The following is a 72,089-nucleotide window of genomic DNA, read 5'->3' as shown; positions in this document are numbered from 1 at the left end:
AACGATAGCATTAAAACATCAAGACCTCTTTATTCCCATACGCAACAACCCCCTTACTCGGGTTTTTGTTTCAGTCACTCACCAACCCACTATAAGCGAATCATGAACGTATTGCAACACCATACAGCGGGAACCCCTCACGCTTGAGCGACACGGAGGGCACCATAGGACAACATCAAAGTAAAACATACAACTCATACCAATCTAGATCATCAATCAACCCAAAGACAAAAGATATCTACTCAAAATATCATAGGATGGCAACACATCATTGGATCATAATATGTGGCATTGTGACGCCCCCGATTCAATCGTACACTAATCATGCACGCAAATGTGTACGATCAAGATCAGGGACTCACGGGAAGATATCACAGCACAACTCTACAACATAAATAAGTCATACAAGCATCATAATACAAGCCAGGGGCCTCGAGGGCTCGAATACAAGTGCTCGATCATAGACAAGTCAGCGGAAGCAACAATATCTGAGTATAGACATAAGTTAAATAAGTTTGCCTTAAGAAGGCTAGCACAAAAGTAGCAACGATCGAAAAGGCAAGGCCTCCTGCCTGGGACCTCCTAACTACTCCTCGAAGCCGAACTCCATGTAGAATCATCCTCGGGATCTCTAGCTCCTGGACTCCAGCATCTGGTTGCGACAACCAGGTATAGAAAGGGGAAAAGAGGGAGAAAAGCAACCGTGAGTACTCATCCAAAGTACTCGCAAGCAAGGAGCTACACTATATATGCATGGGTATATGTGTAAAGGGCCATATCAGTGGACTGAACTGCAGAATGCCAGAATAAGAGGGGGATAGCTAATCCTGTCGAAGACTACGCTTCTGGCCACCTCCATCTTGCAGCATGTAGAAGAAAGTAGATGGTAAGTTCACCAAGTAGCATCGCATAGCATAATCCTACCCGGCGATCCCCTCCTCGTCGCCCTGTTAGAGAGCGATCACCGGGTTATATCTGGCACTTGGAAGGGTGTGTTTTATTAAGTATCCAGTTCTAGTTGTCATAAGGTCAAGGTACAACTCCGGGTCGTCCTTTTACCGAGGGACACGGCTATTCGAATAGATAAACTTCCCTGCAAGGGTGCACCACATAACCCAACACGCTCGATCCCATTTGGCCGGACACACTTCCTTGGGTAATGCCTGGCCTCGTAAGATCAACACGTCGCAGCCCCACCTAGGCACAACAGAGAGGTCAGCACGCCGGTCTAAATCCTATGGCGCAGGGGTCTGGGCCCATTGCCCATTGCACACCTGCACGTTGCAAGGGCGGCCGGAAGTAGACCTAGCCTAGCAGGCGTTCCAGTCCAATCCGGCGCGCGCCGCTCCGTCGCTGACGTCACGAAGGCTTCGGCTGATACCACGACGTCGAGTGCCCATAACTGTTCCCGCGTAGCTGGTTAGTGCATATAGACCAAATGGCCAGACTCAGATCAAATACCAAGAACTCGTTAAGCGTGTTATTTTAAGTATCCGCGGACGCCGACCAGGGCCAGGCCCACCTCTCTCCTAGGTGGTCTCAACCTGCCCTGTCGCTCCGCCACAAAGTAACAGTCGGGGGCCGTCAGGAACCCAGGCCCACCTCTACCGGGATGGAGCCACCTGTCCTTTCAGCCCCCTCATCAGAACCACTTGCGGGTACTCAACGAGCCGACCCGACTTTAGTCACCACATGTGTCATGTATATAAAGTATATAGTATATACCTGTGATCACCTTCCGAAGTGATCACGGACCAGTAGTATAGCATGGAAGACGGACAAGAGTGTAGGGCCACTGATGGAACACTAGCATCCTATACTAAGCAGTAGGATAGCAGGTAAGGGTAACAACTGTAGCAACAATGACAGGTTATGCATCAGTAAAGGATTAACCGAAAGCAGTAACATGCTACACTACTCTAATGCAAGCAGTATAGAGAAGGAACAGGCGATATCTGGTGACCAAGGGGGGGGCTTGCCTGGTTGCTCTGGCAAGGAGGGGGTCGTTGTCGACGTAGTCGATCACAGGGGCAGCATCGGTCTCGGGGTCTACCGGAGAGAAGAGGGGGAAGAAACAGTAAATATAAAGCAAACATAGCATCACAAAGCATAACGTGGTAATACGACGTGTCGGGTGTGACCTAACGTATGTCTACACGAATAGGTGAAGGGGGAAATTCAACCGGGAATGTTTTCCCAGTTCCGGACCTGTGCCAGACAGATGACCGGAGGGGGAAAGTTCCATGTTCAGCATGCTAGAGGCATGTGAAAAATGAACGGACCGCGTATTCGGATTCGTTGGATTTTTCTGAGCAACTTTCATATAGAAAACATTTTCATGCGAGCTATGGATTATTTTATATGATTTTTGAAAGATTTAACAATATTATGGAATTATTTATATTAATAGAAAAGGAATATGACGTCAGCATTGCGTGGGGATGACGTCAGCAGTCAACAGACTCGTTGACCAGGGTCAAACCGGGCCTGTGGCTCCAGTGGGACCCACATGTCTGCCTCTGTTAGTCTAACAGTAATTTAAACTAAACTAACAGCCTAATTAGAGGGGTGGGCCCCATATGTCAGTGAGTGTTTAGGCTAGTATAGTTACTTGTTTTTATAAAAACGTTTATTAAACTAATTATCAGAGTGGGGGCCCACATGTCTGTGACAGAAGCCGGCCTAGTCAGCGTTGACCTCGGTCAACTAGTCAAAGTGGGGCACCTGGGCCCACCAGTCAGTTGCTGGGGCCTACCCAGTCAGCAGTTGACTAAAGTCAACAGGGGTCAGCGGGTCCACTGGGGGCCACAGTCCGCGACTTGGGGGGCCCTAGGCGGTGCCACGTAGGCGGCGCGCCGGAGAGAGCTCCGGCGAGCCTCTCCCGCGGCGGCTCATCGCCGGAGGCGGCCGGAAAAACGCTACAGGGCACGGGGGTAGGTGCGGCTAGGCGCGTTCGATCGGGCGTTCGACGCCGCATCCACCTACGATGGCGGTGCGGCCCGTAATAGGCTGGAACGACGACGACGAGAGGCGGGGCGGTCGCCGGAGTTTGACCGATTTCTGGTTTGGCGCTACGGGGCACCAAAACATGGGCGGTTTGCGGCTACAGCTAGCTGGCGATGCGGCGCGTCCGATGGAGCAAGCAGCAGGGGCGGGGATGGCCGGAGTGGCGCCGGCGACAAGCCGTGGCGGCAGTGAGCTACGGGCCTCGTCGGGGACGGCGCTACGGTGCGCGCGAGGGTGAAATAAACGGCTAGGCGCGGTCTACGCAGTGCGACGAGGCCAATGAGAAGCAACGCGCGTCCAAATGGTCGCCGGAACGACGCCGGCGACGTGCTATGCAGTGGCGAGCTCGGGCAAGTCGAGGACGGCGGCTAAAGGGAGTAAACAGTGACGGAAGAGGGATAGGAGGGATAAGAGGCTCACATTGAGCCTGCAGGTGTGCGAGAGTGAGCTCGGGGGAGGCTCGAGGCGGCAAAACGGGGCGGCGATCGATGGCGGCCGTGCGGGGAAGACGAGCTCGGGGAGGTCGTTGCAGTGGCTCCAAGCTTCAACGGAGAGGCGGAGGTGATGTAGTCGAGGGCGGCGACGGTGTACGACACGGCGAAGTGGCGATTGGGGCACGGTGGCGGCGGGATCGAGCGGAGGGCGGCGACGGGGGCGCTCGGGCAGTGGGGAGAAAGGGCGAGCGCGAGCGAGGGAGAGAGGGGAGGAGGGGGATCTGATGTGGGTTAGGGTTTGGGCGAGAGAGAGAGGAGAGCGTCGGGGGCTGATCTTATCCACCCGCGCCGCAGCAGTGCGCGGGGGCGAGTGCCCCGCGGCCATGGAGGCTCGGCCTTCTCCTGTTGCAGGAGGAGGACGAAAGGCTGAGGTAGGTGGGCTGGGCTGGCACTGTTGGCTAGCTGGGCCGGTTGGTCCAGCGTGTATGTGTGTGTGTGGGGGGGGTCCTTTTTCTTCTGTTTTGTTTTTTTTTACTTTTTATTTATTCTTTTCTATTTCGGCTAATTGTTTGGGCACCAAATGAGTTTTGTAAAATATGAGAGTTGGCCCACAAATCACAGCACAATATATTCTACCACCAAAAACTAGTTTGGGGTAAATATCGTTTCATAATTCTTTTGTATTAATAAAGAGGTTATTAAATAATGTTTTCAGCCACTGTTTGAGGTTGTTTAAGTCACTTAACAAATTTCATTAATGTTGTTTACAATTTTATCATAGCCTCTGATTTATCTACTATTTATTGAACATTTTAGTTTTAATATTTGAAAACTTTTATTGTTTGCTTGATTTTGAATTTTGAATTATAATCGGTTTCGAACTAACACCAGATTAATAACAGTAATCATGGTGACGTGGCATCGTTAACAGAGGTTTACTGTAGCTTAATTATCCGGGCGTCACAATTCTCCTCCACTACAAGAAATCTCGTCCCGAGATTTAAGCGGTGGAGTAAGGGGGGAAAGTGTTGGTAGCGAAAACCTAACGAGTCTTCTCGGTCTTGGCTGCCCTTTCGAAGAGGTTGATCCCTTTTGTTGATGTCTTCAATTCTCTGCTTCAGGTCATCATGATGAATCGTGATCCTTTCTTTGGAGTTTTCATTGTACATATGACGGACAAGGGGTAACTTCGGAAAAACGGACCTCCGAAAGGTTAACTATCTGGTTGATAACATCGGGGGAAGGTGGAAAGTAACTCTTGAATTGAAACTTAAAAAATATCAATAGTAAATAAAGGAGGTATCGTGGGAAGTTTCGAGCGGGCAGGCAATCGCCCAATGCCTGAAACAGTGTGTGAAAGGGGTTCAAAGCAATCGGAATAAGTATTATGTCTGATGCCAGTATAGATCAGTAGGACGGTGGTCCGTGAATTACATACGAGGCCACGCGCGATGAATAAATTTGGGAACAGGGGGTGCACAGGAGAGTCAGGTTTTGATCCTGTGGAACTGTGGGTTATGGGCCCATCATGTGGGTTAAAAGTAGGAAGGCGGTGATGTCTTGCAGGATCATGCAAGCAAGGCATGTCAGAGGATAGTCTGTTGATTATGTCGGCAACAACGTCGGTACCAAGGGCGAGGGACGAAGAGAACCATTTTCCTGCTCGTTGAACGAGGCGGACCAATAGGCAAAGTTCTCGTCCATCGGTGGTTACCGGAATGTCATCAACAATAGTAACAGGATCTTACAGACAGAATGGTACAACAAGGTGCCTACCTAAGTAGGGAATTATCTCTGCTAATTAAATCAGATTCAGGAAAGGTTAAACAAAAGAAAGGAAAGGAAAACGCGATTATCAGATTAAACAGAACAATGGAAAGGAATATTGTGATTACACACAATTATTAGCAGTATATCCTTCCTATGTACAAGCAGAACATGGTATACAGGGTAGGAGAGCAAGTACCCAACCATTCAAATAAGAGGCAATGATTAATCAAGATGTTACCCATACAACGGTGTTTGGATAACTGACCAAGAAACATTTAGCATCACGCCTCCAATGTTCTTGTTGAAGAGCGGGGGGTATCATAGTCATGCTTCGAGGTAGCAATGATATGGTGTTTCAATCAAGGGCCAGACTTTGGATACACAAATGGTCCATTAGGAGCAACTTATAAAATAAGTCTTACAATTTCCTCCAGGAAGACTGGTTATCCTTGCAAAAGAAATTATAATGATAGGTCCTCCAGCTGGGGGGGGGGGGCGCTAGGCATGACATCATATTACCGGGTCATCTAAGAACCAACGCCATAACTCCTGGAAAGTTGCCCCAACCATCATATCTGACCGAGATTCAGATCCGATTGGTGTCATGATACCTCAGACTCAGGATGTCCGAGAAGAAAAGGTGCAACACAAACAGACGAATGACATTGTAAGATTCTCGGGAAATGAACTATGGGAGCGGGTTCCTGAAACAATAGTTCATCATTAAACCAAGGAGAGGTGAGGAGGTGGCTGACTGACTCAGCGACAATTCCTCCAGATTTCCAAAAAGATGGGTTTCCACAGTCATGTGAACAAGGAGATAACATTTGTCAGATCAAATGATATAATGGTGTGCTAGAGGAAAGCAAACTCAATTGAACATTGATTGAAAGGTGCACCCGAAATATGGGCTGGGTCACACGATCAATGTTTGAATGGTGACTAAAAGACAAAAGAAGTAGAATGAACTATCGACCATTAACTTACAAGCAATAGGGTTGTTAGAAGTTTTGAATTTTACACATCATAGTGCATTTGTCGATATTCTGGTTAGAAACAATACGGGGAACAAGGAATAATGGTGATGGTGAGAAGTATCACTATGTATCCAGGATTCTCAAGACATGGTGAAATTCGCATGACATTCTTGACATAAAAGATGGTAATACTTCAAGGTAAAGAAGAACAAATGATGGGTAGCAAGGAACTCAAGGTATAACACAGAACACGAACAAGTTTGTGTTGAACGGAAGGCAATAAAGTGGTTGATGATTAACACAAAACATCGAGGGCAAGGATGGTATTTCTCAACATGGATTCAATTGATATCCTTGAAGAGCTCGGAATGTTGATGATGATCATGACACATTTGTCGAGAGGTTTCATGAAGATATAATCGCTCATCGACAACATCAAGCAAAAGAAAGGATGTAGCGAAAAGTTATTGAAACCACGGATATGACACAAACTCGGAATCAAGCTAGTTGTTCAAGGCGAAATGATACGATGAGGAAAATCAACGTAAGCTTAGCTCATCGTCGAAAATTGTGCTCCGAGAAGAAGGACCAGGTAGCACAGTAAAAAGTTTGCACAATAATGATATAGCCGATAAGGCTAGGAATGACTTGGAGGATTATTAAACTCGTAAGCATCGTAAATTACTTAAGAGTTATTGAATCGGAGTGCGGAATCGATTCACTTATCGGTGTTCTCGAGTGACTAATAACTCAGAACCTGGGGGAATCTGAAATCGGTGAGAAGCAATACTAGATGAAGACTCGCAGGAAGCAACACAGTTCTCGAGATACCAGAGGGTAATACTCGAGGAAGATCAAAATAAAGGTTGTGGAGATGTATCGATCAACAAAAGACAAGTGCTTTAACTTGTCTGAGAAATGGAATCAAGGAGAAAATATGGTCGGAACCATGATTGCAAAGGATCAATACACAGATACCAGACGATATCTTATTAAGGAAATAGTTATTATTACAAGAAGCTTCTATGATAGGATCTACATCGTGTCCATGGGCATGAACACAAAGTTCAAGGTCGACTCCCACTTCTCCAATGCATAACCTTTCATTCACTTCTCATTTTTCGAAGAAGTTGTAATGTTTAAATTTTATCTAGCAAAACTCCAGAAGAGTATGACTCGTGATAGCTCTCGGGTTTACCCGGATCTGGAAAGGCATAGGTTCAACCCTTAGGGTCATCTTGGGAACATATACCACAAGCTTCAATAGTAAATAACACAAGCTCGATAGTAGAGCATGGGTGACAAAAGGAGAGGATACAATTTACCTAAGGCATTAGGTATCAGGGAAATAACTTCTCGAGGTTTTTGTATACGAAGGACGCTGTTGGATGATATTTCAACAAATGATCCGACCGTCCATAGTGGAGCTGATGTGGGCATCGACACACAACCAGAGGAAGAAACAATGCGAAGTCATTGGATTATAGAAGCAAATGACTAATTCAAAGTTTAATTGCCAAGGAAGTATGATTTCCAAATCAAGGGATCAGAAGCAAACGCTCTGATTTAGGATGGATAAGCTGAGCCGGCTTAGGGGTACAATCGACGGCAATTTGATTGGTCGAGAACCAGCTCCAGTTAAAAATGACGGCTGAGCCGGAAAGATAATTTATAAGGATCAACTGGCGATTGCGGACATTCGCAACATATAGAATCAAGGAATCTCGAAATGATAATGACAAAGGATGTCAATTAGATTACCATACTTATGGTAAATCATATTGCAAGCAAGAATTTGAAGAGCAATAGGCTGTTGGGGATTTTCGGAAAATCGAATGGTGTTTCGAAAACATTTGTGAAATACAGGAATCAACTGTGGATAAACGGATACTCGATAAGTGTGAGGAATTATCCGTAGGGGTATTCATGTGGTAAAGAACTGCAAGGCAGTAAGCTCGGAGGATTCTCGGGACAACAGAGAGTATTTCGGGGCATCTTGTAATAACAAGATCAAAGGGGAATGATTGTATGAACGGCAAGTGTATGCAGTTTTCATAGGGGTTGACGGTGGAAAGAAATCGCAAATGCGATGGCACAAAGACTTGAGAGCACATCGTAGAGTATCTTCGGAATCTTCTGGAGCAGCAGGCGGTCATCGGTAACAAGGGGCCCTCCGGGTGGAAGTGATCACGAGATCCTAATGTTCGAGTTAGCAAAATTCATTTAACCCGAATAGAAGAGAGATTAAAGTCCCAGAGTATAGACGAGGAGTAAAAGATACTAATACCACCCAATGGCGACGTGGGCCCGTAAGACACACAGCCATGTTAGTAAAAGTTTTGCAATGTCTAGACTCGACTTCGGCCAAGGAGTTCGGAAGGGGGATTCCTATAGGCAGTCGGCTCTGATACCAACTTGTGACGCCCCCGATTCAATCGTACACTAATCATGCACGCAAATGTGTACGATCAAGATCAGGGACTCACGGGAAGATATCACAACACAACTCTACAACATAAATAAGTCATACAAGCATCATAATACAAGCCAGGGGCCTCGAGGGCTCGAATACAAGTGCTCGATCATAGACGAGTCAGCGGAAGCAACAATATCTGAGTACAGACATAAGTTAAACAAGTTTGCCTTAAGAAGGCTAGCACAAAAGTAGCAACGATCGAAAAGGCAAGGCCTCCTGCCTGGGACCTCCTAACTACTCCTTTAAGCCGAACTCCATGTAGAATCATCCTCGGGATCTCTAGCTCCTGGACTCCATCATCTGGTTGCGACAACCAGGTATAGAAAGGGGAAAAGAGGGAGAAAAGCAACCGTGAGTACTCATCCAAAGTACTCGCAAGCAAGGAGCTACACTACATATGCATGGGTATATGTGTAAAGGGCCATATCAGTGGACTGAACTGCAGAATGCCAGAATAAGAGGGGGATAGCTAATCCTGTCGAAGACTATGCTTCTGGCCACCTCCATCTTGCAGCATGTAGAAGAAAGTAGATGGCAAGTTCACCAAGTAGCATCGCATAGCATAATCCTACCCGGCGATCCCCTCCTCGTCGCCCTGTTAGAGAGCGATCACCGGGTTATATCTGGCACTTGGAAGGGTGTGTTTTATTAAGTATCCAGTTCTAGTTGTCATAAGGTCAAGGTACAACTCTGGGTCGTCCTTTTACCGAGGGACATGGCTATTCGAATAGATAAACTTTTCTGCAAGGGTGCACCACATAACCCAACACGCTCGATCCCATTTGGCCGGACACACTTCCCTGGGTCATGCCCGGCCTCGTAAGATCAACACGTCGCAGCCCCACCAAGGCACAACAGAGAGGTCAGCACGCCGGTCTAAATCCTATGGCGCAGGGGTCTGGGCCCATCGCCCATTGCACACCTGCACGTTGCGAGGGCGGCCGGAAGCAGACCTAGCCTAGCAGGCGTTCCAGTCCAATCCGGCGGGCGCCGCTCCGTCGCTGACGTCACGAAGGCTTCGGCTGATACCACGACGTCGAGTGCCCATAACTGTTCCCGCGTAGCTGGTTAGTGCGTATAGACCAAATGGCCAGACTCAGATCAAATACCAAGAACTCGTTAAGCGTGTTATTTTAAGTATCCGCGGACGTCGGCCAGGGCCAGGCCCACCTCTCTCCTAGGTGGTCTCAACCTGCCATGTTGCTCCGCCACAAAGTAACAGTCGGGGGCCGTCAGGAACCCAGGCCCACCTCTACCGGGATGGAGCCACCTGTCCTTTCAGCCCCCTCATCAGAACCACTTGCGGGTACTCAGCGAGCCGACCCGACTTTAGTCACCACATGTGTCATGTATATAAAGTATATAGTATATACCCGTGATCACCTCCCGAAGTGATCACGGCCCAGTAGTATAGCATGGCAGACGGACAAGAGTGTAGGGCCACTGATGGAACACTAGCATCCTATACTAAGCAGTAGGATAGCAGGTAAGGGTAACAACTGTAGCAACAATGACAGGCTATGCATCAGTAAAGGATTAACCGAAAGCAGTAACATGCTACACTACTCTAATGCAAGCAGTATAGAGAAGGAATAGGCGATATCTGGTGACCAAGGGGGGCTTGTCTGGTTGCTCTGGCAAGGAGGGGGTCGTCGTCGACGTAGTCGATCACAGGGGCAGCATCGGTCTCGGGGTCTACCGGAGAGAAGAGGGGGAAGAAACAGTAAATATAAAGCAAACATAGCACCACAAAGCATAACGTGGTAATACGACGTGTCGGGTGTGACCTAACGTATGTCTACACGAATAGGTGAAGGGGGAAATTCAACCGGGAATGTTTTCCCGGTTCCGGACCTGTGCCAGACAGATGACCGGAGGGGGAAAGTTCCATGTTCAGCATGCTAGAGGCATGTGACAAATGAACGGACTGCGTATTCGAATTCGTTGGACTTTTCTGAGTAACTTTCATATAGAAAACATGTTCATCCGAGCTACGGATTATTTTATATGATTTTTGAAAGATTTAACAATATTATGGAATTATTTATATTAACAGAAAAGGAATATGATGTCAGCATTGCGTGGGGATGATGTCAGCAGTCAACAGACTCGCTGACCAGGGTCAAACCGGGCATGTGGGTCCAGTGGGACCCACATGACAGCCTCTGTTAGTCTAACAGTAATTTAAACTAAACTAACAGCCTAATTAGAGGGGTGGGCCCCATATGTCAGTGAGTGTTTAGGCTAGTATAGTTACTTGTTTTTATAAAAACGTTTATTAAACTAATTATCAGAGTGGGGGCCCACATATCTGTGACAGAAGCCGGCCCAGTCAGCGTTGACCTCGGTCAACTGGTCAAAGTTGGCACCTGGGCCCACCAGTCAGTGGCTGGGGCCTGCCCAGTCAGCAGTTGACTAAAGTCAACAGGGGTCAGCGGGTCCACTGGGGGCCACAGTCAGCGACTGGGGGGGCCTAGGCTGTGCCACGTAGGCGGGGCGCCGGAGAGAGCTCCGGCGAGCCTCTCCCGCAGCGGCTCATCGCCGGAGGCGGCCGGAAAAACGCTACAGGGCACGGGGGTAGGTGCGGCTAGGCGCGTTTGATCGGGCGTTCGACGCCGCATCCACCTACGATGGCGGCGCGGCCCGTAATAGGCTGGAACGACGACGGCGAGAGGCGGGGCGGTCGCCGGAGTTCGGCCGCTTTCTGGTTTGGCGCTACGGGGCACCAAAACGTGGGCGGTTTGCGGCTACAGCTAGCTGGCGATGCGGCGCGTCCGATGGAGCAAGCAGCAGGGGCAGGGATGGCCGGAGTGGCGTCGGCGACAAGCCGTGGCGGCGGTGAGCTACGGGCCTCGTCGGGGACGGCGCTACGGTGCGCGCACGGGTGAAATAAACGGCTAGGCGCGGTCTACGCAGTGCGACGAGGCCAATGAGCAGCAGCGCGCGTCCAAATGGTCGCCGGAACGACGCCGACGACGTGCTATGCGGTGGCGAGCTCGGGCAAGTCGAGGACGGCGGCTAAATGGAGTAAACGGCGACGGAAGAGGGATAGGAGGGATAAGAGGCTCACATTGAGCCTGTCGGTGTGCGAGAGTGAGCTCGGGGGAGGCTCGAGGCGGCGAAATGGGGCGATGATCGACGGCGGCCGTGCGGGGAAGACAAGCTCGGGGAGGTCGTTGCAGTGGCTCCAAGCTTCAACGGAGAGGCGGAGGTGATGTAGTCGAGGGCGGCGACGGCGTACGACACGGCGAAGTGGCGATTGGGGCACGGTGGCCACGGGATCGAGCGGAGGGCGGCGAGGGGGCGCTCGGGCAGTGGGGAGAAAGGGCGAGCGCGAGCGAGGGAGAGAGGGGAGGAGGGGGATCTGATGTGGGTTAGGGTTTGGGCGAGAGAGAGAGAGAGCGTCGGGGGCTGATCTTATCCACCCGCGCCGCAGCATTGCGCGGGGGCGAGTGCCCCGCGGCCATGGAGGCTCGGCCTTCTCCAGTTGCAGGAGGAGGACAAAAGGCTGAGGTAGGTGGGCTGGGCTGGCACTGTTGGCTAGCTGGGCCGGTTGGTCCAGCGCGTGTGTGTGGGGGGGGGGTTCCTTTTTCTTCTGTTTTGTTTTGTTTTCTTACTTTTTATTTATTCTTTTCTATTTCGGCTAATTGTTTGGGCACCAAATGAGTTTTGTTAAATATGAGAGCTGGCCCACAAATCACAGCACAATATATTCTACCACCAAGATAGATAATATAACAGCATGAATACTTCATAATTATAGATACGTTGGAGACGTATCAGCATCCCCAAGCTTAATTCCTGCTCGTCCTCGAGTAGGTAAATGATAAAAGAAATAATTTATGAAGTGTGAATGCTAGCAAGTGCTTAAGTTTGATCAATGATAATTCCAATCACTTTTTCTAGCATCATTATATGTCATAACAGTAGCTCATCTCATAAAACTTTTCATGATCAAGTAACAAGCTATTCACATGTTAAAGTATAGATCATAAACTTTCTTGAAAACTAACAAACCGTGTTATCAGTCATCAAACAATTACAATTCATCTTATTTTCAGGAAGAGTCTATGTCAGAGCTTTGATTTATCAAACTCCACATACTCAACTATCATTTAGTCTTTCACAATTGCTAACACTCACGCGATATTTATGGGTTCAAAGTTTTAATCAGACACAGAGAAAGATAGGGGCTTATAGATTCACCTCTCAACCTTTTACCTCAAGGGTAATGTCAACAATAATAGTTCATGATGCCTTACATCCAATTGGATATATATATCAGAATCTTTCCAACACAATGTGCTTGCCAAAGGATAAAATGTAAAAAGAAAAGGTGAAAAATCACCATGACTCTTGCATAAGGGTAAGAGATAAAAGTAAAAGATAGGCCCTTCGCAGAGGGAAGCAGAGGTTGCCATGCGCTTTCAGGGTTGGATGCACAAAATCTTAATGCGAAAGAACGTTGCTTTATATTGCCACTTGTGATATGGACCTTTATTATGCAGTCCGTCGCTTTTATTTCTTCCACATCACAAGATCGTATAAAGCTTATTTCCTCCACACTAATCAATCATACATATTTAGAGAGCAATTTTTATTGCTTGCACCGATGACAACTTACTTGAAGGATCTTACTCAATCCATAGGTAGGTATGGTGGACTCTCATGGAAAAACCGGGTTTAAGGGTATTTGGAAGCACAAGTAGTATCTCTACTTAGTGCAAAGAATTTGGCTAGCATGAGGGGGAAAGGCAAGCTCAACGTGTTGGGCGATCCATGAAAATATACTTTATTTCAGATATAAGAAAACATAACCCATTACGTTGTCTTCCTTGTCCAACATCAACCTTTTAGCATGTCATATTTTAATGAGTGCTCACAATTACAAAAGATGTCCCAGATAGTATATTTATATGTGAAATCCCTCTTCCTTCAATATTCTTTCATGAATTGTTCAAGTGACCAATTCTACGTTTGCTAACTTTCAATAAGTTTACTATCTACACTTATTATGTGTGAAGTCATTACTCCCCATGTTATAAGCATATGAAACATATATAAATTTAGGTTTATGACATTCAATTTATTCAACCATTTACTCATAGGATATACGTGAAGCACATGAGTAAATGACAAACTACTCCAAAAGATATGAGTGAAGAACACTGAGTAGTCAAATAATTAACTAGCCATGGGAGGATTCTTTTTCATTCAATATTTCAGATCCAATGATTTTATTCAAACATCAAGTAAAATTGAAAATACGCTCCAAGCAAAACACATATCATGTGACGAATAAAAATATAGCTCCGAATAAGGTATACCGATAGTTTTGAAGACGAAAGAGGGGATGCCTTACGGGGCATCCCCAAGCTTAGGTACTTGAGTCTTCCTTGAATATTACCTTGGGGTGCCTTGGGCATCCCCAAGCTTAGGGTATTTCCACTCCTTATTCTCCTCATATTGATATCTCACCCAAAGCTTGAAAACTTCAATCACACAAAACTTAACAAAACTTCGTGAGATAGGTTAGTATGATAAAGAGTAAACCATCCACTTTGGTACTGTCTAAGACAAGGTTCATAATTGTTCCCACACAATGTCTACTGTACCATATCATTTCTACAATTTATATTGATAAATATAAGTCATAGAAATTAGAAAACAAGCAAACTATGCAATGAAAACAGAATATGTCAGAAACAGAACAGTCTGTAATGATCAGAACATAAATCATACTTCTGCTACTCCAAAAATTATCAAGTAAATAGGTGGACGTGAGGAATTTGTCTATTAATCTTCTGCAAAAATAATCAACTCAAAAGCACTCTTCTGTAAAAAATGACAGCTAATCTCGTGAGCGCAAAGTTTCTGTTTTTTACAGCAAGATCACATTAACTTTCACCCAAGTCTTCCCAAACGTCTTACTTGGCAATTTATTGAAACAAAAGCTATAAAACATGATTAATACAGTATCTTAATCATGTAAACACACAAAAATAGTAAGGGTAAATATTGGGTTGTCTCCCAACAAGCGCTTTTCTTTAGTGCCTTTTAGCTAGGCATGATGATTTCAATGATGCTCACATAAAAGAAAAGAATTGAAACATAAAGAGAGCATCATGAAGAATATGACTAGCACATTTAAACATAACCCACTTCCTACGTCTAGGGATTTTGTGAGCACACCATTTATAAGAACAACAATCAACTAGCATAGGAAGGCAAAACAAGTATAACTTCAAAACTTTAAGCACTTAGAGAGGAAACTTGATATTATTGCAACTCCTACAAGCATGTATTCCTCCCTCATAATAATTTTCAGTAGCATCATGGATAGCAACTTTGTTCTCATACTCAATTGGAACCTCTTCCGAAATAGTGGAATCATTACTAGCTAAAGTTGACACTCTTCCAAATCCACTTTCAATGATAGTATTATTCATACTCCAAAAGATATAAGTGAAGTTCATGGAGCATTCTACAATTAACATAGACTAACCAATATCCAAGCTCAAAATATATAAGTGAAGCACACGAAGCATTCTATAAAACCATACTAAAAAGATTTAAGTGAAGCACAAAGAGTAATTCTATAAGGTCATACTTAAAAGATATAAGTGAAGCACATGAAGTATTCTATAAATCAATGAAAGGCTATCTCATACTAGCATGGTTCTTAAAGAAAAAGAAAAACACAAAGGACACAAACCATGTGAACAAAACAAAAACCGAGGTATACCGATAATTGTTGAAGAAAAAAGATGGGATGCCGACCGGGGCATCCCCAAGCTTAGATGCTTGAGTATCCTCTGAAATATTTACTTGGGGTGCCTTGGGCATCCCCAAGCTTCAACTCTTGCCTCTCTTTATTCCTCTCATATTGATAGCTCCTCGATCTTCGAACACTTCTTCCACACAAAACTTGAACAAAAACCTTGTGAGATCCGTTAGTGTAATAAAGCAAACTACCACTTTAAGGTACTGTAATGAACTCATTTTTTATTTATATTGGTGTTAAACCTACTGTATTCCAACTTCTCTATGGTTCATACCCCCAATACTAGCCATAGATTCATCAAAATAAGCAAACAACACGTGAAGAACAGAATCTGTCAAAAACAGGACAGTCTGTAGTAATCTGGAAGTTTAGTAAACTTCTGTAACTCCTAAAATTATGAAATAAATTTTACAATTTGAAAAATTTGTACAGAAGTAATGTGCAAAACGTTTCACACCCATTTGACTCTCCAGTAAAAAAATGTAAATTCATGCACTACAGCTAAAGTTTCTGTTTTTGTTCTGCACATAGTAAACAAGCAATCTAATCATCCTAAAACCAAAGCTTGGCACATTATTTTTTATAATACAATGGATATATACAAGGGGATAATTATTTACAGAGAAACTTCCATAAAAAATTCTACATTGTTTCCGTGAGCATGAACACAAGTGCTAAAGGTCGACCCTCACTTCTTCAATGCATAACTTTCCAATCACTTCTCTTTTTGCAAAACATTTTAGGCATGAAAGGCAAGTACATTTTTTTGTATTTTCATTCTTTAAAAAAAATTGTATGTTTCACCCACAAATAAACAGAAACAAAAAGGAAAAACAAAATCTACTTAGTGAAGAAAGCAAACAAGCACACACGAGAATATCAACCCCACGCTATTGCTCCCCGGCAACGGCGCCAGAAAAGAGCTTGATAATCCCCAAGTGCAAGGAATCATCGTAGCAATTTCCAAAGGTGGAAGTGATAAGTATGGAGTGTCGAACCCACAAGGAGCTAAAGGTAAGATCAATATTCTCTCAAGCCCTATCTGCCACTGATACGACTCTACGTACACCGAACGTTTGCTTCCAACTAGCAACGAGAAATAAAACTATGTTGTGGGTATGAAGTGGATAACTTTGTATGATATAGGAGAGCTAAAATATGAAAGTAGGTGTGGTTATCATAAATTTAGAATATATTACTAAATATTATAAATAGCGAGTGTGGAATAATGGTGGATCGGTGTGCGGAATTGTCCTAGGCAATCGTTAACAAGACCGGTAATCACTATTGCAGTTTCATATGAGGGAGAGGCATAAGCTAACATAGTCTCTCTACTTGGATCATATGCACTTATGATTGGAACTCTAGCAAGCATCCGCAACTACTAAAGATCATTAAGGTAAAACCCAACCATAGCATTAAAACATCAAGTCCTCTTTATTCCCATACGCAACAACCCCCTTACTCGGGTTTGTGTTTCAGTCACTCACCAACCCACTATAAGCGAATCATGAACGTATTGCAACACCCTATAGTGGGAACCCCTCACGCTTGCGCGACACAGAGGGCACCATAGGACAGCATCAAAGTAAAACATACAACTCATACCAATCCAGATCATCAATCAACCCAAAGACAAAAGATATCTACTCAAAACATCATAGGATGGCAACACATCATTGGATCATAATATGTGGCATAAAGCACCATGTTCAAGTAGGGATTACAGCGGGGTGCGGGAGAGTGGACCGCGTAAAAGAGATGAGGATGGTGATGATGATGGTGATGTTGATGAAGACGATCACCGTGGCGATGATTCCCCTCTCAATGGCACTCCGGTGCCACCAAGAGAGAGGAGGAGAGGTTCTCCCCCTTGTGCTTCCTCCTCCATGGCCTCCCCCTAGATGGGGAAAGGTTCTCCCTCTGATCCTTGGCCTTCATGGCGATGATGGCCTCTCCGGGATACTCCTCCATGGTCACCTATGATGATGGCCCCCTCCGGCAGGGTGCCGGAGAGGGCCTAGATTGATTTCTCATGGCTACAGAGGCTTCTGGCGGCGGAACTCCCGATCTAGGTTAATTTTCCGAGGTTTTTGTATTTATAGGAATTTTTGGCGTTGGTCTCACGTCAAGGAGGTGCCCGAGCTGTCCACGAGGCAGGCCCACACGCCCAGGGGGGTGGGCGCGCCCCCCACCCTCGTGGGCAGCCCGGAACTCTTCTGGCCCAACTCCGATGCTCCGTGGTCTTCTTTTGGTCCATAAAAAATCATCAAAATTTGGCACGTCAATTGGACTCCGTTTGGTATTTCTTTTCTGCAAAACTCAAAAACAAGGAGAAAACAGAAACTGGCACTGGGCTCTAGGTTAATAGGTTAGTCCCAAAAATCATATAAAACAACATACAAATGCCCATTAAACATCCAAGATAGATAATATAACAGCATGAATACTTCATAAATTATAGATACGTTGGAGACGTATCAGCATCCCCAAGCTTAATTCCTGCTCGTCCTCGAGTAGGTAAATGATAAAAGAAATAATTTATGAAGTGTGAATGCTAGCAAGTGCTTAAGTTTGATCAATGATAATTCCAATCAATTTTTCTAGCATCATTATATGTCATAACAGTAGCTCATCTCATAAAACTTTTCATGATCAAGTAACAAGCTATTCACATGTTAAAGTATAGATCATAAACTTTCTTGAAAACTAACAAACCGTGTTATCAGTCATCAAACAATTACAATTCATCTTATTTTCAGGAAGAGTCTATGTCAGAGCTTTGATTTAGCAAACTCCACATACTCAACTATCATTTAGTCTTTCACAATTGCTAACACTCACGCGATATTTATGGGTTCAAAGTTTTAATCAGACACAGAGAAAGATAGGGGCTTATAGATTTGCCTCCCAACCTTTTACCTCAAGGGTAATGTCAACAATAATAGTTCATGATGCCTTACATCCAATTGGATATATATATCAGAATCTTTCCAACACAATGTGCTTGCCAAAGGATAAAATGTAAAAAGAAAAGGTGAAAAATCACCATGACTCTTGCATAAGGGTAAGAGATAAAAGTAAAAGATAGGCCCTTCGCAGAGGGAAGCAGAGGTTGCCATGCGCTTTCAGGGTTGGATGCACAAAATCTTAATGCGAAAGAACATCACTTTATATTGCCACTTGTGATATGGACCTTTATTATGCAGTCCATCGCTTTTATTTCTTCCACATCACAAGATCGTATAAAGCTTATTTCCTCCACACTAATCAATCATACATATTTAGAGAGCAATTTTTATTGCTTGCACCGATGACAACTTACTTGAAGGATCTTACTCAATCCATAGGTAGGTATGGTGGACTCTCATGGCAAAACCGGGTTTAAGGGTATTTGGAAGCACAAGTAGTATCTCTACTTAGTGCAAAGAATTTGGCTAGCATGAGGGGAAAGGCAAGCTCAACGTGTTGGGCGATCCATGAAAATATACTTTATTTCAGATATAAGAAAACATAACCCATTACGTTGTCTTCCTTGTCCAACATCAACCTTTTAGCATGTCATATTTAATTGAGTGCTCACAATTACAAAAGATGTCCAAGATAGTATATTTATATGTGAAATCCCTCTTCCCTCAATATTCTTTCATGAATTGTTCAAGTGACCAATTCTACGTTCGCTAACTTTCAATAAGTTTACTATCTATACTTATTATGTGTGAAGTCATTACTCCCCATGTTATAAGCATATGAAACATATATAAATTTAGGTTTATGACATTCAATTTATTCAACCAGTTACTCATAGGATATACGTGAAGCACATGAGTAAATGACAAACTACTCCAAAAGATATGAGTGAAGAACACTGAGTTGTCAAATAATTAACTAGCCATGGGAGGATTCTTTTTCATTCAATATTTCAAATCCAATGATTTTATTCAAACAGCAAGTAAAATTGAAAATACGCTCCAAGCAAAACACATATCATGTGACGAATAAAAATATAGCTCCAAGTAAGGTATACCGATAGTTTTGAAGACGAATGAGGGGATGCCTTCCGGGGCATCCCCAAGCTTAGGTACTTGAGTCTTCCTTGAATATTACCTTGGGGTGCCTTGGGCATCCCCAAGCTTAGGGTCTTTCCACTCCTTATTCTCCTCATATTGATATCTCACCCAAAGCTTGAAAACTTCAATCACACAAAACTTAACAAAACTTCGTGAGATAGGTTAGTATGATAAAGAGTAAACAATCCACTTTGGTACTGTCTAAGACAAGGTTCATAATTGTTCCCACACAATGTCTACTGTACCATATCATTTCTACAATTTATATTGAGAAATATAAGTCATAGAAATTAGAAAACAAGCAAACTATGCAATGAAAACAGAATATGTCAGAAACAGAACAGTCTGTAATGATCTGAACATAAATCATACTTCTGCTACTCCAAAAATTATCAAATAAATAGGTGGACATGAGAAATTTGTCTATTAATCTTCTGCAAAAAGAATCAACTCAAAAGCACTCTTCTGTAAAAAATGACAGCTAATCTCGTGAGCGCAAAGTTTCTGTTTTTCACAGCAAGATCACATTAACTTTCACCCAAGTCTTCCCAAAGGTCTTACTTGGCACTTTATTGAAACAAAAGCTATAAAACATGATTACTACAGTATCTTAATCATGTAAACACACAAAAACAGTAAGGGTAAATAATTGGGTTGTCTCCCAACAAACGCTTTTCTTTAGTGCCTCTTAGCTAGGCATGACGATTTCAATGATGCTCACATAAAAGAAAAGAATTGAAACATAAAGAGAGCATCATGAAGAATATGACTAGCACATTTAAACATAACCCACTTCCTATGTCTAGGGATTTTGTGAGCACACCATTTATAAGAACAACAATCAAAACTAGCATAGGAAGGCAAAACAAGTATAACTTCAAAACTTTAAGCACTTAGAGAGGAAACTTGATATTATTGCAACTCCTACAAGCATGTATTCCTCCCTCATAATAATTTTCAGTAGCATCATGGATAGCAACTTTGTTCTCATACTCAATTGGAACCTCTTCCAAAATAGTGGAATCATTACTAGCTAAAGTTGACACTCTTCCAAATCCACTTTCAATGATAGTATTATTCATACTCCAAAAGATATAAGTGAAGTTCATGGAGCATTCTACAATTAACATAGACTAACCAATATCCAAGCTCAAAATATATAAGTGAAGCACACGAAGCATTCTATAAAACCATACTAAAAAGATTTAAGTGAAGCACAAAGAGTAATTCTATAAGGTCATACTTAAAAGATATAAGTGAAGCACATGAAGTATTCTATAAATCAATGAAAGGATATATCATACTAGCATGGTTCTTAAAGAAAAAGAAAAACACAAAGGACACAAACCATGTGAACAAAACAAAAACCGAGGTATACCGATAATTGTTGAAGAAAAAAGATGGGATGCCGACCGGGGCATCCCCAAGCTTAGATGCTTGAGTATCCTCTGAAATATTTACTTGGGGTACCTTGGGCATCCCCAAGCTTGAACTCTTGCCTCTCTTTATTCCTCTCATATTGATAGCTCCTCGATCTTCGAACACTTCTTCCACACAAAACTTGAACAAAAACCTTGTGAGATCCGTTAGTGTAATAAAGCAAACTACCACTTTAAGGTACTGTAATGAACTCATTTTTTATTTATATTGGTGTTAAACCTACTGTATTCCAACTTCTCTATGGTTCATACCCCCAATACTAGCCATAGATTCATCAAAATAAGCAAACAACACGCGAAGAACAGAATCTGTCAAAAACAGGACAGTCTGTAGTAATCTGGAAGTTTAGTAAACTTCTGTAACTCCTAAAATTATGAAATAAATTTGAAAATTTGAAAAATTTGTACAGAAGTAATGTGCAAAACGTTTCACACCCATTTGACTCTCCAGTAAAAAATGTAAATTCATGCACTACAGCTAAAGTTTCTGTTTTTGTTCTGCACATAGTAAACAAGCAATCTAATCATCCTAAAACCAAAGCTTGGCACATTATTTTTTATAATACAATGGATATATACAAGGGGATAATTATTTACAGAGAAACTTCCATAAAAAATTCTACATTGTTTCCGTGAGCATGAACACAAGTGCTAAAGGTCGACCCTCACTTCTTCAATGCATAACTTTCCAATCACTTCTCTTTTTGCAAAACATTTTAGGCATGAAAGGCAAGTAAATTTTTTTGTATTTTCATTCTTTAAAAAAAATTGTATGTTTCACCCACAAATAAACAGAAACAAAAAGGAAAAACAAAATCTACTTAGTGAAGAAAGCAAACAAGCACACACGAGAATATCAACCCCACGCTATTGCTCCCCGGCAACGGCGCCAGAAAAGAGCTTGATAATCCCCAAGTGCAAGGAATCATCGTAGCAATTTCCAAAGGTGGAAGTGATAAGTATGGAGTGTCGAACCCACAAGGAGCTAAAGGTAAGATCAATATTCTCTCAAGCCCTATCTGCCACTGATACGACTCTACGTACACCGAACGTTTGCTTCCAACTAGCAACGAGAAATAAAACTACATTGTGGGTATGAAGTGGATAACTTTGTATGATATAGGAGAGCTAAAATATGAAAGTAGGTGTGGTTATCATAAATTTAGAATATATTACTAAATATTATAAATAGCGAGTGTGGAATAATGGTGGATCGGTGTGCGGAATTGTCCTAGGCAATCGTTAACAAGACCGGTAATCACTATTGCAGTTTCATATGAGGGAGAGGCATAAGCTAACATAGTCTCTCTACTTGGATCATATGCACTTATGATTGGAACTCTAGCAAGCATCCGCAACTACTAAAGATCATTAAGGTAAAACCCAACCATAGCATTAAAACATCAAGTCCTCTTTATTCCCATACGCAACAACCCCCTTACTCGGGTTTGTGTTTCAGTCACTCACCAACCCACTATAAGCGAATCATGAACGTATTGCAACACCCTACAGTGGGAACCCCTCATGCTTGCGCGACACGGAGGGCACCATAGGACAGCATCAAAGTAAAACATACAACTCATACCAATCCAGATCATCAATCAACCCAAAGACAAAAGATATCTACTCAAAACATCATAGGATGGCAACACATCATTGGATCATAATATGTGGCATAAAGCACCATGTTCAAGTAGGGATTACAGCGGGGTGCGGGAGAGTGGACCGCGTAAAAGAGATGAGGATGGTGATGATGATGGTGATGTTGATGAAGACGATCACCGTGGCGATGATTCCCCTCTCAATGGCACTCCGGTGCCACCAAGAGAGAGGAGGAGAGGTTCTCCCCCTTGTGCTTCCTCCTCCATGGCCTCCCCCCTAGATGGGGAAAGGTTCTCCCTCTGATCCTTGGCCTTCATGGCGATGATGGCCTCTCCGGGATACTCCTCCATGGCCACCGGTGATGATGGCCCCCTCCGGCAAGGTGCCGGAGAGGGCCTAGATTGATTTCTCGTGGCTACAGAGGCTTCTGGCGGCGGAATCCCGATCTAGGTTAATTTTCCGAGGTTTCTGTATTTATCGGAATTTTTGGCGTCGGTTTCACGTCAAGGAGGTGCCCGAGCTGTCCACGAGGCAGGCCCACGCGACCAGGGGGTGGGCGCGCCCCCCCACCCTCATGGGCAGCCCGGGACTCTTCTGGCCCAACTCCGATGCTCCGTGGTCTTCTTTTGGTCCATAAAAATCATCAAAAATTGGCACATCAATTGGACTCCGTTTGGTATTCCTTTTCTGCAAAACTCAAAAACAAAGAGAAAATAGAAACTCGCACTGGGCTCTAGGTTAATAGGTTAGTCCCAAAAATCATATAAAACAACGGATAAAAGCCCATTAAACATCCAAGTTAGATAATATAACAGCATGAATACTTCGGGAACGTGATTTTCGGAACGAAGGTGATCCAGAGGACTTGGACCCTACGTCAAGACATCAACCAGGAAGGCACGAGGTAGGGGGGCGCGCCCTCTACCCTCATGGGCCCCACGTTGCTCCACCGACGTACTTCTTCTTCCTATATATACCTACGTACCCCCAAACTACCAGATACGGAGCCAAAAACCTAATTCCACCGCCACAACCTTCTGTACCCGTGAGATCCCATCTTGGGGCCTTTTCCGGAGCTCCCCCGGAGGGGGCATCGATCACGGAGGGCCTCTACATCATCTCCAAGGCCTCTCCGATGAAGTGTGAGTAGTTTACCTCAAACCTTCGGGTCCATAGTTATTAGCTAGATGGCTTCTTCTCTCTTTTTGGATCTCAATACAATGTTCTCCCCCTCTCTTATGGAGATCTATTCGATGTAATCTTCTTTTGCGGTGTGTTTGTTGAGACCGATGAATTGTGGGTTTATGATCAAGATTATCTATGAACAATATTTGAATCTTCTCTGAATTCTTTTATGTATGATTGGTTATCTTTGCAAGTCTCTTCGAATTATCAGTTTGGTTTGGCCTACTAGATTGATCATTCTTGCAATGGGAGAAGTGCTTAGCTTTGGGTTCAATCTTGCGGTGTCCTTTCCCAGTGACAGTAGGGGCAGCAAGGCACGTATTGTATTGTTGCCATAGAGGATAAAAAGATGGGGTTTATATCATATTGCATGAATTTATCCCTCTACATCATGTCATCTTTCTTAATGCGTTACTCTGTTCTTCATGAACTTAATACTCTAGATGCATGCCGGATAGCGGTCGATGTGTGGAGTAATAGTAGTAGATGCAGGCAGGAGTCGGTCTACTTGTCTCGGACGTGATGCCTATATACATGATCATACCTAGATATTCTCATAACTATGCTCAATTCTGTCAATTGCTCAACAGTAATTTGTTCACCCACCGTAATGCTTATGCTCTTGAGAGAAGCCACTAGTGAAACCTATGGCCCCCGGGTCTATCTTCTATCATATTAATCTTCCAACACTTAGTTATTTCTATTGCCTTTTATTTTACTTTGCATCTTTATCATAAAAATACCAAAAATATTATCTTATCATATCTATCAGATCTCACTCTCATAAGTGACCGTGAAGGGATTGACAACCCCTTTATTGCGTTGGTTGCGAGGATTTATTTGTTTGTGTAGGTGCGAGGGACTCGTGCGTGGCCTCCTACTGGATTGATACCTTGGTTCTCAAAAATTGAGCGAAATACTTGCGCTACTTTGCTGCATCACCCTTTCCTCTTCAAGGAAAAACCAACGCAGTGCTCAAGAGGTAGCACCACCCACTAGATCCGTCCATCCAGCACCGGGAGACGACGACTGCAGTCGCCATGGACCGGAGCCAGCACAAAACGGAGCAGATCGAGTCAGAGATGACGCTTCCCATGGAGCTCCAGTAGGCCAGCGAGGAGCCGCCACAGCGCCGCCGCCCACGGAGTCGTGGAAGGCCACCCATCTTCATCCGCCGGTGCCGCCCGCCGCACAGGCCGCACTGCGTGCCACCAACCGAGGTCGCCGCCTCGAGATCTGATCCGCCAGCCGCCGCCCCGTTGTGTGAGCCCACGCCCGCAACGCCTGCGTCTGCGCACCCCAAGTGTTTGTGCACATCGTGCATGCTCGCCCGCGCCCAGAGCCAGCTCGCCACGGCGACCATGCTCCTCCGCGGCAGAGCGCCCCGCAACGCCCTAGCCCCGCGAGAGGGGAGAAACGGAGAGCCCGCCGCCGCCGGCATCGCATGGGCTTTGCCCGGCGGCGGTGAGGGGAGGGAGATCTGGGTAGGAGGTAGTTCCCCTGGCGGCTAGGGTTCCTCCTGGGTCGCCCGCGGGGAGGGCGACGCGGGTCCTCTTCTCGATAACACTCCATTTGTTTGCCAGTTTCGAGATACTCCCTCCGTCTAGGTGTGTAAGTCATCTTACGTTGTGCACCGCGACCAAGGCGGGGAGGAAAACGAGAGAACTTAATATCTTTTTGCTAATTAATAGCATTGCATGCAATGAACTAACCACTGCATGTCGTGTTTGGTAGTCTCAAGTCATTAAAAGCATGTACGGCCCACATCTCTTATTGGTTATATGTCACAAAACAAGAAACGAGGTGAGAGTTAATGTACGTGCCTAAGTATTTTGGGATTATTTGGTTTTCGTAAGATGACTTATACACCTAGACGGAGGGAGTAGCAGTCTAGCAGAAGATGAACCATGTCAAGATTGAGAATTTTTACACCATTACTGATTGACGATGAAGTAGTGAAACATGCACGTTCCTTCACACAACTGCGTACTCCCTCCGTCCGAAAATACTTGTCATCAAAATGGATAAAAGAAGCTCCTTTTATCTATTTTGATGACAAGTATTTCCGGACGGAGGGAGTATTTGGCTTGGCTAGCTAGCAACAACGGAATTTGAGTGCACAGGGCACAAGACTGAACGGCCAGTGATTAAGCACACGTAATCGGTACTCACGCCTGCATGCATTAAAGATTGAACGGCCACCTCGGTTAGTCTCCATCTATCCCACTAAAAATATATGCTTTCCCACTGCAAAACTATTCGGTTTCCCCCTAATCTCTGTCACGTGTGCAATCCTCGCGGAGACAAACGCCTTCTCAGGCAAAGCAGGTCGGGATAAGCCGGGATTAGATAAGACGGGGTGATAATTTCAGGGATTTTGGGTTTAGGGTTCATTTCAGACTTCGACTACGAAATCAGTTTTTTTTTTTACTTTTTCCAAAAGAAAAAACATTTGAGAAGCTCTACACAACAAAAAGATTCCAGTATTTAAAGTTTTGAGCACTTTTGAGAACCCATTTTGTTTCTCATGTGTAGAGCTCAACTAACCAAGAGGCTCTCGCAAGGGGTACCCCTTGGTTAGTTGCTCCCAGTAATGAGACCTTCTAGCCAGTCTGGCAGGGCAACGACACCTCCTTGATCGGGAAGCAGCTTGCTGGGATGGCAGATCTGGCAGGATAGAAATGCACGGACTGCCGGACATATTTTTTTTTGAATTCGGGCATGTAAAAACTAAGCATATTTGCCTCCTTTTGGTTGTGATCGGGGATGCGATCCGGCGCAGGTGTGATCCGGAGCGTTGTGTGGACTAGCCTAGATTCAAATTTGAATTTGCTGGCGGACAAAATACGGCTACGGTTGGATGACTGCCTCCCGCATCCATGTCCGCGGAAGAAATTTTTTGGGTTGCATGCCCTAAGAGCAACTCCAAAGCGCCGACCCAAACAGACGCGTGCTTTGTCCGCTTTTCGTCCGTTTTGGTCGGCTAGGCGAACGTGCGCGTCCGGTTTTTCATTTTGGTCGGCAGGTGCGCCCAACAGGAGGCCGACCCATTTATGCCGACGTGGCCGAAACTGACGAATTAAGCATAATTATACATAAATGGCCGGTCAAATGCCGGCCAAAGTCCACTTAAACATAAATAGAAAATTGAAAACTCTAATAAGCGCCCGCACGCTGCCCTAGTAGACCGCCTTGCCCTTGCCCTTCCTATCGTCGTCGTCGCCGCCGGTGAGGTCAATGAAGACGGGGGAGGCCCAGCCGCCCGAACGCGGCTTGATAGGCCGCCAGGGTAGCCTCTTCCGGCGTTTGCTGCTGCGGCGGCATAGCGGCGAGGCGGGCGTGCTCCCCCTCCTCCTCAAGCCGTAGACCCACCTCATCGTGGCGCAACATCTGCTCATACCGCATCTGCCGCTCGCCGCCGGCCCCCTCCTCGGCGAGCCAATGCGCCTTCCGGCGCTCAAGATGGGCCACCTCTTCTTCCGGCGTAGTGGCAGGGAGCCGCGCTCACCCGCTCACGGAGCTGGCCGGTCCACGAATAGGACTCCTCCGGCCAAGTGGGGGGCGGCAGTGACCGCTTGCGCGTGGGAGTTGGCTCGCACTCCGGCTCGGCCTTGGGCTCGACTAGGGGCGGCGCCGGCGCCGCTGGCTGCACGAACAGAGGCGCCTGGATGGAGTCCCCCGCCGCGGACAAAGCTAGGGCTTGCTCCGGCCCATCCCAATGGGCGTCCTCCTAGAGCCGGCTCGCCTCCAGCGCGTGCTGCAGGACCTCCTCGTGGGCGGCTTGGGACTCCGCCTCCGCCTCCTCTTCCTCCGGCTTTACCCGCAGGGGCGGCGATGGAAGGTCGTGGTTGATGTGGACGCCAGGGCGGCGCTCCTCCTCGTGCTCTAGCGCAAACTAGCGCTCCCAGTTGGGGGAGTCTGGCATGTAGTCACGCATGGCGCGCTGCTTCAGCGTGAGGAGCTTGCGCCACCGATGAACCTCCTCAGCATGCGCCTGCGCGGACCGCGGCGCCGCCGGGATAGGGATGCGCTGCGGGTCCAGATGCCAGCCGTGCGGCAAGTTCACATCTGGATATGGCAAGGGCTGGTGGTAATGCCAGTGTCACCGCGCCTGGTGGACTGGGATGTACAGCCGCTCCCGCTCCCGTGGTGGCGTGCCGCGCCTAGCCGGCGGCGACGTAGCGCGGGAAGAGCTCGCTCCGGCGCTGAACCTCCCCTTCTTCCATCCCTTCCTGTTGAAGAATCCCATGGCTGAGTGGCTAGGATTTGCTGCTGGCAGACTAGAGTTTCTAGGTCGCCTGCAAGGGAGCAAAGGTGGCTAGATGTGGACGGGATTGTGGATGAGGCCCGTCCCGCCGCACACGTCAATTAAAAAGGACGGGCACACAGCCCTTCTACACACTGCCAGGCGTACGGAGGAAGTATATGCTATAAAAGATTATACGGTTGGATTTGTATTTGAAAGAGCTTTCCGATAATATAAATTTTGTGATGTATAGTTTACATTTTGTAACCTAAAATTTTAGGTCAAACTTCAGCCCAAAATAAGAGGGGCCCAATAAATCCGGACGGAAGAGTCAAAGACAAGTCCGGTCTCCCTAGCCCAAACACACACACACACTGCCTGAGTCGGTCTCTGTTCCCGGTGAGTCTCCTCGACCTGCCGCCACTCCCCTCCGCCGCCGTCCGGCCCTCCGCGCCGCACAGTTCTCCGTCTCCGCGAACTCCAGTCCCGACCGCTGCCTGCCCCTACCATGGCGCTCCTACACCTCATGCTCCGCCGCCCCTCGACGCCGGCAGGCCGCGACCAAAACGTCGGCGCTCTCCCCCGTCCCCTGCTCTTCCCAGCGTCTGCCCCGGTCGCGCCCTAAGCCCGCCGCCGCCCCCACTCCTCCACCGCTCCTGCCCAGCCATCCACCATCAGAATCAGAGATCTCCTGCGCCGACCGCCATCAAATCTTACTCCCGAATCCCGGACCTCGATTAACTCGAGCGTTCGCCGCGGGTCGAGCACGATGTCCTCCAGTTCGGCCACTCCAGTATCAATTATCAAGCTTTTCTCCGCCTCCTGCCGGCCCCCGCCTCTCCGGTGCGGCCCTGATGCCGCCACCGCCGACTGGGTCCTCCTGGAGCCGCTGGCGTACGTCGCTGACCGCACCAACGCCACCACCGCCGAAGCCATCTCGAGCACCGGCTACACCATCCAGGCCACCTTCTGCGCCGCCGACCCGCCGGATGTCTCCTGCGTGTGCATCCACTGCCCGGGCATCGAGGAGGCCGACTTCCCGGAGAGGCCCCGCATAATCTGCTCCCACAAGGACCTCCTCCTGCTCTGGGTCACCTTCAAATTCGGCCCCTACGACGAGGACGGGCTCCGCGAGCACTTCGTCTACAAAGCCGGACCCGGGCGGCCGTCACTCCACCTACTCCCAGATCCCCTCCCGTTCGTCGCCAGAGCCTGGGAGGTCGGCCTCGTGCCCCACGGCGACGACGGCCATTTCCTGCTCGCCGCCCTCTGCTTCACGCAGACGCCTTGGGTCTACGACCTCTCTTCTCGTCTACGTCATGGGCTTGGAGCACCAAGGTGGCTTCAGCAGACATGCCAGACAAGGTAAATCCTCGGACGCAACCAGATGTATGTGATTCACAAGGTGATTTCGCTTGGAGGAGGCACACTGGGCTGGGTCGATCTCTGGAGGGGGATTTTGCTCTACAATGTGCTCGACGAGGTGCCTGTGGTGCAGGTGATTCAGTTGCCTATGCTGATGCCTGGCAATAAGGCTGGTCTTGGAGTATGTCCGTGGAACATTCGCGACATTGCGTGCGGCGATGGCTTGATTAAACTTGTTGAGGTGGAAACTTATGAAAGACCGGTTGATGATGAAACGGCATATCATGATGACATGCTTGTAGTTTATGATTCAGATCTTTTGGCAGAGCAGCCGGTGCGGGACAATGTTGGTTGGAGGATCATAACGTGGTATAGGATGACTTCTTGGAACTATTGGCGTAAGGAGTGCATGCATCATGATGAGGAAATATCCGTTGACCACTCCAGGCATCAGATCGGCGATGGAGGCGGAGAATTATTAGCTTTGAAGAATTTGTCTGCGTCTTTCCCTGTTCTGAGCTTAAACTGTCACTGTGATGATACTGTTTACCTGCTACGTAACTTGAAATCTGACACTCAAAAGATATGGTTGGTCACTGTTGACCTGAAGATGAAGCAGCTGATAAATCTGGCACCGTTTTCTATCGGAGGATATTTCAGTCCAGCTTACCCATGTCAGTTATCCAAATATCTGAAAGGCACTCTAGGTAATCATACTTCTGTTTTGCTATATGTTTTGGGTGCAGGAGTATAGACAACTTTTCCTGTTAACTTTGGATAAGTTTTTGCATCTTTATCCATTTGGAAAATCAAGAAGATTTTGAGTGTGATTGGTTGCTCTTGCTGGTTATTTTTTATAATAGGCAGATATTCTAAATTGACATGCTAAATATGTTGTTCTGTTTTTTCATGATATGAGTGTTTACAAATTCTAGGGGGTATCTCGATTCTTAGATTTTTGCCAAATTATACAAACAAAGAACACTAAAAATGCTGGAGACAATGCCGCTTTGCCATGAAATCCTTGTTTACGACAATTCTGAGTGCTTATGAATTTAAAAGTCCTCTACTTGTCTTATCATGGCAGCTTCTGCTGGGTCACGCAGTTAAGAAATACTACAAATGCTGCATACATGGCAACAGTGAGTAACACAACTCATTTTATTTCAAAGCAGTGCTATCACACAGTTCTCCTTGTTCTATGCTATGCATCCTTGTGGGTGGGTCAGATCCCTGTGAAACTGAGCACCTAAGGCAAGTCTGTTCAGTCATTTTATTCTTAGACTTGCTCTATGAAAGGCTAAGTACAGTTTTCTTTTCACGATCACTTGTAAGGGGGGAGGGGGTTTATATAACTTCTACAGGCAAGATACAGATTACAGGAGGAAGCTATGTGCAGGGTTGGTATGCATCTATATGTATATCTGCTGATTGGTAGATTTTCCAAGCTCAACTAGTTATTTTACCCGGTTAGGGTCCTTCTGGACCCATCTCCTGGCACAAAAAATTAGTTATTTTACCGTGATGTCTTCAGAGCTTCTATGTTATTGCGGGTTTTCAGCTCTTGACATGGGCCTCAGGTATCCAGCAGCTACTGGATTCTGGCGTGGATGCTCTGTATGGTGGCGAGCTGCAGGCTAGAATTAGCTTTGCGTGCAGTGGTTTGCTATGTCAGTCCTACATTAATCTTGGGCAATATTGCAGACAAGTGAGGCAAATAGGCTTGTGCTTATGCAAGGGCCACAGCTGAGGAGCACATTGCAATGGATGTCTTCGACGCTGTGAGAGGATGGCGGCCGACTGCTCCATGATTCCGGGTTTGCCATGCCAGCGTAGTTCCGAATTTGTAATTTAACCGTTTGTTTCGGCAGATACGTTGTGTTTCTTTCCTGCTCTGCTGAACCTATTGTAGCTGGTGTTGGTTTCTACTGTATTAACAATCATCGGAGCCCCCCCCCCCCCCCCCCCCCCCCCCCTCTTTTCTTCAGAAAAGAAAAGCTACTTGTAAGCTAACTTGTGTTTATAAGAAATGCCAGCATTACTGGTGTCTTAATTCACTGCCAAAAACACATCCATTGTTGTAAAGACTCCGAGTTTCTGATCTAGAGGAACAGGCTCTTGCTTTACATGAATTTTATGCCATGGAAATGATCTTTGTAAATGACTGCACACATATATACACTGTCAGAGTTTAACCTAGACTGACTACAAGGGGGGCCAAATTTTTTGACGGGGCCTTTGATAGGGCGAGTGTCGATGTGGGCCTCGTCGCCTGCCGCCAAAACAGGGTTGCCAGCTTCCGCGGGAGGTATTGACCGCGACATGGTGCTGAAGGGCGATGGCAGCAGCACAGGAGGCCGTTGCGGTGGAGACTGAAATGGACGGCGGTCGTTCAGCGGAAGTGGATGCACCATCTGCCCGAAGCCGGCTGTGTTGAACACGGGGTGTGGCTGCTGGGTGTTCACTGCATAGATACCACAATCAGCAAAAGCATAGTTAGTACTAGGAGTTGAGTATCGCAAGCACTGAAGTGCATGTACTAGTGGATTTTCTGACGGAAGGGTTTTGCTCTGTTTCACCAACTTCATACGCCTCTGCATGCTTCCTTTTTTCTTCCATGTTTTGCCCTTGTAAAATAAAGTAGATGTACTTTCTAAAGATGCAGCTTATGACTAAACTCTCAGTTTCATGTCACTTCAGTTCTATCAAATTTGTGAATTGTTTTAAGACAGGTATACAAAGAAGAAACACAGCTGCATCACAAGCTTCACCTATGCTAATACCTGATCCTGATGAGATGCAACTGGGAAATTGTGGCCAGTTAGGCTGGTACGTTGGCTGCTGCTGCTGCAATGCAATAGGGAGTGGGTGCTGGTAGCTGCCATAGCTTGGGTCTGCGCAATTACCACATTCATGATGGCTTTCATTGTAGACAATCTGGTGCAAAGGCACATTCGCATTTTCAGAGTTGCTTGCTTGTACTACAACCTGGGGCAAAGCTGCATTTACAAAGGCAAACAAAAAGCTGTTAAATTCATGAAAAAACATTGTAGCAGTCATCATGAATGAGGTTCAGAAAATAAAACAAGTTGAATCAAGCACAAGTTAGACAACATGCCTGTACCTACGTCTACGTATATATCGGACCACTCGAAAGATAGCGAAAAGAAAAGAAGGCAACAACATCAGGGTTTAACCATCAACATCAGTGGTTTGCTTTGTTAAAAATGATCAACCTCTCTCGCTCTCGACCCCACACCCCAAGGTCCTATTTTTATTCTTCTAAGAAACAGGAATCATATCTTCATTCATACCAGATCACCACAAATGCACCAGTAACCATTGTTCTGAATAATGCCTAATGCAACCAGCTGCTCAGTAAAATTACCTGGAGTGACTCTCAGATAATTTGACAACACACAAGGGAAGTGGGGGCAGTAGTCATGATGTTGAACAACGGGACATGGTGCCATTGTTTTCAGTGTCTTATTTCTCATGTCAATAGAGATCCTCTGCTCTTTCTCGATATCCAACCTCACCTTGGAATTCATGTGGACAACATCGTCACCATGGATGCTCAGGGTGGGGAAAGATGGTAACAAGTTCATTATCGTCGAGTTTCCAACAATGTCGTCCCCCAGCTGAGCCACCAAGCAGAATGGTGTGCGTTCTCGACCAATATGTCATTGACATGAACATCCCTCTCCTTGCGCCAACCGTCGTCGGAAAGCACTCTATTCCATACGGCGGCCCTCCAACCAACTAGCTTATGCGGCCAACGCTTCTTGTCCAGATCATCTGGTGGCGGTCTCACAAAGCACCATTCATCATATGTTCTATCCGGATCACGTGGCACGACGCTTTCTTCAACTGCATCGGGTATTTGAAAATGTTCGATCTCGATAAGCTTGAGTAATCCATCAACGCAAGTGACATCCCGAAACATCCATGCACACTTATGGTCGCCGGCGTCGGCTTCATTCCCAGGCATCGGGGCTGGAAGTGGGACGAACCACTGCTGCACATATTGATCATTAGAGAGAACGTCGCACACCATCATACCCCTCCAAAGATCAACCCAGCCTAGCAGGCTTCCTCCAAGTAGGATCACCTTGTGCGACGCTACGGGACAATGCTCATCAAGTGGTGGTCTCTCCAAATTAGCCAGTTTCATGGTCCAACCGTTCGACACGTATAGTTCGGGCACAGACCAGCCAGCATGTATTCCCCATTGTTAGAGCAGTAAATTCCGAGATCATATGGCAGGAGATAACTACGACCGGGTACCGGAGGAATCCGGGAGAGTGCCGGCTTCCCCGGAATGGCCTGATAAATGTAGTACTCACTGGACCGCTTCACGAACCTGGTGGACCAGTTCATTGGCAGGTGCAGGAGGAGGAACTGCTTTTCGGAGCGGATAACACGTGGCTCGTCGGCGAAGTCGGCATCCTGGAGGCCCGGGCAGTGGATGCAAACATGGGAGAGGGCCGGTGGGTGGGCGAAGCAGATGGAGATCTGGATGGCGTGGCCTTTGCTCGTCTCGGCTTTGGCCGTGGTGAAGTTCTGGCGGTCGGCGAAGTAAACCCTCGTGTCCAGGAGGATCCAGGCGGGGAGGCCACTGCAGGCGTCCAACTCCGGCGTGGATGGAGGATTCAAGCAGGCGGCGATTCTGGAATTGGTTCTGAATTTAATCATCGTTCTACTTCTGTCTCGGCGGATCTGTGCTTGTCTGTGAGCCTGGGCTGGTAATCTTATGGCGGTCGAGTGCGAGAGAGATTGAACCGGATTTGGGGACAACTAGGTCCTGCGGTCGCTAGCTGTTCGTGTTTAGCGACGAAGCTGGAGGTGGCATGAAGAGGGCCGGGGAGGGAGAGCGCCAGCGGCCGGCGGCCGGCGACGCGGAAGGAGAGCGATTGACGCTGGAGCGGCAGAGAGAGACGCAGAGGAGGAACTGCTTCTCCATCGCCGTGCGTGGGGGGTTTCTCGTTTTGAGGGAGGGAGAAGGGCCTTCTCCTTTTCATATTCGGCTCAGCAAACCGAGACCAAAATTAAAGCCGGCCCAGCTAGCTTGCCCGAGCAAACAGACGCGAACGAAGCGGACGCGTGTTTCCGATCTGTTTCCACGGAGCGTCAACACCGTTTTCAGACCCAGCAAACCCAGCTTGCCTCAAAAAAAAAAAAAAAAAAGCTTGAACGCATATCTTTAGCGATTCTTGTAGATGGTGGTTCCTGTTTTTAAGAAAATGATGAGATCCATATCGTAAATAAAGATGGTGGTTCCTTATCCTACAGATTGGGGTGAGCTTCAAATTTATAACTCTTTTTTAGGGAAACGGTGCTGCCTATTATATTAATTAAGGACCCCAATATTTTCCGAAGGTTGTAGCTTCTCAGATAGAACAAAAACGTTCCCCAGCGCATGGAGACGGATTAGGAGACAAAGAGCGACCGACGTGGGAGCGACGGAAAGAGAAGGGCTTCTACTTCACTGCCGTGGGGCTTTCTGGTTGCGAGGGAGAAGGGCCTTCTCCTTTCGGCTATGAACAAACCGAAGCCGAAACTTAAGCTGGCCCAGCCTGCCGAAGCAAACATATGGGTTTGGCGCCCGTGTTTTAAAAATGTGTTCATGAAAATTCCCAAAAACTATGTTTATACAATGTAAAAAAAATTGTGTAGTTTAGAACAAATGTTTCGGTACCATTCAAAAAATGTTTGTGCGATTTTGAAAATTATTCATGTGTTTCAAAAATATGTTGTGGCATTTTTAAAAATGTTCACATAATTTTATTTTACAATTCAAAAAATGTCTACGCAATTGAAATATATGTTTGTGACATTTTTTTAAATGGTATACAATGAAAAAAGTTCCGTTCATTCAAAACAGTGTTCAATGTGTATTTGAAAATGTTTAACATGTATTCATAAAATTGTCCAAAACATGTATTTAAAATATTCATCATGTATTTGAAAATGTACAACATATATAAAAATGTTACACATGTATATAAAAATGCTCATTGTGTATTTAAAAATGTTCAAGTGATGCCAAGGTTGCCAAAAGTTCTTTTTTATCACGCTATTTTCATGATGGCATAAAGTCGAAGGCATAACCACTTTCACAGTTATGCAATCTTGTTGTCTTTATAGTGAGGCAAATCCGTCTATGATTTTTCATCTCTTACTGTCACGAAGAGTAATTCGCGAATAGTGGCATGCTTCATCTGATGCACGCTACTCCATCTACCGTTCGTCCATCTAAGTTGTCCAATTATCTCAAAAATAAAATCTAAATTGGCCAATGATTAAGCTAATAAAACCAATAGCAATATACATTTATAAAATTTTCATACAACCATAAACTAATTATTCATCAAATACCATGATTCATTGTAAGAATTACATATAGACAATTATAATGTGTAGGGAAGTTCATGTGATCTAAACACCGAAACATAAAGAGAGAGAACGCTAAATAATTGTACTACTACGAAATTGTAGTCCAGTGTGGACTACTCACGCCTCATCATGAGGTGTAGATGATGAATTATTGGTGAATTCCTCCAGAAGAGTGCCGGACTAGGACATGGACTCTCCTCATCAACTATATATAGACCCGCTCTTGCATGCCGACGGCATGCATCGCATCGTCAAAACACCGTCGAAAATGCTCCATGCCGCTCGTCGGCAGTGAGATCCCTACCTCGATGCCGCCGTGCCCGTCACGTGCCTCCGCCATTGACATCGCGCCGGTCTTTGCCACGGACACCACGTCCACCTTCGCCGGCGGCCCAAACCCGAAATCGATGCCGTACACGCGGAACCTCGGCGAACCGGCGACGGAGAACAGGCCAACCTTCGCCGCCTCCTTCACCCGCTCAACACACCCGTCCCACCTATCGTGTGATCCCTCGCCCACCTCTTCTTGGAGAGCTTCAGCGATCGCCATGAACGCCGCAAAGAGGCCCTCCGTGCCCGGAGCCGCAAGCTCGTCATGGCGCGCGGCGGCGATGGCCGGACCTAGGCAGTTGCCCAGGTACCTGTCTGGGACGCGCGGCTTCAACCGGGTCCGGTGATCAACGGAGAAAAGGAAGTAGGTTGTTTTAGTTTGGTTCTGTTCCTGTTTGGCCCGGCAGTAGCAGGACCACATGAAACTGAAGGCGGCGAGCAGAGACGAGCATCTGGGAGGCGGCGCGTTCTTCTGCCTGGCAGCCTCACGGGCGACCGTGTCCTTGATGCCACGCAGGAGCTCCTGAGGCAGCGTGAACGTGCCGAGGAGCTGGTCGTCGGGGACAGAGGACACGCTGCTGCTCACGAACTCGATCTCGCTGCCGTCGCTCGGCAATCCTTTGGAGTAGATGTCGTAGAGGCCCCTGGGATCGGCGATGAGCGTGCGGTCGATCACTGGCGGCGGCGGCATTTCAGCGGCACCGGCGCAGAGGGCGGCCCATGTGTGCAGGAAGTGGGTGGAGCTGGCGCCGTCACAGGCGGAGTGGTGCAAGGTGACACCAAGAGCGAGGCCCCTCCCCCCGAGCAGCACCGTGGCCTGCACGGCGAGCACCGCACGGCCCTTCGGCAGCGGCGGCACGAGAGGCGCGAGCTTGGCCACCTGGACGGGCTCGGCGCGGGCAAGGTCTTGTTCGACGTCGGCGTCGTACTCGGCGACGGTGAAGGCGACGCCGTCGCCGGGCTGGTAGAAGAGCTCGTAGCGGTTGCCGCTGTTCGGGGCGAGACGAACGTGGCCGGCGAGCGGGTAGAAGAGGGTGAGGGCCTTGGAGAGGGAGGCCTTGAGGTCGGAGATGAGCTGGTCGACGTTGTGGTTGTGCTGAAGGCGGTAGAGGAAGAGGCGCTGGACGGGCGGCGGGCGGAGCCACTTGACGTCGAAGAAGGTGAGCGGGAGTGAGCGTGGCGGGAGGTCGAGGTCGGACGGCCCGACAACGCCGGCGTCCAGGACGCGGAGGTCGTTGCTGTTAGCACCCATGTTGGTCGATCGACCGGTGAAACTTTGCCGGGTGTGTGTGGATGAATCCATCTTTCACCTTGAGTTACGTACATTTTATACTACTGTTTTGGTGCAGGAGGTAGATAGGTAGCTAGGTAGCGAGCAGCGTGGTAAATTTGGTAGAGGAGCAAAGCACGTGGTGGTTGGTTGTGTTCTCTCTGAGTCAAACGCCTCCGTTTGTTGTGTACTGTGCTCTCTCTCTCTCTCGTCCGCTCGATTCAACGGTCATGCATGCGTCCACCTAAGAGGTTCATCTCACTGTTTGAGAAGGAACAAATGATCAACCTCACTGTTTGAAAAGGACCTGACTTCTTTTCACGCCCGAGCTCAAATACTCCACGTCCCTCCTTTGGGTCCTTTATTAAAGCACCCCATATGCACTTTCGTGTTTGGCTGATATATAATTCTTTTGTATATTCAATTTCGTCATATCAAATAATGGTCACTAAAAGATTTTGGGTCTATTTATTTTGTGCAAATTTAAAGAGTCATCCTTCTCTTCATTTGAATTGGTTATAGGGGACCCACAAACTAAAACGATGGTTTATGATTGCTTGATTTTAAATAGTTTCCTTAGTTTTTCCTAGGAATAAAATTCTAAGAACGCAACAGTTAGTTCAGAAATGAAAATTCACATTGCATTTGGAAATTCTATAACCATCAATGTTTTCTTTTATGAACTGAGCGTAGCTCAGATAGTTAGGTTCCCAACCAGCCCACTAGGGTTCTTACAACCCTAGAATCATGCATGGCCGTGCTTTGAGATGTCCGGCTTCAGTCGTGTCGGGTCCTTGACGTTTTGTGCCTCGCCCTCGCAATTCATAGCTAGAGGTTGGCAAGGCGAATCCATTGGTTGTAATCGTGGTGTGAGTAACTTTGTAAGCTGATATGCATTGTATCCGCTTCTTCAACATGCTTTTTCTTTAATGGATGATACACATGCTATGCATACTCCTGAAAAAGATAACTAACTATTATAGTCTTACATATCCTCATTCAACCAGCATAAAAAATCATGATGTTATTGAATTCAAGCTCCAGCCAGTTGCTCCAAAAGTCCGAACTATGTGAGAAGGTCGGACATTATATTCCAACAGACGTAACCTATGCTATGCATTGGTTGAATAGTCATGGCATGTTCATTATTGATGGGTAGTTTAGAAATTGATCCTTTCTTGTAACATTATTTCCCGAGCGAGATATCTTCTAAAAGTTTGTGTCCAAACCATTTCCTAGAAACATGATTCAACTACCCAGATATATGTGTTTTTTGGCCTTCAGCAAATCACTCCAAGAATTTGAATCCCCAACATGATGCTTCAGATGAGATTAACATGCATTGTAGATTTGGAGATGTTTCCTTCTCACAAATATCACGGCATATCCTCTGCCATGTCTATAGAGTTAAGATAAGCTTTAATGGCACATATCATTAGCTTCATATGTCCATCCTCTACAAGATGAATTGAGTGAGTTGAATCGAAGGAGTCTTTGACTTTACAAATTCATAGCATGACAGTTGATTTTGATACATGACCACAAATTAAAGAGTGTAACAGCTTGATCAATCGAATTAAGGAAGTTTACAGTGGTGGGCCCATATCCATGAGGGCTAACATAAATGTTACTCCCTGTGTTTTAAAATACAGTGCATATTGAACTTTTTAAAAGCTGAACTTTCCAACGTTCGAACAAGTTTATAGAAGAATCTATCAACCTATGCAATACCAAATATTTTCTTATGTATTGTAAATATTGATAGTTTCTTCAGAGTTAGTCAAACATATACATGGTTGACTTTTGAAAGAAATTAATACAAACTAGTATTATATTATTTTATTTTACATTAGAAGGGATCTTGGAGTACTACAATAAAGAACATGACGAACATGAAAGGACCTTGGTACTACAATATTTTATTTTACGCTAGAACATCGACTTTTGAAAACAGAGAAATGCCTTATTCTTATTGCATCCCGATGGCATGCATGGCTTCGGCAAAGCTCCGTTGAAAATTCTCCATGCCGTCCGCCGGAAATGAGAGCGCCACCTCGACACCGCCACCACCGTCACGCGCATCTGCCACTGGCATCGAGCCGGTGGCAGTCGCAGACATGGCCACCACCTTCATCGGCCGCCCGAAACCGAAGTCGATGTCATACACGCGGAACTTGGGTGACCCCACCACAAACACCATGCCGGCCTTCGCGGCTTCCTTCACCCTCTCGATGCCTCCGTCCCACCTCTCCTGTGAACCCTCGCCCACCTCTTCCTCCAGCGCGCTCGCGATCGCCGTGAACGCCGTGAAGAGGCCTCCTGTGCCGGCCGCCGCGAGCTCGCCGTGGCGTGCTGAGGCGATGGCCGGGCTACAGCAGTTGCCGAAGTATTTGGCAGGGACGGGCGGCTTCAACCGCGCCCGGTGATCCACGGAGAAAAGGAGGTGGGTTGTGTTTGTTTGGTTTTGTTCCTTTTTGGCTCGGCAGTAGCAGGACCAGATGAAGCTATAGGTGGCGAGCATCGACGAGCATCTGCGTGACGGCACACCGTGCCTGGTCGCCTCTCCGGCGAGCGCGTCCTTGATGGCAGTTAGGAGCTCTTGAGTCAGCGTGAATGTGGCGACGAGCTGGTCGTCGGGGACAGAGGACATTCTGCTGGTCACGAACTCGATCTCGCTGCCGTCGCTCGGCATTCCTTTGGAGTAGATGTCGTAGAGGCCCCTGGGATCAGCGATGAGCGTGCGGTCGATGATGGGCGGTTGCGGCATTTCAACAGCGCCGTTGCAGATGGCGGCCCAAGTGTGCAGGAAGTGGGTGGAGCTGGCGCCGTCACCGGCGGAGTGGTGCACGGTGACGCCGAGCACGAGGCCCCTACCCTCGAGCAGAACGGTGGCCTGCACGGCGAGCACCGCGCGGCCCTTCGGCAGCGGCGGCACGAGAGGCGCGAGCCTGGCGACCTGCACGGGCTCGCCGTCGGAGGGACCGGCAAGGTCGTCGACGTCGGCGTCGTACTCGGCGGCGGTGAAGGGGACGCCGTCGCCGGGCTGGTAGAAGAGCTCGTAGCGGTTGTTGCTGTTCGGGGCGAGGCGGACGTGGCCGGCGAGCGGGTAGAAGAGGGTGAGGGCCTTGCAGAGGGAGGCCTTGAGGCCGGAGATGAGCTGGTCGACGTCGTGGTTGCGGTGGAGACGGTAGAGGAAGAGGCGCTGGACGGGCGGCGGGCGGAGCCACTTGACGTCGAAGAAGGTGAGCGGAATGGAGCGCGGCGGGAGGTCGAGGTCGGACGGCCTGACCACGCCAGCGTCCAGGACGCGGAGTTCGTTGCTGTTGACGCCCATGGTCGATCCGTGAAACTTTGCTTGGATGAATCTATGTTTTACCCTTGACCTTGAGTAACGTGGATGTTATATTACCGCTTTGGTGCAGGAGGTAGCTAGGTCGCGAGCAGCGTGGTAGATTTGGTACAGGAGCAAAGCACGTGCTGGTTGGTTGGGTTCAAACGCCTCCGTTTGTTGTGTACTGTGTGCTCTCTCGTCCGCTCGTTTCAACTGCCATGCATGTGTCCACCTAGGAGGTACCAGGCACCAAGCATGGCATCTAGCCGCAAACTCCTTTTTACGAGAGGCGGGAAGTACCGGAGCCGCATCTGCCGTTGGTGTTGCTTGCGATTCGTGTCGCTCGATGACCCACATGTTTGTATATCAGTGTATTCCATCTTCTAGGCCGCTGTATTCATCATTACGTCAAATCAATGTCAGATCGATGGGACACATGTTAGGTGAGAGAGAGTCTATCCTGACGTTGCATGTGGTGCTGTGGTACAAATCTTTTCCTTTTATTTTCTCTTTAGGATTTTCAATCATTTCTATCTTTTAAACCATACTGTTATTTTTGAAATATTTTATATATTTGAATTCCTGAAGCCAAGAGCTTTAGTATAAGACCAAATTTGGATGCATTTCAAACATGTTTTAATTTCAACATTTCAAATGACTGAAATTGGGTTTCTGAAACAAGCGAAATATGTTTTTTGAAATAATTGAAATTAGTTTTTTTCATTGAGTGAAATCAATTTTGAAATATGTTTTCTCAACTGAGTCAAGTATGTTTTCTCAACCGTGTGAAATTATTTTCTTTAGATGAGTGAAATTTGTTTTCCATACACATGACACATATTTCGGTGTGAAATACGTTAAATATAGTGAAATGTGATTTCTAAAATGAGTGAAATCTAACTTTTGTAAACGGGTGTAATGAGTTTTCTGAATCTAGTGAAATGTGAAACTGACTGAAAGATTTTCTGAAACGAGTAAAATAGGTTTTTTGAAATAATTGAAATTAGTTATTTTCATTGAGTGAAATCAATTTTGAAATATGTTTTCTCAACCGTGTGAAATTATTTTCTTTAGATGAGTGAAATTTGTTTTTTATACACATGACACATATTTCGGTGTGGAATACGTTAAATATAGTGAAATGTGATTTCTAAAATAAGTGAAATGTAACTTTTGTAAACGGGTGTAATGTGTTTTTTGAATCTAGTGAAATGTGAAACTGACTGGAAGCTAGTGTAATGTGTTTTCTGAAATGAGTGAAATATGTTGTGTCAAAAAAGTGAAATAAATCATTTTGGTGTGAAACGGCTTTTTTCAATGTTCGAAACTGGTTTTTCTACTGAGTGAAATATGTTTCTATTTCTTTTCGTAAATAAGAAGTGGAATTAGTTTTTGAGACATAGTTTGTAATGAGTGAAATTAGTTTTTCAAATCGGTGCAATGTGTTTTTTCAAATTTGTGAAATACTTATTTTGAAACGGCTGAAATTATATTCTTTGAAATGAGTGAAACAGTTTGGAAATATTACTTATTCAAAAATATTCAAATTAGTTTTTCGAAATTAGTTCAAAATTTGAAATATTTTTTATGAAACATTCTTATGTTTTATGAAAGTTATTTGAAAGATAATTGAAATATGTAAAATAAAAAGTAGTTCAAATATATCCAAGATTGATCTTGTTTTGAAGGCCTTGTCACCAAATATTCGAATATATAAATTTTTTCAAAAATGAACATTTGGTTTAAAACATATCAAGTATTGAAAAATATGAGGATGAAAATCAATCCATGTGAGATGTATGGGAACAGGGACTGCATGCATGCGTCGTTCGTCTCCACTCTAACTCTCTCTCTCTTCTGTAAAAAGGCTGAAAAGACATGCAGTGTCAGTCTTGTCAGTTGTATTCAACTAGTATAGTAGAGAGAATCAATTTATAAGTTTATACGAAGTCAACAGCACGCATCTTGAGAAAGCTGATGGATGGTGGATAGCCCACCGGCACATCCCGCCACCGGTAAATTTACTTATTCGGGCATCTAGCATCCTCGCAGACAGCAGTTCATCTCAGTGTTTGAGGAGGAACCAATGATCAACCTCAGTGTTTGAAAAGGACCGGTCTTCTTTTCATGTACTGCTGGTTGGGCATGTATAACGATGACATATGGATTTGCATATGGATACAAATGCCCCATGACAAAAAATAGTTTGAGGCATCTATATTGATTTTTTGTCCCCAACACAAGCTACATACTAGTAGTTGGTCTAAAAAATAAATAAAAAGTATACTCTCACTGCACATGCATCTCTACTCTTCACTTCAACTTTTTCAGCTTTATGCACTGGACCACACTTTTTCTCCTCAAGCACCCGCCTCCTGCAGAGGATCCCGCTTCTTCATCCGAACCTACTTTTTCTAACATCCAATCCTACATGGCATGCGGAGCATCACGCTGGGGCTATGCATTGTATATGCCCTAATAACTCCTCTGACCCTTTAAAGCATCCCAGGCATATGCACTTTTGTGTTTGGCTGATATATGGTTCTTTTGTATATTCAATTTCGTCATATCAAATATAAAATTGCACTTTAAAGGACCCAAAAAACTTAAAAAATTTCACACAACTTTGCACTCAAATTGCACTTTTTGGAATATTCACAGAATGAGCATACAATAGTGTTTTGTTTTTGCATTCTACTACACACATATAGTTTAGTACTTGTGTGTATACTTACACACAGAAAAACAGGAAAAACTTCTGACTTTTGTGTATATATACTAGAAAATTAGGTACAGGAGCAAAGCACGTGCTGGTTGGTTTCAACGGCCGTGCAGCCTGAGTGTTCGAAACGGAACCAATGATCCATCTCAGTGTTTGAGAAGGACCTGACTTCTTTTCATGTACTGCGCTGGTTGATTGAGTAGTATATATTAATATATACCAAGTCTTCTTGGGTCCTTTATTAAGGGATTTCAATATTGGGTCACTTGTTGTTCGGCTGATATATGTACTACTCCACTCTTTTGTGTATTCAATTTCGTCATATCAATATAATATACTCCCTCCGTCTCATAATATAATATATACTAAGCAGTTGCCATATATGGTATGGTTTACTACAGTTGCCATGATTTAAAAATCTTAGGAGTTGCCACCTACTAACATTAGGCAGTTACCGTGTAGCGCTACAAAGAGACATGGCAAAACAACATGTTCGGATAAAAGAGAGAGTTGCCATCTGCTTACAAACACACTAGGGGCAGTTGCCGTGTACCCTACAAACATATGGCAACTGACATGTTCGGGTAAAAAAAAGGAGAGTTGCCATCTGCTTGTAAGCACACTAGGGCAGTTGCCATGTACACTGCAAAACGCATGGCAACTGGCAGCTTGGGTGTGGGAGAGGAGACGGGCGTGTGGGCGAGATGGCAATGCCCACACATCAGCCCTTGTGCGTGAGTGAAAACTGGTGTGTGGGCGAACTGCTAAACGCCCACACACCGGCCCCTCCGTGTGGTGAAACAGACGTGTGGGCGACCGGGTGAATGCCCATACACCAGCCCAGTCCTACATGGCACCACAAACATGCCAAGATTCGTGCACCCACAAACGGACGCGAATTCACGCATGTGGACGAGATGCAAACGCTTACACGTGTGAGCGTTAGTGTTTCCATACTTCTTTTGTATATTCGATTTCGTCATATCAAATATAAAATTGCACTTTAAAGGACCCAAAATCTTTAAAGGACCAAAAAAATAAAAAAAAAATTGCACACAACTCTGCACTCAAATTGCACTTTTTGGAATATTCACATAATGAGCATACAATAGTGTATTTTTTGCATTCTACTACGCACATATAGTTTAGTACTTGTGCGTGTACTCACACACAGAAAAACAAAAACTTCTGACTTTTGAGTATATATACTAGTAAATTTGGTACAGGAGCACAGCACGTGCTGGTTGGTTTCAACGGCCGTGCAGCCTGAGTGTTTGAAACGGAACCAATGATCCATCTTAGTGTTTGAGAAGGACCTGACTTCTTTTCATGTACTGCGCTGGCTGATTGAGAAGTATATATACCAACTCTTATTGGGTCCTTTATTAAGGGATTTCAATATTGGGTCAATTTCTTGTTTGGCTGATATGTATAGTACTCCACTCTTTTGTGTATTCAATTTCGTCATACCATTATAATATACTCCCTCCCTTCCATAATATAAGAACGTTTTTAACACTTAGTGAAAAAGTGTAAAAAAATGCTTTTATATTATGAGATGGAGGAAATACTTACTAGTCACTAATTTTTTTTGGATCTATTTTATCTTTTAAATTGCAAATTTTGAAGAGTCGTGCTCCTCTTTATTCGAATTGGTCATAGTGACCCACAAACTAAAATGATGGTCTATGCTTGATTCTCCCATCAAAAAATAAATAGCTCGCTCAGTTTTTCAAAGGAATAAATCCTAAGACTGTAACAGTTAGTTCCCAGAAAGAAAAAAAGACTGTAATAGTTAGTTCGACTCCTGCCAGGGGGTGAATTTCCGTGATCTCACCTGGGTGGGCTTCTTCTTTAAAAATATGTCATGGGTGCTAGTGCCTATGGATTTTTTTCTTGCATGCTACTAGGAACAAAAAAAAGATTAAGCCACACCCGCAAAAAAAGAGACTAAGCTACTACCTCCTTTTCAGTTCGTTAAGCCCACACGTATCCCTAGGTCAACTATTTGATCAACATAATATGAGTTATTTATTATATAAATTATACTACCATAAGAAACTTCAAATGTTCTATTTTCTAATGGTATAATATTTGTGATATATAATTCATATTACATTACTAAAATTAGCGGCTTAGAGACACACACATGACCTATAAAACCGGAGAGGAGTGAGTAGTTAATAAAAGGGTGAGTTTCATGATGAGCAAGTGCAACCCGCAAAATTACTCTTCTCAAGCAAAGATGGCGCAATGCAATAAAAAGGCGAAAGGAACAAACAAGCAATCCCTCAAATGTATTGCATATATTTACATTAAAAAATAGCCGCACAATTTTCTAACAATGCACGACGCAACCATTATGTGATACACCATACTTTCCACACACATACCTAGGGCCGGGAAAACAATATCACAACTTAGATTTCTAACAACAAGGTACATTGTATCTAAATTTGTGACACACTCAAACAATATGGTAGCATTGATATTGGATGTCAACTTTTATCCACACAATCTTGCAATGTTGCATTTTTTTGGTAGCTAAAAAATAATCATGGTAATTGACCATGAATCGTTCAACAAATACCGAGGCACATAGATACTTGTCAGTTGATCTTTGGAAACATCTACTCACATAGAGTATTTTTTTGAAAGAAAAGATAGATAATGATCTACCTTATGCATTCAAAACGGGAAAGAACCCGAATGACCATGCAGATCGTGCAGCAGACCATCACCAAGTCAGGAAAAAACAAAACTAAGTATGGGGGTGTTGGGGGTTAGAGAGGGCTGCTTAGAGCATCTCTAGCAGACCCCTTAAACCGTGGAACCGACGGTTTCAGTTCGCGGAAAACACATTTTAAAGGTCGGTTTGAGCTGCGGCCGAACAAACCCTTAAACTCGGACCGTAAAACCGAATATTCGCGTATATTCTTCGCCGCATCTTCTTCTTCCTCTCGCCTGTGTTCATAGTCAGCTCCCGTCGTCCGCCGTAGTCGCCGAATCGATTCAGGAGCCAGCTCCTCCGTTGCCGGATGGATCCAGGGGCTAGCTAGCTCGACCGTGGCGGGATGGATCCGGGAGCTAGCTAGCTCGTCCATGGCCGGCTGGATCCAGGAGCTTGCTAGCTAGCTAGCTCATTCGTGGCCGGATGGATCCAGGAGCTTGCTAGCTAGCTAGCTCGTTCGTGGCCGGGTCGATCCAGGCTTGCTAGCTAGCTAGCTCGTCCTTGGCCGGGTCGATCAGAAGCTCCTTCGTCACCGTAGCTGCTCGAGTCTCCAGTTGCTGCTCCTGCGATCTACTCCGCAAGCCGACGACGCAGCATCTGCGAACAGCGAGTTTTTGGAGAGATTCGGCGAGTTCCGTGGCGGAAGGTCACCGGAGTACGTGTGCGCACGGCGGAATTTCCTTGTCCCGTAGCGTTGACGGGTTTTCAGTCCCCCTTATATTTTGCCTCCAAATCTGCATATAAAAGGGTCGTGGGGATGGATTCTCAGGGGCGTGCAAATTTTTTACGGGTTTGATCACTTTTACAGGCTCTATTCGGGACGTTTTTTAACACCGTGGAACTGAAAATGTAGATTTTTACGGGTTTGACCGCTTTAAGGGGTCTACTAGAGATGCTCTTATTCACCTATTTCAGCCCAAGCGCTTAACACAGCTCGATCATCATCCCTTGATGCTCTAAAACACCACAACCTAAGAAGAGTTGCAATTGCAGAGAAGGTTTGTGCTAATGACCATCTGGCATTGTCGAAAACCTGGGCATTACGGCCATTCCAAAGTACCACTGCACAGGCTCCAAAAAGGATGTGCCATACAGTTTGCCGTACTTGTGTTTTGCAGTTTGCGAGAGAAGGAAGCCATGCAGATCGGACGAACCTCGTGCTGAATCAGATAAGCCTAATTTCTTCCAAACTGCATCTGCAAGCCTACTTGTGTCTTGCAGTTTCACGTAGAGTATGAACCAACAAAGACTAAATATGCTTTGAGTGAAATATGCCTTCAAATTATTTATATACTGCTCATAATAAAGTTACTGTCATGGTAGTATGAACGAATATTACAGAATTAGGTAAACAAAGAACACAGGCTTCTGTCATCTATCCTTTTTCCCCCAACCTTACATACGCCCGCCTCTCTTTCATATTTTTAATTATTTTTCTTCCATATATTGTTTTCCACTGGGTTTCCTTAAAAACCACCTCACTACTCTACCTCTTATTTACTTACAAAATAAAATTTTGTTTCCTTTGTAAGGCAATAAGTGTTTACCAAATATATAATTTTATTTATTTTACACAATCAAATTAATACGAGTAGTAAATCACATCATAGGCTTCCCGCAAAAAAGAAAAAAAAATCACAGGCAAATCTACTAGAGTATTTATGTTCGCTTTGCAATGTACGGACAATCGTCTATCTAATTAAAGAGACGTGGCAATTGAGATTTTTTAGTTGGACGTGACTACTGAGTTGATTTCGAGAAAGTTGGTGCGTTTTTCTAGAACCGGTGCAGTTGTTTGTTGCAATTATATCCTCGGAGAATTTTCCAACCAGCTTCTTGTGCCTTTGGCTGGTTGTAATGGGGAGTATCATATATTAGTATCATGCATATGATACTAGTGTATGATACTACATCTGTAATGCATGGTATCATATGTTGGTATCATATAGGACTATATTTATTGTCATGCATGACACAAATTAACACATTATTTAATATGATACGGTATCATGATATGATACTCAAGCTTCTCTTTCCTCATTTAATTCTATGACACCTCATCAAAATTGCTTAGTTGGCATGCATGATACTACCTATGATACTCCCAGCCAGCCTTAGGGACGATGGATTCTCATCCCCAGTTCTTCTTCCCCAACCCACCATGGCGGCAACCACGAGGCTCCGCCTGCCCCAGGCCGCAGGGGAACCGCGCCACCGCCCAGCACGTAGCATCACCGTAGCGCCTCGTGTGGAGCCAAGGTGGTCGCTGACGCGAAGTTAGCGGAGGGATGGAGGGGAGGGGCCTAACTAGGTCGACGGTGAGCACCTCAGGGTCAGGGGACAGGGGCTGGCGCGGGAGCCTAGCGTGCGCCTGGCAGATGCAGTGCGACGCCGCATTCCTCCCCGAGTTCTCGAGATGGATTCCTCGTTAATTTCAGTTCAAGCCTGTTTTGATTTCAGAAATTCTGCAAAAAAAGAGAAAAAAATACCGATTTTGTGGGAGCGCCTAGCAGACTTATTAATCTAATCGTATCCTGTAACTGTAACTGCAACTGTAATCTGATCTGACCTAAGCTTTTGTGGCATCCTTGCACTGTCGCACACACAGCAGCAGAACACATCAGAGCTCCATCCTCTTTTCTTTTTTCGAACCTTGCCAGAGCTTAGGGATGGCAATGGGTAGGGTATGGGCGGGTACGACCTTCTCCTGCCCAAACCCATACCCACAGAAATCTTCTATACCCACCCGTTTCAATACCCATGGGCATAAATTGATACCCATGCCCATACCCATCGGGTATCCTATACCCAATGCGTATCCAATGGGTACAATCTATGACATTTAAATTTTTAAAAAGTAGAGAAATGAGTCTAAAATTCAAGTGATGATGGGCGAGCAGTATAACATCGACGCGGCTTGCTTCTGTGGGTGGCCTCTTGGAGGAATCAAGCGAGTATGAGCAATGGTTAGTGGTACCCCTACGCTGTGAGAGGCGGCAGTGGGAATTGCGGATCACTAGATGGAGAGATGGACAGGTGTTCTATGACGATAAGTCAAGATCTCATCACTTCGAGGAGACACATATGACGTAGGAGGAGTGGCGAACAAATATGTGTGGCCCTATGTGCTATGGACGGTTTAGGGAATACAATATTTAGGATGGGCCATGAGAGTTGGATGTTGACTCCACATATCATATATATAGGAGTTAGTTTCATTTAACATTGTTCGTGGGTATCCATTGGGTTATCCATGGCCGCAATTTCATACCCATGCCCTACCCATATATTTTGCGGGTATGGATACCCATTACTCGTGGGTACAAAACCTCTCCAAGTCTTGCCCATGCCCATTGTTTTCAGGTAGGGTACCCGCGGGTACCCATACCCATGGGCAAAACTGCCATCCCTACCAGAGCTCCATCCCCTTTTATATGCAGCGCTGCCGTTGCTTGATTAGATGGAACCATGGAGTTTACAGTTTACACACATATACAGTATTGTCGTTTGGTCGATTGCAAGCTTGTATGTATGCTAACCATAACTATGCGACGATGATGATGCATAGACCTCTTTTTGGTAGCTTAGTTTCTGTTTCATTAGTTAGCCACCTTATTGAGACCAGCTAGAGCTACTGACTGCATGGGGGGTGTTAGATGACCTTTGCTGGTTACTGAACAAGTATAGGGGGGTTGTTGGATGATAGAACATACAATCTGATTTTCATTGGTACCTCTTAACACACTTATGACACACCCTGTCATGCATCTAAAAGTACAACAAGAGTTACATTAAACGGATTTTGAAACAAATCTAGATTGGCTCTCCTTGTCGCTTCCTTCCTGGCAAGGCACTACCTTGATGTGTGTCCTGAGCATGACTTGTAACAAAATTAGGAAATGATTTATAAGGGGGTATCCTTGATTCCCATGCGATTAGAGTGAAGTCTCCTTTCGTCCTAACACTCGGGTCTGTTATAAGATCCCCAAATGTCACACTTTGCAATTCCTTCTTGATTGAAACATTAACACTATAAGGTGTCATGCTAAGTGGGTGCAAAGCAAAGTCCGTTATGTCCACTGGGTGACCTTGGTGTATGAGTGTGTTTGGGTGCACGTCATATATGGAGAGGCTTCTTCTAACCATTCTTGACCCCTTGCCCAATATGCAACGCCAAAACTGAATATCGAGATCCCGTCTCAACACATCCGCATACGAATTTGTTGCAACAAGTGAACCATTCATGTTCCACAATAGCTTGGCAAACTCATCTGCTATTTGTACTAGCCGTGGATGTTCTGCAGGATCTACACTCCTGAATACCAGCGTCTTGAAAAGACACCTCAACTCATCGTAAGACATGACACCTAGGAAAATCGGTTGCACCGATCCAAACCGGGCTAATCTTTTAAGTTGACTTACGATGATGATCTTGCTTCCTCTACCCATTTTTATGACAAATGAGTGAAACTTTTTCCAGTCATCATCACCTACATCAGAAGTAAACTCAATAACTACCAACATCATCTCTTCCATGGTCCTTCCATGGTCAAGTATTGTCAAAAAGTTATCTCCATTCAAGTGCAAAATAGAGGAAAAGCGTGAGCGAACCCTTTCGTCACCGCACACATGAGCAACCAAAGTTTTCTTCCCAATTGCCGCACCACCTATGATTGGACGAACTGCTATTGCATGATCACCAGGAGGGCTGTTGTGCTCCAACAAGAAGCTCAAGAGCTTTTGCTTTTCAACGTGTCGGCTGAACATGAAGTTTTCTGTGTACAGATAGACGTCATATGGCCTATGAGATATGCGCTCGCATCCACCCAAAAGCACAACAAATTCGGCCATGTTAGCAACAGCAATTTCTAAACTTTCCAAGGCACCGTGTAACTCGAGGCGTGTAGCCTTATCAGTTGTTCGTGAAAGCTTGGCTAAATACAGTCTGCTGCTAGATGAGTCATTGCTGCTAACCTCGTTGAAGCCTGCACCTTCTTGGAGGGCTCAGTACCTTGAGTTGTCCAACACACTATATCCTCGGTACATAGCTTCTGATAGCGTCTTGAGCTGCATCATCATCCCGGAGTTGGTTATGTATCGCGTGTCCGCCTCCTTGACGATGGTGCAAACTCTCATCAGGAGATGCTGCAACCTCTCCACCATCTTCTCCTCTGATTGTGCATGGTTGGAGGAGTGGTACTTTTTCAGCACCAAGGAGATGAAACGGATCACAAGTTCGCCTACAACTGCAGACATGGCAGCCTCCATTGCCGGGATTGATGAGGTAAGGTGCTAGTTGGTCTCAGGACAAACTTATCTAGGCTGTCCTCAGCCATGTCTTGCATACACTCGGCAAAATTAAAAGTCTCCAGGGATGACTAAACCATTGACTGCAACGAGTGGGTCAGTGGGTGGGTGGGTGTGTAGGTGGGAGATATGGATACTTTGTCTAAATTTCCAAACACGCGACAAGGACAAGCCAACTTTAAGCAGCATTAGAAAAATGACCAGTATCTGTAATATTCACGGTAGGTCCAAATTGATTATTGTCCTTCAGCAAAATGTATATTAATTATTTGTATATTAATTATCTGTATCATTGGACTCCTTTTACATTTTACATACAAGGGAATGGCATCCCATATTCCCATATATGTGCAGTCTACTATTGTAACATTTAACCGTGGGAATTGTTTGGGTTTGTCCAGATGAACTTCTGAGTAGTGTGCAACTCATTGACACGAAAGTGCTATGCACCATTTATCTTGGTAAGTGATGAGAATCACAACTCTATAACTTAGTAATCTTTCAAAACACATGTAATTAGTTTGTTTCTATATTTGCTCCTTTGATCTCGTCAGAACCCAATTAGTCTCTATGTGGCTTATGTAAAATAAAATAGTATGAGCCAACTTGATTTTATTTCTTATTAACAAATTAGAAGTAGTTTTCCTACAAGAAATTATCTTGTACCCCCTGCAAACTACTCCCTCCGTTTCTAAATATAAGTCTTTTTAGAGATTCCAATATGGATTACATACGGAGAAAATGAGTGCATCTACACTCTAAACTACGTTTATATGTATCCGTATGTAGTCCATATTGAAATCTCTAGAAAAACTTATATTTAGGAACGGAGGGAGTAGCTCCCTCTACCGAGTACAGTCAGAACAATTATCAACACATGAGAAGGTCCGAAATTTACGGATTTTTTTTTCATCATTAAGGACAGACCCAGTGCTAGGAAGCTCCCATACCAGGTGGGGTCCAGGGAAGGATTATACGAGGCAAGCTTTACCCTTGCATAGTGCAATACAGAGAGGTCGCGTCGAACACAGTACCTGTTGGCACAAGTGGGGATCCAGTGTGAAAAGATGAAGATGCGGTGTGATAAAGCAGATGTTCTAGTGTCTTCCAAGCTTGAGATGACATGTATAAAGCTTGTGGACGATCAACTAATCTGGAGAAATGAAAGGACTGCTATTGGAATTATAAAAGCATGCTGCTTGATCCATCAATCAGTAGCTGACAAAAGGAGACAAAAATTGAGAGCCAGACAAATCGGACCAAAGAACCTTCTCTCAGAAGCTGGTTTACCTGAGGACGCCTAACAAAACTCAAGCCTTGTAGTATTAGGAAAAAACTCAAGATTGTGATTCAACAGTATTCAGTTTCCCGGATTATTTCCAATCTAGAAATGCATCTCCAACGTTGGTTATTTTTTCAAGCACATGTTTTCACGCACATGATATCTCTTCAAGAATGCTACAGCAATATAGATTTGCCTTGTAGGTTCATTAACAATTGATTTATGTATCTGTAATTTCTCTCTGGATAGCAGGACCACAGTGGAGCCTCACATGGTCGCGAGAACACCAGAAAAAAGGAAAGTTAACGCAGAAGCAGCAAGTCAAGGAGCATCTGTTGTCTCCACGTGTGAATGACGTATATTCGACGCTTTCATTGGAATCTCTAAAAAGACTTGCATTTAGGAACGGAGGTAGTATGTATTATTGGTTATTGCCTCCTCTTACTGTGCTCATGTCAGCAAAGACATAGCAGCAAGAGCAAAAGGAAAGAAAGATGGCATTAACACTAAAAATAGACACACCATAACAATAATTCATCAATATGCCTGATATTTACTATGTTAAGTGCTCGATGTTCAACTAACAGACACCAACAAGAATCCACTAATATAGCGAATATTTACTTTCGTGAAGTACACGAGGTTCAACTAATCTAGCTAAAAGACGGGTATAAAATTCAATGGGGCCGTCCATAGAGCAAATATGGGTGTTGGTTTTGGCAGCTGCTGCCAAGAACAGAGTAGCCAGCCGCTGCGGGAGTCACCGACGTCGACATTGTGTTGAAGGGCGGTGATGGCTCAGGAGGCTGTTGCATTGGAGGCTGAAACAGGCGGCAGTCGTTCAGCGGAAGTGGATGCACCATCTGTCCAAAGGCAGGATATGCAGGATGCATGTTCACTGCGCATACAACCATGTTCAGGAAAAGAGCATCGTTAGTAGCAGTTACATATTATGTCTACTGAACTGCATGTACCGTGGATTTCATAATGATAATACTGCAGTTTATGACTCAATTTTATGTTACTTCAATACTAGTTCTCTTGGTAATGATGCTAGAAATTTGACTGCTAAAAGAATGCTAGCTACCACAGCTGCAACTTGAAAACTGGTCTTTTAACATGATTAATCCCTAAGCTATGATGTCCTGCAAGCATCAAACTGGTCATGAAATCCTGCAAACTTTTCTGTCCTAGAAACAAGGTGGCGATGCCGTTAAAGTTTAACCATCAACTTTGTTTCCAGAACAATTTGGTAACAAGTGCACTACATCTTATAATGCTACATTGGCAACTATAATCTATAGTAAGAATGTCAGTCTGGTGACTGAGTTTTAATAGTATACATTTTTAAAATCATGACTCAAAGATTTTCAGGTTTAACAATTTCCAAGAAATGTTAATGCCTTTCAAAAGTAAACTTTTATAAGAAAAATTGTTCCAGTATAATTGCACAAAGAAGCGACTACACTACATCACAACCTGCACCAATGTAATACCTGATCCTGATGATATCCAGCTGGGAAGATGCGGGTGAGGCCAGTTAGGATGGTATACTGGTTGCGGCTGCAGCCAATTAGGATGGTATATTGGTTGTGGCTGCGGCGAGAACGACTGCTGGCAGTTGACATAGGCTGGGTTTGTGCAGTAAGGGTATTCTAGATGACTCCCATAATAGCTGGTTACATCCAACAAACCAAAGCTCTGTTGCGGTGCCTGGAGAGGCAATTTCTGTTCTGTTAGTGTTACTGCATAGAGATGAAAAATGGACACACATCTACCAATAGAATCTGGATTGAGTTGAGGCATACCAATGAAAGATTAAAGTTCGACCCACCACTCTGAGCCCGATGTGGCGCACCGGCTAGTTCCCGAGCGCAAGACCTGAAACATAATTGCAAAGGAAGAAAAGACATCAAACATCAGGTTAAATTAAATAGCAGAGAATGATAGTTCACCAAAAGGGGTAAAACTTGCCTTAGGTGTCGATTTTCAGTTACGTTTTCAGAGTTGCTTGCTTGTACAATCTGGGGCAAAGCTGCATTTACATTCTCAGAGTTGCTTGCCTGTACAACCTGGGGCAAAACTGCATTTATGACGCAAATAAAAATCTGTTAAATTCATGACAAATCATTGTAGCGGTCATCATAAATAATGTTCAGAAAGTAACAAGCAAGCTCAGTCACACACTCAAGCACAAATTAGCCAGCATCCTTGTAACAAGCAAGCAAACAACAGTTGTTTGAACAGAGCCTAATGCAATCTGGTGAGGAATTACCTGGAGTGTTGCTCAAATGATTTGACAACACACAAGGGAAGTAAGGGCAGTAGGTGTCTAGTTTAATAGCATGACATGTTGACAATGCTTTCAGTGTCTTATTTGTCATGTCAATAGAGATCATCTGCCGTCTCTCCGTCCCCAGCCCCACCAAGGAATTGATGTGGACAACATTGTCACCATGGATGCTCATGGTGGGGAAATATGGTAACAAGTCCATTATCGTGGAATGACTTGGGTTCTTAACCATTATGTCATCGACATGAACCTCGCCCCCCTTGCGCCAACAGTTGTCGAAAAGCACCCTGTTCCACATGACGGCCCTCCAACCAACCAACGGCCACCACCTTTTGTCTGAATCATCCAATGGCGGTGTCACAAAGCACTGACTATCATAGATTGTATCCGGATCTTCGACCGCAGGAGGTATGCGCAAATGTTCGATCTCGATGAACTTGAGCGATCCATCGGTGCAAGTAGTGATGTCCCGGACCTTCCATGGGCATAAATGGTCAGATGTGTTCCCAGGCAACCGCCGAGGAAGTGGGATGAACCTCAGCACATGCTCGGGGTCCTCGGAGAGCACATCGCACACCAGCATTCCCTTCCAAAGATCCACCCAGCCTAGCAGGCTTCCTCCAAGAGTCACCTTGTGCGACGAGATAGGCAGATGCCCCTCGACCAGTGGATTCTCCAAGCAAGCAGGTTTCATTGTCCAAACATTCGACACTGACGAGTATAGGTGGAGCTCATGCCCCTCGGCATCATGTGTCGGGCAGAGACCGGCCAGGATGTAATCCCCCGCGCCGCAGCAGTAGATGCCGATATCATCTGCTAGGAGAAGGCCAGGACCCGGATCAGGAATCCGGGTCAGCGTCGGGTTGCCATGAATGGCCTGATACATGTAGTACTCGCTGGACCGCTCCGGGTAGCTGCTGGTGGACCAGTTCAGTGGCAGGTGGAGGAGAAGGAACTGCTCCTCGGAGCGGGCAACGTGAGGCTGGCCGGCGAAGTTGGCGTGCTGGAGGTCAGGGCAGTGGATGCAGACGTGGGAGAGGGCCGGCGGGTGGGCGAAGCAGATGGAGACCTCGATGGCGTGGCCTCTGCTCGTCTCAGCCTTGGCCGTGGTGGAGTTGGGACGGTGCGCGAAGTAAACCCTGGTGTCGAGGAGGGTCCAGGCGGGGAGGCCATTGGAGGCGTCCAACTCCGGTATGGGCGGAGGGTTCAAGCAGCAGGCGATTATGGAATTGGACGGGGCGCTCATTGTTCCCGGCGGATATGAGGCCGAGCGGCAGACCGGCGCAGGCGGCGGCTGGGAGAGACGTGGAGAGAAGGCCTCGACTCTCCGCCTCGGGGATTTCTCTCCGAAATCACTAATTAAGGAGTACTTGTCGTAAAGAACACTCCATCTTCCCAGGTCACGATAAATGGCGTACATGCAGCGCGCCACTTGTCGCAATCTGGGAGTTTTCTTTTTTTCTAGATTCGTTTATTCAAAACGTTTTATCTCTTAAACCGTGCGTCCAAATCTCAAACCGTTTTCACCATTGGATTCCTCGCGTCGAGATCTTCAAAACTAGATCCCATGTTGATAGGTTTTGACGAACTTTTTTTTTCACGAAAAAACCCGGACAAAAACCAAACCGGGAGCACGGTTTTTTCCCTTTCCGAAAGAGGCACGCCCGTGCCTCTCGCGAAATCACAACCGTGCCTCTCGCGAAATCACAACCGTGCCTCTCGTGGAAGTAAAACCGTGACTCTCGTGGAAAGAAAAAAAACAAAAAACGCGTTTTTTCCCTTTTCGAAAAAGGCACGCCCGTGACTCTCGCGAAAGCACAACCGTGCCTCTGGCAAAAGCAAAACCGTGACTCTCGCGAAAGAAAAAAAAACAGAAAACGCGTATTTTTTCCCTTTCCGAGAGACACGGCCGTGACTCTCGCAAAAGCACAACCGTGACTCTCGCGAAAGAAAAAAAAAACAGAAAACGCGTTTTGTTTTTCCCTTTCCGAGAGGCACGGCCGTGACTCTCACGAAAGCACAACCGTACCTCTCGCGGAAGTAAAACCATGACTCTCGCGAAAGAAAAAAACAGAAAACGCGTTTTTTTCGTTTCCGAAAGGCACGGCCATGACTCTCGCTAAAGCACAAACGTGCCTCTCGCGAAAAAACGTGACTTTTCACGAAAGAAAAAAAAAGTAAATGCGTTTTTTCGCGGGAAAAAAAATTTCAAATTTTTTTTGTCGAAACGCTAAGGAAGACCAGGGAAAAACTAAAACGTCGAAAAAACCAGAAAAAAACCGTTTAAAAAGCCGAAAACGCATGCGAAAAAATAAAAAAACAAAATATGAAGGGAGCGTCAAGAGCGCGACACGTGACGAATGGCTGAGCGTTGTGAGGCTCCCGAAAGAGCGCTCGTTAACTAGTTGTTCCCATTTCTCTCTCGTTAGTAGTTGATTGCTATCGTGGGAGCGTCGCTCACCGGCCGGTTCCATCTAGCATCTGGACTGGGCACGTTGACGTCAGTTCAGGAAAAAAATTTACTGGGCTCGTACCATCTGAACTGGTAGTCTTGTGTACGTGCCCACTAGGAAAAAGTCAAATGTGTACGTGACCTTCTGTTAGAAATAGAATTAGTTTTTCTCTTTAAGTTCATATATATACAGTATATTAAAAAAAATCCAAATACATATATTCCCAAACTTAAATTTGCTTAAAAAAATAAACACCGTGAATTTGAAAAATGTTAATGAATTATAAAATAATTGTTAGCGTAATATTAAAAAATGTTTGTGACCGGATCTAAGCGACGCACGCAGCCGCCTGCTCTCCGAAATTATTAGGGTTTCTCTACCTCCAAAAGTAGACATTAAAGCATATATTTGAAAAGGTGTTAATCGTGCATTTGAAAAATGTTAAACATATATAAAAAAATCCTACTAAATATAAACATTATAGAATTTGTGCAAAAAAAGTAGACATGTGTTAGAAAAATAAAAAAACCAAAGAATACCGGTAAAGAAAGGAAATAGAAACCCCAAAAGAAAACCGATGGAAACCATAAGGAATCCGGCATATAGAATAAAAAGCAAACCAAAAATTCCTATAAAAACCAAACGAATCGATAAAATAAAAAAATCAAAGAAAAACAATGAGAAGCATAAAATAAACACGCGGAAAGGAATAAAAACAAAAACATTGAAGACAGAAGAAAATCATAAATAAAAACACAGGAAAGGGAAGAAAGAAAATAAAAACCAACAAAAACTAGACCACTCCATCCAGTGTAGAGAAAAAAAAGGAGAAAAACCAACCTACAATGACCGAAGGAGCATACGCATCGACTACAGTGACTGAGAGCGAGAATGCACTAATAGGGCAGCCCAGAGATAATGCCTCCACATCAGAAACCTTGAGGCAGCGCGTGTTACAAATCAGTACGGGCGACATATAGCTTTTGTGCCTTTTTTTCTAGGTGACATCTTTCAAATGCATTTTTTGGGTTGTTACTGTCCTATTCTTTGTCTTTTTTCACCTTTCCTTTCTTTTTTGTTTGCATTTTTATCTATCCTTTGTATGTGTTTGATTTTTCTATTTTCCTTTTAATATTTATTTGTGCTTGCCCCCCTTTTGTGTTTTCTCTCCTTTTTATATTTCATGCCTTCAAATGATTTATATCTTCCACATCCGAATGGATGTCTTACATACTCCATTTTATAGTAGCGAAGAAACAGTTGGCAACTTGGCATGATGCTTGCTTATATATATTTCACCCTTTATTTATTTTTTCTGGCAGAAGAGTAGGGGGCAATATCTTGCTTTAGTGTATCACGATGAGCAACCTACCATTAGAAAAACTGCTTTGATGCTCATCTCCTCTACAATCTGAAATGAATGTATAGATACATGACTTCAATGTAAATTCGGCAATTGTTATTTGGAGATTTGACATCAATTGTTATTTCCAGGTCCTTGCAACGTAAAAGATGGTGGCAGCCAAAATGCTTGGCTACACACCCAAAGATCTTTTTAGCATTGGGAGATTTGCTTTTGTGCTCATCTCTTCTACAAATGTGAAATGGATGTACAAATACATGATTTATATGTAAATTCGGCAATTGTTATTTGGAGATTTAACATCAATTGTTATTTCTAGGTCCATGCAATGTAAAAGATGGTGTTAGGCCGAAACGCTTAGGTACACACCCGAAGATCCTTTTACTATTGGGATATTTGCTTTTGTGCCCATCTCTTCTACAATGTGAAATGGATGTGTAGATACTCAAAAGGTTGACTATTGTTGCTTTAAAGTTTAACCTCAGTTGTTCTTTCCAGATCGTTGCGAAGCACAAGGTGGTGTCAGACTGAGATGCCTAGCTGCACCTCAAGATTTGCCCCAAAACCGTATGAGTAGACCTTCTGTCATTTAGTAAGTGCCCAAAGCTAATATGGCGAACTATGTCATGTGATCGCAACAAATCCTATATATGATGTATTAAATCTCTCAATAATTGGATAATAAAGGTGGTTATTCCTTAAATTCAGGAAATCTTTTGTTTTTCTTATGGAGATCGATAGAATATGGTCAATTTTGTGTCTTAAATAATTGTGGCTCATACTATAAGAATGGCTTAATATTCAATTCTTGCACATCTTTTATATCAAGTGTGTAATTTGAGATTCTCACCAAGTTATCATTTGTGTGCTTCATGTACAAATTCCTTTCTGAAGCGTTGCTTAAGAAACTGAAAGATTTGCATGCTATCAAAATGCCGCCCCTAGGTGTTGTTTGCTAATTTGTTTTTTTGGTAGCTTTACTTTATGTTGTTTTTGTACCTCACTTATGTTTCGTAGTTAACTGGTATAAGTTCTTTTTTAATTCAAGTTTCATGATGCGCAAAACTTGAGGCTAGCCAGGAAATCTTGTTCCATCAAAATAGAACATAAAGATACAAAGTTCTGGTGTGAGTGCTACATTAAGTAAGCCTTGCAACATGATGAGTTGAGAATTACAGGGAAGATATAATAGTATTTACATATCCTTTTGCATTGTTTACTACCCCTCGCAACTATCAAGCTAAATTGAGTATATGCCACTATATATGTGAGTATGTCATGTGTTAAAACCTATAACAGTATATGGATGTTGGCATGATGTTGGCCTATAGCGAACCTAAACTTGCTACCTTGATTGTGCAGATATCACGGTTTAATACATGATCTTATTGTGCTGGTATCACATGCCAAGATTATGTAATGTGTAGAGTACATGACTCGCTGATGAGTATGTTTCTAATCTCTCCTCCAACCGAACCTTCGTTTTCTTTGTCGGTATGATGGATCGGCCATGAAAAATTGCGGCTTTCACTTCTAGTATTTCCTAAGTTTTGGGCATTTATATTTTTTTCCATTCAATGTTACTATGAGCATAGCAGGCATAGGAATAGTTCTAGCCATGTCCCACTTTTCCCTTGATCTCTTCACTTCAAGTCCATTGTTCATGTACCATCAACTGACCTTCTCTGTTGACGCTACCTCTACACTAACAACCTGAAGGTGATGTCTCATCTTGCATCTTTTTATTCACTGCCTATTACTGGCAAATCATACTAAGATGCAACAGTTTTTCTAAAAGTTTTTTTGTTTGATATTGGTGGAGATTGCTTCTTTGTTGGTTGTGATCGTGTTTATGTGTTTGCTTAATTAAAATCATAGAGGGCCAACGACATGCATTTGCATAGTGAAACTTCCATCTTCTGCCTATTCCATCGCAACATCAAAATCTAAAAATATGTGCGCAAAAGTTCTCTAGAGATCTCCAAAAATCATTCTAAGATGTTGCAAGGCTTCAAAGATGCCCACACAACAAAACCAATTAGTCACACAATAAATCCTATTTTGTTGCGAAAAAAGATGAAATGGGTTGCAACACATGCGAGATGAAAAAACACATCAAACCAGAATAACAATGCAACAATGAACAAAACGCATTGCAACAATACAACCCCATCAAATAGACCTCCAGAACACTGCAATATTTCGCTCATGCATGTAGAACAAGCAGTATATGTTCTTGCAGCATGTCATACCCACTTAAAAAACATAAAAGGATCGATCGACTAATCCCTCACTGCCAATATCTAAGGCGCCATCTTCGCTGATGTGAGCACGCTAACGACAAGTCTAGCTTGTTGGAGCCCCTTCGATGCTACATGTAGCTACACTAAAACCATTCTTCCATGCTCGGCGGTGCGAGGTACCTCCATTTCAAGCTCCAACTGAGCTCCCATGGTGAGGTGCGCTATCTCTTTCATCTAGGGGAGGATGAATGGTGCAGGAGATCAAGGAATAAGAGTAGGTCGACTCTATGGAAGAGAAGCATGACGATGTATGGAGGAAGGTAGAGTGCATCATGCGACCTGCTTTGTTGGTCCATGAGGCTACCTATTGATGACCACTCAGCATGGAAGGTTAGCTATCTCAACATGTTACCACCAAATCGACATGAAATACAATCCAAATTTATATTTTTCTAGAAACTTTCAATCTATTCATTATTTGTCAGCGTAGTACAGAGAAAGAAGTAACAAAAATTACAATCATGATTACAAGCATTGGAGCGAGCCGAAGGCGCTCACTGTCAACGCTCCTCTTCGTTTGTCGGAGCCGAGCAAACCTTGTTGTAGTATGTTAGAAGGGAGAGAAGGATTGGTGGAATAGTTCTCCGTTTTATTGCTTGAGCCCCATGGGCATATATATATATATATATATATATATATATATATATATATATATATATATATATATATATATATATATATATATATATATATATATATATGAGTACAAGGTCATCTTGAAGTACAAGGCAAGGTGGAATAAATCCTACGCTATCCTATGTTTCTATAATAACAATGATGCTCAACATCCCCCCGCAGTCACAATGGTAGCGACGCAGACGGTGAGACTGAAGAAGAATCCGAAGGCAAGCCGACGGACACCCCCCCCCCCCACAGTCGTAACGGTCGATGTATCGCGGAGTCGTGGCTGGAGTGAAAACCGACGAGGTTGCTCAAGCAAGACGGTAGCCCTTGTGCCGTTTGTCGAGGTAGCCGAGAGCGTAGGTGGTGTAGCCGTAGTCGAGGTACATAGCCGTGCGAAGAACACCGTGGTCGGTGTCGAGTCGGGGGTCGCCGGTGTCGAGGTAGTCACCGTGGAGCCGCGGAAGAAGAGCAGCGGCGGCGGCGGTGGCCTAAGGAGGCAGCGGCGGCGGCTAGAGAAGGAGCGCGACGGCGGTGCTCGAAGTAGGCGATAATGAACTCGACAGCGTGACGAAGACCGGCGCGGACGGTGACGTTCCCGCGCCAGGGGAGGCGGTGCGGCGCATATTACGTGGAAGTCAACGCGCGTGGACGGCGGTGGACCGCGGGCCGCAGCATTACGGCCCGAAGGGGTGACGCAACGGCGGCGGGCAGGTCGGGGCGACGGCGGGGAAGACCTCAGGGCGGTTGCAGGTATCGCGTGCCACGCTCGCTACGGCCCGACGGGGCGACGCAGCGGCAGCGCGAGGGTCGGTGCAGCCTCGGGGACGGCCTGGAGTGGACGGCCTCGGTGCGGCGGTTGACCGTGGGCCGCGGCACTACGGCCCGAAGGGGCGACGCAGCGGCAGCGCGCGAGGTGGTGCAACCACGAAAACGGCCTCAGGGCGGCGGCGGGGATCACGTGCCGCAGCACTACGGCCCGAAGGGGCGACGCAACGACGGTTCAGATCGGTGCAGCCACCGGAAAAACCACGGGGCAGCAACGCTGCGGTCGAAAAAGATGAAGCAGCTGTAACTCGTTGCTCGATCGGCGAAGAGACGCGTTGTACTTGAAGACGATCTTCCAACGATTCAACGCAGCAGCGTTCGGTTGATCAGACCGAAAGCTCGGCGAACGAGATCCAGAAGATGCGGCCAAGCGACGAGGCAGCGGCGACTTGCATCCGCGATCGGATGTACCAGGGCGGGCGGCCAATCTGTGTAAGAGGGCTATAATCATGCACGTACATGTATGCAAGCACGAACATGTAACGTGCTTTGAACAGCACGGAATCCAATGCCCACCGCAGCCACATGGAAAACCAATCTCGCGCGGGTGCCGCGTGAGAGCTCTCGGGGCCACGCGGTGCTGGCGATGTGATGGACGACGACGCGCGATGCAGACGACAAGCGACGATGGGCGACTCAATCCGATCATGTATCGGAAAAACCAAAGAAGAATAACACCGATCAATCGTTCGGCGAGAAAGAAAAGCTCAATCAATGGATTGGAAAAAGACTTCTAGGGCAGCCGATTAACACGATCGGCGGACGAACCCTAGGTACGGACGGTGCGGCCTCCAGCGGCAGTCATGAAGGCCGACCGCCCCGGGGGCGGCGCGCGGAGTGAAAGTGACGGGCGGCTAGGGTTTAGAACCCGGAAACTGATACCATGTTAGAAGGGAGAGAAGGATCGGTGGAATAGTTCTCCGTTTTATTGCTTGAGCCCCATGGGCATATATATATATGAGTACAATGTCATCTTGGAGTACAAGGCAAGGTGGAATAAATCCTACGCTATCCTATGTTTCCATAATAACAATGATGCTCAACATAGTAGAATGTCGAGAAAATTGTTATCGATGAAGAGAAGCATAGATTGGAGGGATCAAATCTTTAGACACATGACCGAAGACTGGATCCAAACAGACCCACCAAAGACCAACACTGACCGAATTCTGCGAGGTCCGACCGAGGCACACCACCACATGCCCTTCGACGACGCAAGATGCACCATCAAGATCGGGATTGGACATGAAAGACATTATTCGAGGACATCACCGTCGCCGCACAACCATAACCGAGAAGTTAAACCAAACAGAAACGAGAGTGGGGTCACTCCCGCCGGCGAAAGACCTGAGTCCTCAACACATGCATGGCCCAAAAGGCCATCGGAGGCAGGGCAGACCGCCGACGAAGCCGACCGACGAGGGTTCAAATTTACATTAACCGATCTATGGTCCGCTCCGCCTCTTTATCCCCCTCAACTAACGCACCTCCAAGATAGACAAAAAAGGCGCCCCGGCATGCGCTGAAGACCATGCCCAAGAACCCAAGGACGCGCGTAGCGAAGTACACCACCGATCCGGCGGTGGAATGCGACGGCCGGCGGATCAGCACCAGGAGGAGTACGGAGACGACGGCGATGACGAGCACAACCAGAATCCCGCAATGTACGAAGATGCATCTGCTACACTGATTAGGTTCCACTTCCGCGACCTCGTCTCCGGCGTCAGGATGGTGGTCGGGGAGGCGCCGGATGGCGAAGAACCTTTCTACCCACGACCAGAAGCCTTGACGGCTGGGCTCCGCCATGGCCGCGTCGTCGCCGGCGGCCACGTCTCCGGCGGGTCCAGTGCTGGGAGCGGGCGGGTTCTCGATATCAACCATCGATCGATCGGGAATTTGGGATCGACCTACTTGCTTGTCCTCGTACGTACTAGCACTCTTTTTCCAGAAGGGACGTACTAGCGCTAGCACCTGGTAAGGCACTGCGTGGGTGCGTGGGTGCAATTTAACGAGGACAGACGATCTTGTACAGTAGTATCCGAGTCGAAGTGCAGCTCTTGTACGCGTCGGTCGACGTCTTGTTCCGAAACACGCAGTACGTTACGTACAGTACATACGTGTCGGTCAATGGAGGACAAACGCTTTTGTCTCCCTCGCCTCCCAGGAAAAAAATACTCCATCCGTAAAGAATTATAAGGGCATCTTCAAGGCGGACTCGTAAACCTTCCGCAACCGTTCGGACTGACCTTCCGCAACCGTTCGGACTGAACTGTATGGATGGCGGAAGCCATCTAACGCCGACCTGTATCATGGAGCGGTCCAGACGCGATTTCTTTCGTAAATCAAAGAAAAAAGTGAGGAAGGTTTGTTGGAGTCCAGACCACTCCCAAGCTCGCTTCTGACCGCCTTGGCCCACCAAAAAACTCCTCCCCCCCCCCCCCCCCCCCCGCGCGCGCTACCGCCCGGCGTCACCTGCCCGCATTCATGCCGCTGTAGAGCACGCTGCTCCGCATTGAAGACGGCTCAGGACACGACCTCTCACTACCTCCGCCACTAAAGCAATGCGTCGGCGGAGGGCGCCGGCCGCTGCACGCCCGGCTGAACACGCCTCTTCGCCGCATTCATACACCCGCATTAACCCCCACATGGAAGCCGAGAAACCTACTCCGGCCGCACATCCGTTCAGGAGCGGGCCGTCATTAAACGCCACGCCGGCCGAGCTCCTCCCGTCCGCCCTCTATTTAAACGATGGCATGTGTCGGGCAAGAATCACAGCCCTCCGCTGCTGCCCCCATCTCCTCCACCACTTTTCTGATGGCTTCCGAAGAGCAGTTCTTCAACATACAAGCCGGCTGGATAGCTGGCCGAGCCGGCCGGATACGAGCGAGGCAGCTCGCTGCTCCACCTCCCGAGCCTCACCCGACGGAGCAAGTTGCTGCCCCAAGCCACCGTGTGGTTCAGCAACTCGCCACGCCAGGCCCACTCGATGAGGAGTGGCCGGCACGGGCGTCATTGCTGCCATCGACGACCGCGCCTCCCGTGCCAGCGATCGCGCCATGCAGGCAGTGGCAGAAGCCGGGTGCGCGGAGAGCGACGAGTCAGTGGTCGGCGCCTCCGCGTCCGCCGCCATCACCGAGGAGAAGTAGAACATAGGAGTCCGCCGCCACTTGGGTCCCACGAAGGCCACCGCTTAGGCGACACCGGCATACACAACCCGTATCTTGCCCGGTTCTTCTCTTTCGAGGACCTCCATCGATCCCACATGGGCTTCACGAAAGCGGAGGTGTCGCCTTCCCCTTCCGCTGAAGCATCAGCCGGGGGTTCCACTCCAATGAGTGGCGAGGAAGCGAGCCGTCCTTTGCGCTGAAGCATATACCTCTGGGGGTCCCAGCAGTCCGGTGATCGGGCTGCCGGACCTAAGGAAGACAAAGGGATCCGTGGGCGGGGATTTAGATTAGGTATCAATTATACCTTCAAAGACGGACTAGCACCGTTGATGTATTTGTAATGAAATCCCTCATGTTTATACGAAATCTGTCATGTTAGTATGAAATCCGGCCGTGTTTGTATGAATTTCATCCAGTTGGTTTGAGTTGTTGTGAAAATGTATGCAGCTATAGCGTTGGATGGTTGCCTCCTGCATCCGTGTCCGCGGACTAGGCCCCACTGTCCGCGGACGGATGCGGGGGTTTTTTGCGGGTTGCCGTTGGAGATGCCCTCAGATCATTTAGATCATGAGGGAGCAAGAGTTAAATCCATTTGAACATGAAGATTCATCAAATTAACAGAATTTACCCAATTTTAAGAAAACCCTCAATTTATAGGATTGGACTCTATGTTGAAAAATAACTTTTAAAGAACTTGCATGTAGCATTTATTCTAATTTCCTGAGAGGCGAAATAGCTACGGGTGGAGAAGGTGCTCCTAAGATGAGAAAGTAGTAAATTGATAAAATATAAAATATCGTATAATGTACTCCCTGTGTGTGTGTGTGTTCATGCTTTCTATGGCTTGCAAAATTCCTTTTACAACTCGTGAGAACCTAAGAAGTGCCGATTGTTTTGGAAAGTGCCAATTGTTCACGTACGGGCATGGTAGCGACCGAGCGAGCTAAGTGTGCGTACGCGTTCTCCCAGCCGTGTGGTTTCAGTTCTGTTTCGAAAATCCCAGCTGTGTATGATGCACGGTCTCTCAGCCATTTATAGATCCAGTTTCGTTGGTCGGTCACCTTGCCTTTTGTGAATTCAAACTATGGACTGTTGCCAGGCTGCATCGTTTCTTCATCCAACGGCTGAACAGTCTTTTTTTTCGCGAATACACAAAGCTTGCGTATCATTTCATTAATAGAAGGAGTAAAAATAGTACAGTGAAGAATACAACACATGACACGAACGCAGACAGGCGTGAACATGATGCCCGGAGCAAAGAGACAAGGGATGCTCAGCCCGAACAAAAGAAACAATGTTGAGGAAATAGGCAATTTCTCGATTAAATTAATCCACGAGTAAATCACTAGCATGGCATTGACACATATGATCGCATACTGATATTCAGTCAAACTAGCACATACTACGCTAATAGCAGAAAGATCTACGTATAACGGTAGCATGGCTAAAACAGAAAACAGTAGGAGCGGGATAAACGAATTATACCCTCCAGTAGGCCATGCAGAGGCCGCGGCTTTGGTGGCAGCAGCGGCGTCCTTGGCGGCCTTCTTGTCAGCTTCAGCTTTCTCGGCGGCGGCACGTTCGGCGTCGGTGGACATGGTGATGATGAAGGCGACGCGGACGTAGAGGAAGTAGACGATCGGAAGTGAGCAGTCGCGTAATCGCTGCCCAAAAACCTATTCGCCCCTCACCCCGTACAGGAACCAGAAGGGCGTGGTTTCGGAGACCTACTCTCCCGTCGACCGTGTACGCGGCGGACGGGATGGAGTCACCAGCGGCAGCAGCAGCAAGGGAACGACGGTGGGCGTGTGCGTGGACCAGATGTGATCTGTTCGCGGCGGCTAGCGTTAGGAGACACCGCACACTTATATAGGCGCAGCCGCGTGGAGAGATGTGGGCTCGACCCACGTCCGAGTCCGTGACAGCCCACGATCCGACGTCTCAGATCGTGGCCCAGCTGTCAGAGAACTCTCCGTTAGTGACTGGCAAAAATAAGCGCGTAGGTGTAAGCTCGGCTCGGCTCAATCCCGCAACCCGCGGCGCGGCGCGGCGCGGCGCGTCGTGGCGAGGCGTGGCGTGGCGTGGCGGGCGGCGGAGGAGGAGTGCGCGAGGGCCTCTTCTCTTCTCAAGCTCCAATAGCATGTAGAAGAGAAACCCTTATAAGGAGGTCCAACTCCTCTTCCACTTCCGGGATGGGACTAAACTTCCCACTACACCTAGTGCCATATAACCCACATGGGCCCTTAGAGATTTTTTCAGAAATTGCTACATGGGCCTAGAGCCCATCTCAAATTTCAGCAAACAACACAGCTAGAACCAACCAATCCAAAACCAAGAGCGACGAACATATCATCAAGGACATCACCGGGGCATCACGAGCGAGCAAGATAGCGCCTTCAAGAAGGAAGACAACGTCAAGACACCGTCGCCATCCGGTCTGGAGAAGCCAGACCTAGGGTTTCCCCTGAGCTCGAGGAGGGGCACCACAGAAGGCCGTAGCAGCGCATCCAAGAAGGAAAACGACACCCGCGGGCGTCGCCGCTGCCAGCTCGGGCAAGCCGAGCAGGGGTTTCCCCCTGGCCTGAGGCTGAGCAATCCCATAGCCGCCAGCAATGGACTCGAGGATGAGGAAGCCGGCGCTTGCAGGGTTGGTTGGGCTGCACCTGCCGCCGGAGGGTGGCACCGCCTCCGAACCCACGAACAAAGGATCAGGCAAAAGGAGAGGCTTTGAGGTGTACAGAGTAGGGCCGACAGCGAAGCAGAACCACTGCGAGGGGGAGATGACGGTGACCGGCAACGCCGACAAGCTAGGACTGGAGAAACGCAGATCCGAGCTGCCGTGGCCGTAATCGTCGGAACACCGGCGAACCAGACAAGCTGGAGGGGACGCAGCTACTGGTCGTCGGGGCCGAAGCTGCCCGGAAGGGAATGCCGGCAAGCCTAGGACACCGGAGAACGCGGGATCGAGGCCGCCGGGACCGGTGCAGCGCCAGCAAGGACCCGCCGCGAGGCGCCCCGCGCCTGCCACTACCACTAGAGCCTCGCCACCGTCGCGCGAGAGCCGTCATCTTGAATCGAGGGGGAGGAAGGGCCGTCGGAGGAGGGGGGCCTGCACAAGGCAGACCACGAGCACCCCTGCAACCGGCCGCGGCCCGCGCCCAACCCAAGCACCAGCGGCAGGCAGGGCCATCAGGGGGAAGGGAGGGGAGGGTCGCGTGGATGGGCGCCCATGGCCGCTGCCAGGCACGCCGCGCCCCGCGCCCAACCCAAGCACCAGCGGCAGGCAGGGCCATCGGGGGGAAGGGAGGGGAGGGTCGCGTGGATGGGCGCCCATGGCCGCTGCCAGGCATGCCGCATCCCCACGGCTGAACAGTCTTGCGCGCCCTTAGTCCGAGCGTTCTGTTCGTAGTGTTTCTTTCTATTTTTTGAGGGAGATCGATAGGGTTTCTTGGTTCTCAAGTGATCTAGACAAGTACTACAAATTTACTTTCTCAAGCTCACCAAGCCGCTCTCTTCTCTGGTCACGAGCAATGGCGGAGCTTGATGAAGATTGTTGTGGGGCTAATCATAGTTGGGGGAACAAAGAAGATAAGTTATGCATGATTCTGAGAAATCTTGGATATTAAAGCCTAATCACACCTAACAGTTTTCCTAGAGTAGGGAGCGGGGAGGGGGCAATGGCCCCCTTTGGCCCCATGAAGCTCCGCCACTGGTCACGAGGGCGAGCGGATCGGACGGCCATGTCGAGCCAAGCGGAGCAAGGCCATGGTGCTAGCGACGACCAAGATAGCGGCGGCCTGCCTGAGGACCAAATGTTCGAGATGCTCACCCGCGTCTCCCTCGACGACCTTTCCGCGTGCCGCCAGGTGTCCGCCCAGTGGCGTCGGCTCACGTATGAGCCGACGTTCTCGTCGCCGCACTGCCGCCGCCGCGCCGCCGCCGTCGTCTCGGGCTACTTCGTCCAGGGCATGGTGCGCAACCGCTACTCCACCACATTCGTCTCCATGCACCCCTCCCAGTCCCAGGCCGATCCGCGCGTCTCCCTCGACTTCCTGCCGGCCGGGCACGTCCGCGTCGAGGCCGTTTCCGCGCACCCTAAAATTGCCAATCTTGCAGTGCCATCGATATACTCTCGCTGGTATATATTTGCTGGCTGAGCCTTTTTCTTTTCGTGAGAGAAGGAGACAAAAAATCTTGATGATGTCGACAAATTCAATGCGCTCAGCCTTTGATTATCTATCACCAATTAGCCCCATCTTTTATTATCACCGCTTGATGTTAATAAATTGTGTTGAATTTTGTTGAAATTCAGATGGGGTCTAAGCTTTTATTGAAGGATGTACAATGCTTGAAGGAGATAAGTTTCTAAGAGAAATGGTCTCTTTGGATGGACATGTCTTTTGAATATTTGAGCAATTTTTCATATAAGTTCATCCACGAATGTGATAGATAAATCTTAATAAATAGGTGAATTAAAGATAACGACCGAACGAGCAAAATTAGTTGACACGTAATCAGCTTTGTACGATAAAAGCACAATATCTAGATCAATCGCTAGTACCAAAAATCCAAAAACAATCCCTAGCGTAAGGGATAACAACACATGCGCTGCGGTGGAAGATGAGGCGGGCGAGAGAGATCATCGCCATCGGGGAAGTAGTCGTGCGCAGATATGGTAGAGAAGAATCTAGCAGTCGCGCGAGAGTACTACTCGGAAACCTGATTGCCCTTGCAAGAGGTGGGGTTGCAGAGGCCTAATGTCTCACTTCTTGATGCACGCCAAAATCGAGATGAGAAAAGCGATAGACGTCACACGGCTCTATAGCAAGGTAGACACATAGGAGACCAAGTGACCATTGTCTGTGGAAGAGGAGCGACCTCTTAATAAACTCCAGAAAACGAAATTGACAACACATTAGGTGACAACGAGAAACAAAAACAACATAATAACTAATTGATTTCATTTTTTTTTTGTTACTGTAAAATCTTACGGGTTTTTTCTTGTGTGACAAAAAGAAGGCGGTGCGTACACGTGGCATAGGTCCTACCTCGGCTTGAGGTTCAGCGACTGTGTATGTGTCCTCTTCTCAAGCTCTTAGTAGTGTATAAGGCAACGAACCTTATATATTGGTGAACACACTCTCCACAACCGGGATGTGACTAAAATTTCCACGCTCCCTTATCATGCATGAATGGGCCATGTGGGCCTCTCGGATTTCCTAGGAATTATTGGAAATAGAAAATGACCAAAAGCCCAACAATTTTGATAACTCCCTGCCAGAATCACAGAGGCACAATGAGTTTGTCTATAGTTCCAAAACATTTTTATATATAGATATTTCCGTGGAGAGTGCTAAGTTGTACTTTCACCTAGAAAGTCCACGCTACACTTATTTGTAGCTTGAACAGTGGAATATGTCTTGAACTGCAAGTTTTGTGCGAATAAGTTTCACATAAAGTCTTGGTCGACACTAGGCTAGTGAATAGCTTTCCCACGGGTAGGAGCTTATACATCACACTTCAATCCTCTTGAAAACTTTACTAAAGACCACCCAACTCTCATAGAAAAAATATCAATCTGCCATACAAATTACAGGAGAACAACATCATAAGAGGGGATTTTTAGAAAAGTACTCTCATGTCTGTTAACCAATAGCTTGTCTCGCCAATTATATTTTACGAGATCTCTGATAACACATAATGAATTACCACTATGGATAACTTATGTAGTGGCTCTCAAAACCATCTCCCTCGATTCGTTGTCTATCATGTTTCTTGGTAAACCCTTTGTGTAGTAGCTCAAAAGTTTCTCATAAATCCAATAATTTTAGTTTCCTTCTCACATGTATTAATGACTACTTTTTGCCCTTGAAATTGTTTACCTTGACAATTATAGTTTGATTATCATAATTTGTCTAGATAGCTAGTTTTTTTTTCACCACAGGAAAGTCCATCAAGAGCTCGTGAAGTCATTCTACTTTAACATCGGTTGTGTCAAGGTCCTGAACTTTTTCCGAACTCATAGACTCTTTTGCATGATTGTGAACTTTTTATGAAGTGTTCGAACTTTTCAAATCCATTTACTTTTTTCAAACGGTCAACGGTCAAGTCAATGGTCAAATTGGTCAAGTCAATGGCCAATGGGTCAGTCAGTGGTCAGGAGGGCTCTGTATGTAGGAAAATATATTGCTGTAAAAGAACGAGTAACGACTCCACATGATGGACCGGTCCATTTACTAGTCTAGGTTTTGCGCCTCGTACGAGAATACCTATGGCGCCTTAAGCGCCAAATGGCAGATCCTATTTGGCGGGTCACTGCCTAGAGACAACTCCCGGAC

The 72,089-nt window shown here is 46.1% G+C and overlaps 3 protein-coding genes and 1 pseudogene across 4 annotated transcripts; 1 reads left to right on the top strand and 3 right to left on the bottom strand.

Annotated features, from left to right (window-relative positions):
* Positions 1 to 28,347: 28,347 nt before the first annotated feature.
* LOC109753451 (uncharacterized) lies at positions 28,348 to 31,297 on the top strand. 2 transcript variants are annotated; one of them, XM_073497016.1, is made up of 3 exons: positions 28,348 to 30,061; positions 30,442 to 30,496; positions 31,059 to 31,297. In XM_073497016.1, exon 1 carries the CDS (start codon positions 28,759 to 28,761, stop codon positions 29,356 to 29,358), a length of 600 nt encoding a protein of 199 aa, XP_073353117.1. In that variant the 5' UTR covers positions 28,348 to 28,758; the 3' UTR covers positions 29,359 to 30,061; positions 30,442 to 30,496; positions 31,059 to 31,297. The 2 variants fall into 2 exon arrangements, with proteins under 2 accessions (XP_073353117.1, XP_020167937.1); XM_020312348.3 differs by having other exon boundaries at positions 30,442 to 31,297.
* A 4,197-nt stretch (positions 31,298 to 35,494) lies between these two features.
* LOC109753450 (anthocyanidin 3-O-glucoside 6''-O-acyltransferase) lies at positions 35,495 to 37,375 on the bottom strand. Its single transcript, XM_020312346.4, has one exon. The coding sequence runs from the start codon at positions 37,330 to 37,332 to the stop codon at positions 35,956 to 35,958; it is 1,377 nt and encodes a 458-aa protein (XP_020167935.1). The 5' UTR covers positions 37,333 to 37,375; the 3' UTR covers positions 35,495 to 35,955.
* Positions 37,376 to 39,152: 1,777 nt separating this feature from the next.
* On the bottom strand, positions 39,153 to 40,710 carry LOC109753444 (anthocyanidin 3-O-glucoside 6''-O-acyltransferase). Its single transcript, XM_020312341.4, has one exon. It carries the CDS (start codon positions 40,682 to 40,684, stop codon positions 39,320 to 39,322), a length of 1,365 nt encoding a protein of 454 aa, XP_020167930.1. The 5' UTR covers positions 40,685 to 40,710; the 3' UTR covers positions 39,153 to 39,319.
* Positions 40,711 to 49,899: 9,189 nt separating this feature from the next.
* LOC109753442 (putative disease resistance protein RGA3) lies at positions 49,900 to 51,487 on the bottom strand (annotated as a pseudogene).
* Positions 51,488 to 72,089: the final 20,602 nt, after the last annotated feature.

The sequence above is a fragment of the Aegilops tauschii genome, chromosome 4 (genome assembly GCF_002575655.3).
Source record: "Aegilops tauschii subsp. strangulata cultivar AL8/78 chromosome 4, Aet v6.0, whole genome shotgun sequence".
NCBI classification, from domain to species: domain Eukaryota; kingdom Viridiplantae; phylum Streptophyta; class Magnoliopsida; order Poales; family Poaceae; genus Aegilops; species Aegilops tauschii.
This window is presented reverse-complemented; position numbering and strand designations above follow the sequence as displayed.

What these genes read in the sequence shown, in the direction of transcription:
- LOC109753444 (XM_020312341.4), bottom strand. Translation starts at nt 40,684, where the DNA reads ATGGGCGTCAACAGCAACGAACTCCGCGTCCTGGACGCTGGCGTGGTC.
- LOC109753450 (XM_020312346.4), bottom strand. Translation starts at nt 37,332, where the DNA reads ATGGGTGCTAACAGCAACGACCTCCGCGTCCTGGACGCCGGCGTTGTC.
- LOC109753451 (XM_073497016.1), top strand. Translation starts at nt 28,759, where the DNA reads ATGTCCTCCAGTTCGGCCACTCCAGTATCAATTATCAAGCTTTTCTCC.